The sequence below is a fragment of the Puma concolor genome, chromosome C2, assembly GCF_028749965.1.
Source record: "Puma concolor isolate L17-30 chromosome C2, mPumCon1.1.hap2, whole genome shotgun sequence".
In the NCBI taxonomy this organism is placed as follows: Eukaryota; Metazoa; Chordata; class Mammalia; order Carnivora; family Felidae; genus Puma; species Puma concolor.
In genome coordinates, this window is record NC_141675.1 from 120146318 (window position 1) to 120207265 (window position 60948).

The 60948-nt window shown below is 35.8% G+C and overlaps 1 protein-coding gene across 1 annotated transcript; it reads left to right on the forward strand.

Moving 5' to 3' along the window:
• Positions 1-41310: 41310 nt before the first annotated feature.
• On the forward strand, positions 41311-60066 carry POU1F1 (POU class 1 homeobox 1). The gene is made up of 6 exons (XM_086675689.1): positions 41311-41587; positions 43893-44042; positions 53884-54108; positions 56553-56717; positions 57660-57720; positions 58660-60066. Exons 1-6 carry the CDS (start codon positions 41446-41448, stop codon positions 58868-58870), a joined length of 954 nt encoding a protein of 317 aa, XP_086531815.1. The 5' UTR covers positions 41311-41445; the 3' UTR covers positions 58871-60066.
• Positions 60067-60948: the final 882 nt, after the last annotated feature.

Consider the following 60948-nt stretch of genomic DNA (forward strand, 5'->3'; position numbering starts at 1 on the left):
ATAATATGTTTTGAATCAAATAAAAAGTGGCACCAATTACATAGGTTCAAAAAATGGAAATCAAGGGACCAAAGGGCTTACCTTCTTTGCAATGACTATTAGATGTCAATGCTCTTAGAGGAGAGTAACTGAAGTATTCAAGGTTAGAAAATGCTAATGTTTGAATTTAAAGCAATTTTCACTTTTATGAACCTTCTAAAGGCATCCGGTGCAAATCTCTTGTACTTTAAATAGTTTTCTCCTTATTATAAACCTTAGGTCAATATGTCCACTTGATGAATATTTAAAAGTAAAAAAGATTACCACATAGGCCATTATTAACTATCAGGAGTAGGGAAACAGTATTTTAAATTTATATTGGAAAGATCTATCACCTGTTTATTTATCTTTTCAAATGCCTTTTGAACTTATGCCACCTCTGACACATGGTTATTGCATATTTTTTTATGATTTTACCATTTTAAATGTTATACTTTAGTTAATATGAATTCCCTTTTTTCTTCAGCTCATTTGAATTAAGTTTCTTTAACTTTCAATTAAAAATCACACAACACATAGAAGGCTAATCATTTCTCTTAATTTTGGATTTGTACATACGAGCTGGGATCTGATATGCAAGCTCTTGAATGAACTAAAATATGTACCAGATAACCATCTTATACAGAATAAAGAGACCCCAAATTGAATTTTTCATATGTGAAGAGTAATTCACATGAATACAATTTCACTTTTAATTTGTATAAGTACACATAATGGTGGGTATATATAAGACATCAATGGCAAAATGAGTATTTGAAGGAATATTCCTATATCATATTATTATTAAAACTGGCCAAAGTATTTTCAAGATTTTAAAGTAGAGGAAAATGTACATCTCAAAAAGGATGAAATATAGCATGTGACTTGTCAGAGATATGCATCATAGGAATGATATAACAAAAGCTTCTTGAGAGCTCAATGTGGGAGAGAGAATTTTTGTTGGGATGATCGGGAAGGTATTTCTGGAGGAAATGTTAGCTAAGATGAGCTTTGATATATTGGGATTTGATAATCTGAACTTGTCTATAAATGTGACATACAGATAGGGAAAATAGCAAGACCAAAGCAAAGAATGCATGGGCATGTTCGGGAGATAGCAAGTACAGAGAGGAAAAACAAAGAATTGCAGTTATTGTTAGGGACTGAATTGTTTTCCCTCAAAATTAACACATTGAAGCTTTAACCACCAATATGACTAGATTTGGTGATAGGGCATTTAAGGAGGTATTTAAATTTTTTTTTTCAACGTTTTTTATTTATTTTTGGGACAGAGAGAGACAGAGCATGAACGGGGGAGGGGCAGAGAGAGAGGGAGACACAGAATCGGAAGCAGGCTCCAGGCTCCGAGCCATCAGCCCAGAGCCCAATGCGGGGCTCGAACTCACGGACCGCGAGATCGTGACCTGGCTGAAGTCGGACGCTTAACCGACTGCGCCACCCAGGCGCCCCTTAAGGAGGTATTTAAATGGGGTCATATGGTGGGGCTTAATCTGAGAGGACTGATATTGTTATAAGAAAAGGAAGAGACACAAAGTTCTCTCTCTCCACATGCACAGAGGAAAAGATATGTGAGGACACAGTGAGAAGACCATCACCCACAACTCAGGAAGAGAGGTCTCACTAGAAACTAACCCCAATGGCATGATATGGACTTCTAACCTCCAGAACTGTGAGAAAATAAATGTCTGTTGCTTAAGCCATCCAGTCTGGGGTATTGTGTGATGGCAGCCGTAAGGCAGGGATGTGACAACTATGATAATAGATAATATTCCATGAGTGTTTATTATTTGCTAACATGCACATTACTTTGCACATAGGACCTCTATTTCTCAAAAATCCCTCAGGGTAAATGTTATTTTATAGTTAGAAAATAAAGAAATGAGAAAATTCGACCCAAGTCACATAATTTGTGAATAGAACTAAACTTCAGACAGATTTCAGTACAATGGGTGTGTTGGAGCTGGCTTGCTCCAGATCTTGAGAACGGATTATGGACATCTCTTCTCAAAAGATCATGCTTGCAATCAGCGGTAGTTGGAGTACTTACACCACAGAAATTGGCAAATCAGGCCTCCCTCCTCCCCAGGAAGCTATTTTTGAAACATTTATCATCATACCACTAATGGCAACATATTCCCTTCTGCCAAAAGAAAAGGAAAACAACCCTGCACAGACAGGTTGGAGTCACTGTAGAGGGTTTAAAAGTTGATTATACTTATATATGGTTGCAATTTTTCAAGTTTAGTTCATCTCCAAAATGTTATTAATTGCATTGAAGATTACAGTTCATAAATATTTTTTCCCATTGCCTGTCAACAAAGAACATGGAGTAATAGCTTATGTTCTTAGCCAAGAAGAGAACCACCATGGCGGATTTTTCCCAATTTAGTGGCTTTTTATAAGTGCTTTCTTGCTCTAATTTAGTCTCCACCTTTACGTTGCATTCTGGAGAAATGCATGAACTGAAATGGCCAGCAAAGCAGCTCCAACAGATAGTACTAGAGGGATATCAAAAAGTCTAGAAAAATTGTCATACTGGGGGTTAAAATGAAAATTTTTTTTTAAATTTTTTTTTCAACGTTTTTTATTTATTTTTGGGACAGAGAGAGACAGAGCATGAACGGGGGAGGGGCAGAGAGAGAGGGAGACACAGAATTGGAAACAGGCTCCAGGCTCTGAGCCATCAGCCCAGAGCCTGACACGGGGCTCGAACTCACAGACCGCGAGATCGTGACCTGGCTGAAGTCGGACGCTTAACCGACTGCGCCACCCAGGCGCCCCTAAAATGAAAATTTTATGTATGATCACGGCAGGTGAATATTCCAGGAATTGGTGGAGGAAACAGATGGCAACAATAGCTCATTAGAGAGTACTACTCATTGTCTTAAATTATAAAGGGCGTCATAAAAAGTACTACACTCCGAGCAGAACCCAATAACAATGCATGAGTGGAAGCTGAAGGAAACTATGGCTGAGGGCCAAACTGCAAACTCTGAGGAGTTGATAAGAAGGAAACACCAACTGTCTTGAGCACATCTTCAAAAGGTCTGTAAAGAAATGGACTACTGTCTAGTCCATATTGATCGCACCCACCTTTGATGAGCATTATCTGTCTACAATTTTGATGTGGGTGAAGAGATGCTGGTAGGGTTTGTATAAAAAAATTAAGTTGCTTTGAGTGTTGAGAGAAACAAGTTAAATTTTACTTAATGTTATGAGTAGCTATTTTGTTTTGCCAACATTGTAGGTCTGCGTTGAACTTCACTGAAACAGTCATCTATACAAATTGATAAACATAGCCATAGGATTGCATTTTATGTTAATAAGTTCAACTTCAAATATAGATGAAGCAAGCTGAATATGTCTGCTTTACAAGGAACCCAACGGATACAAAAGAATAACTAATTATAGCATCAGGCAACTATTTAGATTACTACAGCTTTCTAATGTGCCTTGAAATCCAGAATTGTAGTACCTCTAGCTTTGTTATCGTTTCTCAAGATTCTTTCAGGGGCATCTGGGTGGCTGAGTCAATTAGGCATCTGACTCTTGATTTTGGCCCTGGTCATGAACTCACGGTTTGGTTTGTGGGATTGGGCCCCACACCGGGCTCTGAGCTGATAGCACGGAGCCTGGTTGGGTTCTCTCTCTCCTTTTTGATCTCCCCCTCTCCCAGTCATACTCTTTTTCAAAATAAATAAATAAACTTAAAAAAAAAGATGGCTTTAGTTATTTAGGGTCTTTTGTGGTTCCCTACAGATTTTAGTATTATTCGTTCTAATTCTGTGAAAAATATTGTTGGTATTTTGATAGGGATTGCATTAAATTTGTAGATTGCTTTGGGTAATGGACATTTTAACTATTAATTTAATAATCCATGAACGTGGAGTATCTTTCCATTTGTGTTGTCTTCAATTTTTTTCATCGGTGGTTTACAGTTTCAAATTACAAGTCTTTCTTTTTCCTTGGTTAAGTTTATTTCTAAGTGTTTTATTCTTTTGGATACAATAGTGAATGGAGTTTTTTTGAATTTCTCTGGATGTTAATTTTGTGTCCTGCAGGTTTACTGAATTCATTTTTTTCTAGTAGTTTTTTGCTTGCAGTCTTCAGGGTTTCCTATGTAGAGTATGATGTCATCTTCTTTTTTATTTTTTATTTAAAAAATGTTTTATTAACCTTTTTTCCTTACCAGTATGAGTGCCTCTTCTTTCTCTTATCTGATTGCTGTGGGTAGGACTTCCAGTACTATGTTGAATAAAAGTGGCAAGATTGGACATCCTTATCTTGTTCAGACCAATAAATACAGAGAGCAAACTGGTGGTTGCTAGAGGGAAGGGGGTGCGGGGTTGGGCAAAATGGGTGAAAAGGAGTGGGAAAGAAACAGTAGAGGAAATACAGTCAGATATTGTTTTTCAAGTTTTTACTTAAATTCCAGTTAATATACAGTGTGATATTAGTTTCAGGTGTACAATATAGGGATTGAATACTTCCATAAAACACCCAGTGCTCATCACAACTAATCAATGATATTGTAATAGGATTGAGTGGTTTCAGATGGTAGCTATACTTGTGGAGAGCATAGCGTAACATGTAGAGCTGTTGAAGCACTATGTTTTACACCTGAAACAAATGTGTGTGTCAACTATACTCAAATAAAAATAATTAAAAAAATATTATCAGGCAATTGAATAACAGCTTCTTAAAGGAAGTTTAAGATACTGTATATTGTCTTAGAATTTATTTAACATATTTTAGTTACAATAAAGACATTTTGGTGGAGAAAAAGCCACTGTGCAAAGAAATAATGGAAATAATGCCATTAATACAAATGTAAAAATATTTCAATCACATTGTTTATGGTAATAGTTGAAAGTATTTTCTATTATCTCCTTCTGTCCATGTTTCTAAGCAACATGGACATTATAATCCATGTTTATAATGTAGAGATTGTAACATAGAGAGGAAACACATGTAGAAATAACTGTCCTGTAATGTTTCATCATTTAAGATATTTTTAACTGGAATACTAATATGGTTATTTTTTAAAGAATATATGTATGATTTTCAAATGCTAAATAGTTAAATTTTAGAATGTGATGAAAACACATGTGAATACAGTTGACCCTTGAACGGCACAGATTTGAACTGTACTGATCTACTTACATATGGATTTTTTTTATAAATATGGTACGATGCTCTAAATGTATTTTTCATCCTTACAATTCTCTTAACATTTTCTTTTCTCTAGCTTACCCCATTGTAAGAATACAGTCTATAATACATATAACATACAAAACGTGTTAATGACTGCTTATGTTATTGGTAAGGCTTCTGATAAACAGTAGACTCTTAGCAGTTGAGTTTTGGAGGAGTCAAAAGTTATGCTCAGTGTTGACTACATGCGGTGTTGGCACCTCTAACTTCCACATGGCTCAAGGACCAACTTTTATATGATTGACCTACAACCAACTCCAGTAATTTGATTCAATGATTTGAACAACAATTTAAAAAAATGTAAATAGGATATGTACAATGGAACAAAAATCAGGTTGCCTTCAAAATGTATCTGTGCAATATCAAATAGGAGAAAATGAAACAATATCTACAGTACTTAGAAATTAAAAAATGAGTGCCCGGTCACACGTTATTTAGAGGTAACAGTTAAATATGCAACCATAGAGATCATCTTAATGGTTAATTGCAAAAAGACTTGCTAAAAAAGTGAGAAATGCCTAAAAATTAGGAACTCATTATCTGGGTATTATAACTGAAAAGGATTTAACTTTGAGCATTAAATAAAAAATATACAGAGATAACCTAATTTATTGTAAATTTGCATGTCATGTCAAATTAAAAAAAATGAAAAAAGGGAAAATTGGATAATAATTAAATCCTGAGTTAAGTTAATGAAATTATGTAAAAAGACAGTGGGAATACTGTTTTTTCCAAAAGGTAGAACAAAAATGGTATATTTCTGATGTTTCTTACAAGAGTTTCAAAATGATTGTTATACACTTTTACATTTATGAGAAAAATGGGAACATGAATTTTTAAAGATTTTTATAAGAAATATTGAAATATTTTGACAGTAGAAAAGGGATCTGTGAATTTATCATTAAGAAATAATCCCGTCTGTAGAATAAAATGCATGAATATTTCAGTAGTATATTATTTTTAACAGCAGAAGCTTGAAAATAAACTTTTTAATACTAGGAAAATGGTTATATAAGTATAGTTATCCATAATATAGTTCAGAAGTAGACATTAAAAGTAATGGTGAGAAATAATTCATAATACCATGTGAAAATGCTTAAAATTTTGGATGAAAAATTCAAGCGTATATAATCTATATGTGCGTGTTTACACATGCATAGTACAAATTGCTTATATGGTCATGAAACTTTAGGTAATGTTTCTTCTTTAGATAATGTTTAACACACACATGCACAATAGTAGTTCAGTTCTATATAGTCATCACAAACATTGAATTAGTGATATTAGGCTATTACTCCCCAGGAAAATACAAAGTTAGGTCCTTTACACTTTGGGTCGCAATATTTTCATCAATTAATGTATACATACACTTGTTTTTTATGTGTTTCTATTAAAGACATTATTAAATATATATTTCTTACAAGTAATTATGTTCAGTATTTCTTTATAATAAAGAACTAGTCATGAAAGTTCTAATATTTTCCTGATTCTGGGTACATGACTGTAAATTATTTTGGCTTTCAGCCTCACAATAGTGATGTCCACAACACTGTTTTTAATATCATCATCTCATAAATTCACAAATTTAGCCATTTCCTATTTTTCCCATAACTTCATCAAGCATGACAGGTGTGACTTCACTTTCTAGAGCAGCCTCATGTCCAAATCAATGAATTTTTTCTTCTTTATCATGGATGTGTCATGTTGATTCATTAACATTGGACTCAAGGACAACAACATGAGAGTTCATGCTTGAATGAAACTTTACCCAACACTTGTATTCTGTCCTCCTTAAGACACATCACAGCCTTCTTCTTAGGAACACCAGGCAGCACGTCAGTCCTATACTTGGGACCCATTTTAAACAACAAATCACCAACAAAATCACACGAATGCAGAACACATGGTACTAAACTGACTAGGAAAAGGACACTTGTTCACAATATAAGAGCTGAAACAAGGAAGAGTGTGACCTTCTTTGACCTCAGCTGGTCATGTGTGTCGTAAGGTGAATCAAATTTTCACTGCTTTGTGCATGTCCATAAATGATCCGAAATGATCATGAAAGCATTGGCAGTATTGATTTGAGGATTAAAAACAAATTTCAGTAAGTGAATTTGCGAATGCACAATCTGTGACTAATGAGGGTCAAGTGTGTGTGTGTGTGTGTGTGTACGTGTGTGTGTACATATATATGACATAGTTTATTGTAGTCACATGATTTTATACCTAGAAAACTTAATTGGCTGAGAAAAAGTTATTTGTCTATAAAACTTATCAATTATGCTGCATATAAAGAAAAAAATTCATGCATAATGCCAACAATATAATACTTGCATCAATATTCTACAAATAGAAATTCTTAATTTTTAAGTTAATAATTTTCTTTAGTTATAAATTTAATTGGCTGTAAAATTTAATTGGTTAATTATAAATTTAATTGTCAATAATTTTGTTAAGGAAATTTTAAAAATATAAGTAAATCTGGAAAAATATGTAAAAAATAGCCAAGCTGTATTTTTAAAAGAGGAGTACAGGATTTCATAGCAAATATTAAAACAAAATTTAGTCACAGAAGGCTAGACAGGAAAAAAAATGGATCATAATAGATAAACCAGAAACACCTCTTATTACTATGTAAAAGCATTTAATGAGTAATGAAGAGACTTCACACCTTAGAAGAAAAATCAGCAGTAAATACAAGCACACCTCATTTTATTGCACTTCACAGATGCTGCATTTTTTACAAAAGCCACAAAAGTTTGTGGCAATCCTACGTGAAACAAGTATTTTGGTGCCATTTTTCTAACAGCATTTGCTCACTTTGGGTCTTTGTGTCACAATTTGGTAATTCTTGCAACATTTCAAAACAGTTTTTAAAAGTATTACAGGAGTGCCTGGGTGGCTCATCCCCGTCTTGGGTTTGGGTGGGGTCATCACCTCATGGTTCATGGGATGGAGCTCCACATCAGACTCTGTGCTGACAGCGCAGAGCCTGCTTGGGAGTCTCTTTCTCCCTCTCTCTCCACCCTTCCCCCACTCATACTCTCTCGCTCTCTCAAAATAAACATTAAAAAAAAAATTTTTTTTTTTTTAATGTTTATTTATTTTTGAGACAGAGACAGTGTAAGCAGGGGAGGGGCAGAGAGAGAGGGAGACACAGAATCCAAAGCAGGCTCCAGGCTCCGAGCTGTCAGCCCAGACCCCAACGTGGGGCTCAAACTCCTGGACCGTGAGATCATGACCTGAGCTGAAGTCAGACACTCAACCAACTGAGCCACCCAGGCACCCCTAAATAAAACATTTTTATTTTTTAAAATTTTTTTTTAATGTTTATTTATTTTTGAGACAGAGAGAGACCGAGCATGAGCAGGGAAGGAGCAGAGAGAGAGAGAGAGAGACAGAATCTGAAACAGGCTCCAGGCTCCGATCTGTCAGCACAGAGCCCGACGCGGGGCTCGAACTCACAGACTGTGAGATCATGACCTGAGCCGAAGTCGGACGCCCAACCGACTGAGCCACCCAGGCGCCCCAATAAAAACATTTTTAAAACATATTTTATTAATTAGAGTGATCTGTGATCAATGATTACGACATGCTAAAAACTCAGATGATGGTTACCATTTTTTAGCAATAAAGTATTATTTTGTTTAATTTTTTTTATCTAAAAAAATTTTTTTTAAGTTTTTATTTATTTGTGATAGAGAATGAGTGTGAGCTGGGGAGGCACAGAGAGAGAGGGAGACACAGAATCTGAAGCAGGCTCCAGGCTCCGAGCTGTCAGCACAGAGCCGACGCAGGGCTGGAGCTCACAAGCCTGAGATCATGACCTGGGCCGAAGTCAGATGCCCAACTGACCAAGCCATCATGGTGCCCCAGCAAAAAGTACTTTTAAATTAAGGTATATACATTGTTCTTTAAACATAATGGTATTGTACAGTTAATAGACTATAGTGTAAAACTGAAAAACCAAAAAATTTATTTGGCTTGCTTTACTGAGATAGTTGCTTTATTGTTGTGATCTGGAACTGAACCTACAATAATATCTCTGCAGTATGCCTGTAGTGTTAGGTTAACTGAGACCCTTGTTTTTGTTTTTGTTTTTTAATTTTTAACGTTTTTATTTTATTTTTGAGAGAGAGTTTGAGCAGGGAAGGGGCAGAGACAGAGGGAGACACAGAATCGGAAGCAGGCTACAGGCTCTGAACTGTCAACACAGAGCCCCACGTGGGGCTCAAACTCACCGGCGGTGAGGTCATGACCTGGTTCAACCGACTGAGTCACCAAGGCACCCGGAGACCTCATTTATTAATGTGTGTATGTATGTGTGTGTTTACACATGTTTTCACATAAATTAAAACTGTTGTTTTACTAAGCTACTTTTTTATCTAAAACCAGTCACTCAAATCCTCTGCATCTTGAATTCTTCATTTATACAATGAGGTAATAGATCTATAATTCTGTAATGAATGTTTGATAGCCTTAATATTCATTGGGTCCTGGAGCAGGCCATCAGGTGCATGAAAGCTGCTTGAACACATCTTTTCCCAATTCAACTTTTAGTGACAGCAAGTTGGTAGCTTGTAATTGACCATGGTGGGAATACTTACAATATAAAACATTTATTATTCCAAAATAATTTCTAATAAGTAAGAAATTCAATAGCATGAAGGATGAAAACCTGAATGCTGTGAAACTGTATTTGTGATAATAATTTTGGTATAAACATAAAATAGACATTGAGAATAATATGGAGATATTTGGGATATAAAATCTAGGTGTTGCCATTTCAGGCATGCGAATGATTTAGAGTACTAATGCGCGGTTCTGACTATATAGTTGAATCACATGAGGCACTTGCTGGGGACTCTGTCCCCAACATTTTATGATTAATTGATTTGGAATGGGGCCCAGGCATTACTGCTTATTTAAAAGTTCCTCAAGTGAATCTACTGTGTGGTCAGATTGTCCTAAAGTAATTATATAGTGATAAGGTAATGATAAGGTAATTATATAGTGTTCTCTAACTACATAATTAGAGAGTTTCACCTTCCAAGTTCCCATTTATGCCAAGATGTGCTTGAGTATAAAGTTTTGTGTAATTTTAAAAGTTGCAATTAAAAATTTCACTTGTACCTCTGCCTTTACAGACTGACAAGCGAGAATATGGTAAATGAGCTCAGAGCTAGTTTCTTTGGCTTAAAAAAATTTTGTTGCTTAGACTAGCAAATTAAGCTATGAATAGAATGTCTGGAAGTCTAAGGCTGACATATAATTTTTAAATCAGCAGGGAAGTAAACTGGAAATAAGGAAAATTCAGCAATCTAACAGAAAACAAAGGAGTAAAGCATATGATGTAGAAAAATAGCATTTCCAAAACTATTAAGATGGTAGAAATAACATCAATTACCATAAATATAAAGGAACTAAACATGGCAATGAAAAGATGAGAAAGCCTTTATTAAAGAATATCCCGATTATATGTTATATTTGCATATGAGAGATACATCAGAACATGAGGAAAAGCAAAAGCTATAGTCACTTCCTCATTTTTTCATTTAGCCCCCAATTTTTTTTTTTTTGAGTACCTGCTCTGTTGGATGATCTTCCGTGTTCTAACAGTGTAGCCATAAAACAAATCCCTGCCCTCTTGGAGAATAAGGGTGAGGTCAAGGGATAACAGACTCGAACCAAAGTAACTGCTCTATACTATGTTAGTAGGGGTGAGTACTTTATGAGGAAAAATCAGAAAAAGATGATAGAAAATGTGAAGAGAGTGCATTTTAAAATAGAACGACCAGGGGGGCAGGACAGGAAATAAAATTTGAGTAAATTCAAAAAGGGCTGCTAAGTTTCAGCAGCATGGGGTTGGGGAGCTTGAGCCCTGGAAGGAAATGGCCACTTGGGGGCCTGCCTGGATGTTCAAGAACTAGCAAGGAAGCCTGAATGAGCAAAGGAAGAGTGGAGGAAATGAGGACAGGAAGGTCATGTCCAGATTGCACAGAACTTCTTGAATCATATAAGCATTTTGCCTTTAATGCTGAGTGGAATTTTTACCGAAGCTTTACCAAGAGTGGATGAAACTGGCTTTTAATTTAAAAGAAACCTAACTGGTTGGTCCATAATGAGGAAGGGACCAACCTGTTAGGAGGATGTTGTATTAATCTGCACAAGAGAAGATGGTGATTTAGCCCAGGATGGTAGCAATGGAGGTGCTAGGAGGTAGAGCCTGTGGGATTCTCTCATGATTGCATAAGAACAAAGAGAAATCAGAGTTGACTCCAGTAGTTCTGGCCTGAGTAACTGGATATATGAAATTTACATGATCCCAGGTAGGGTTTTTCAGGGTTGCAGATAGGAGAGGGAGAAGGTAGGAGTTTGAATTCAACTGACTGACAAAAGCAGTGACACTGAAGATTAAGGCTGAATGTAGTGAATTTGAAAAGAATGGGAGAGGAGGAAATAGAGTGAGTTCAAAAAGTTTTACAGTTAAAAAAAAAAATGGGGCCAAGTAGTGCCAAGAATTTTTAATCATGGGATATATAAGAACACGTTTGTTTGATGGGTTAAATCTCAGGTAGGGAAATATTTTTATTTTTTTTTTTTTTATTTATTTTTTTTTTTTTTCAACGTTTATTTATTTTTGGGACAGAGAGAGACAGAGCATGAACGGGAGAGGGGCGGAGAGAGAGGGAGACACAGAATCGGAAACAGGCTCCAGGCTCCGAGCCATCAGCCCAGAGCCCGACGCGGGGCTCGAACTCACGGACCGCGAGATCGTGACCTGGCTGAAGTCGGACGCTTAACCGACTGCGCCACCCAGGCGCCCCAAGGGAAATATTTTTAAAATATTTTATATGTATTGACAATAATCCCCAAAGTTACATGACATTACCAGTATTCAAGTTGAAATAAACTTTTCTAAACTATCAATAATATAAAATACATCATTTCCCCCCAAATTTCTTATACTTGAAATCTATGGTGATTTATTTTGTTTTAAATAAATTCTATTTTTTACCTAATTTTATATTTATTATTTTGTACTCTTTTCCTAAAGAGGGCCCTTAAAATTGGTAAGCTCTGGCCCCATAAAACCTGGACCTGTCCTGTTGGCAAGATGTCCTTGGGAGGTTAAAACTAATAGGATTTAGAATGCAAAAGGAGGTACCACTCATCGAAATTGAAGATGAGGTAGAAGACATGGATGAATATGCAGGTAAGTGGGAGAGAAGGTAGTGGGAGCTTCTGGAAGCTTTCTGATTATGCTTTCTCAGTGAAATAGGAAGCCAGGTAGTTATCAGAGAATAAAGATGAGAGAGGACAAGTTAGAAATTTAAGGAATGAGGAAATGGCATGAAATCAATGTGAAACAGAAGGAGAGAATGAGTGGATTGGGGAAATACATGATTCTTGAGCAGCATTCAGAGCCCACTTGAGGCTGGTGATCATGGGTGTCAGGTATCACTTAGCCTGGCCTTTCAAGAGGCCTTTCCCTCTCTGTAGGAAGATGCACAAAACAGGCAAAATGGCTTTACTTGTATGATTTCATCATACTAAGAGAGAAGGACAAGAGCTTTGAAGAAGTATGCCAGAAAGTATCAGAATACATGATAAGAAAGTGCATTCACATGAGGAGAATGAGAACACAAGAGAGCAACAATAAGAAGTAGAGATATCGGGGCGCCTGGGTGGCTCAGTCGGTTAAGCGTCCGACTTCAGCTCAGGTCACAATCTCGTGGTCCGTGAGTTCGAGCCCCGCATCAGGCTCTGGGCTGATGGCTCAGAGCCTGGAGCCTGCTTCCGATTCTGTGTTTCCCTCTCTCTCTGCCCCTCCCCCATTCATGCTCTGTCTTTCTCTGTCCCAAAAATAAATAAACGCTAAAAAAAAAAAAAAAAGAAAAAAGTAGAGATATCGATGGGTTATAAGTCCTCGTGGGGCTTAAATAATGTCAGAGTTATCAAATATATATATAGTTGATGTATGGAAAGCTGGATATTTCCATAGACATAATTGAAAATGTCACCATTATGGGTAATAACATAGTCTAACATATGCCCACTAGTGGTGGAGGTAGGATGGAGGAGAAATCAAGGAACTAAGTGACCAGTATCCTAGAATTATTAATCAAATAGACATTGAAATCAACAAGAATTAGGTCACGAATAATGCTGTAGAGAGTGGCAATGAATCCAGATTCCATTGGTGAGAGCAATCAAAAGGGAGTGTAGATGATGTAGTTAGATGATATGACATTTAAAGCTGAGGAGGTTTTGAGAGGAGTGGGTGGTGAATAACCTTAAAGGCAGAATGAGGAACAAACAAGGTGAAAATCTTCCTTTCCCTCTAGTCCAATGGCACTTGAGAATGGAAAACAGAGCTTCTTTTTTTTCTCTTGTTTATTTATTTTGATAGAGAGAGCATGGGAAGGGCAGAAGTAAAGGTGGAGAGAGAGAACCCCAAGCAGAATCCTCACTGTCAGTGCAGAGCCCAATGTGAGGCTTGAACCCACAAACCATGAGATCATGACCTGAGCTGAAACCAAAAGTCAGCTGCTTAAATGACTGAGCCAGCCAGCCACCCCAAGGGTGGAAAAGAGGACTTCTAAACTGCAGAGGAAAAACTGTTCCCATGGGATATCAGTAGAGAGTGAGAGGCACATTAAAAGAAGTAAAATTATGTAACAAAAAAAAATTAAAACAAATTGATGGCACTATATTCAGCCAAAACTGATTATGGCAAATGAACGTTAGAGGTGATCTCTAACCTCGCCAGGTCCATCAGTTCCTGTGGACATTGCCATGATGATTGCTCCGTGCAGGGTTTGAAACTAGTGTCCAAGTCCTCGCAAGAATCTACTTGGCACCCACCAAGTAGAAAAAGTGTGAAGGAGTTAACACTGGTGAATCCATTCTTGACCAAGGAGGATGGGAGTGCTTTTGTTTCCTGGGCAAATAGTTATGAAATGCATTTGTAAGGTAACTAAGAACATCCTCTGGAACTTAGCGTTAGGTGCCGACAGTGACGACCAATTCCATAAGGCAACCTTGACGGGCTTTCCTTCCTTCTTTATTCCACTTGGCTTGTCCCTCCCTCTTGCTCCCCAGCATTGTCTCCAAATAAACCACCTGCCTATAAGCCTTTGTCTCAGGCTCTGCTTTTGAAGGAAGCCAAGCTAAGTATGTAATTATAATATTTACAATATTTTGTGGCCAGTTTACATACCTGTGTTTGTGATTAGAAATAGATCTTAGGATAGTTCATATTGTGACGATTTCTGTGCAGTTTGTATACCTTTATAGGTTCCAAAAACTTAAGAGAACCTGATATATTAGTCATGTGGTTTCAACTGAATAGGAGACTTTGATTACGTTTAATGGATTTATAAAATCAAGTTGTTAAACACGAAGTGAGACTCTGACAGTTCCTCTTTGTGCAAAAGATTTCTCAAATACTGAAGATGTTGCAACAACTCTAACCACTTATGAAAGAGGCACAGAGAACTTTCAGCCTTCCTTGGGAATTTTTAAGAACTTTGGAGATAAGTAATCTGGGAAACTGAGGGTAATGGGTTCTGAGCCTCAGAACAGCAGACCTCAAGTCCTTAGGAATCCTGAGGAGGGGGTGTGGTCTTTCTGTGGCTCCCAGTCAGTCTCATTTAAACATAGTCTGCAGCAACCCCCCTTCCAATCCAGGAACGTATGCACACTTCATTGATCCCTGGCCCTTTCTTAGTCTTTTGGAAGTCTAATGTCTCCATGTCCCTGGAGCTTGTCAGCGAATCTCCAACTTCAGTAGCATCATGTTGCTTATTTTCTGCCAAAAGCTGGACGTTCCTCTTTATTCAGTTTGCTCTCTCTCGCACAAGGAAGCTCAGAACAAATATTCCAAAACCTGGTTGTGCTTTTTTAGAGAAAGTAGAGACAGGTTTAAACAAACAAACAAAAAAAGCTGATTAGTTCATAACGGCACAATAACTAAAAAAATATCGGGTAGGGGGGACTCATTAATCGATTAGCCAACGTGTTATTCAATAAATGTTTTCTCCTATTTTGAAGTGTTTCTTGAGAAGAGATTCCCAGAAGTTCAATACCTAAGCAAAATCACATATACCATTTACATATATAAGTGCACTCTATTTGATCCCCACTAGCAAACTGAACCCCCTACATTACAGAGACCAGTAAACACACCAGTTTTCCTTCACTATAGCTGACATTGTTTTTAAGAATTTGCTGAGTTAATAGTAAAAATGAAAAGAAAAACTTGACCACATACCCATTAGCATTCTCTGTTACAACTGCTACTTTTTGGTAATTAAATTCTGTAATTTTTCTAAATTATTTTATCAGCAAGCAAGTGGAAGCAGCCCACTGTTTGTGTACAGTTTTTATTTAAAACAAAAATTATTTAATTATGTCATCATCCATTGAGGATAATCATCTGAGCAATTTACGACCAAGGATCCTCACTATCTGTAAATGCCGAGTGTAATCAATCAAGTTAAATGCTTCAGTGAAGCAGAAAGAATTGCCCCCTAAATATTTATTCTGATTACCTACCATGAGTCTAATGTATCCATAGCTAAGGCATGAGCTTCAGAATGATAGCCCCATGCAGATTGGTCTCTCTAAACCTTAGCATTAACCAGTTGACTATGACCACAACATTTATTTAGTATCAGCCAGTATTGACTGATAATATGAACCACAGACTAAAATGATTGAGTTGGGTAATTGGGTAGCAGGAAGTCTCCTTCCAAACCACAAGGTGTGTTCAATCCGGGCAAAGTTAAGTCCATGGGAATTATAGCTGACACCACTTAACCTGTTCAGTATTTAAGTAACAATGTTTTTGTGAGCACCCTACTTTGTCTTCATCTGGCCAAGATATAATTGGGATACATATAAAGTGTGTTTCTGAATTGTTGTAGCCTATATCTGTAAAAAAAAAAAAAAAAAAAAAAAAATCTGTTTATCTAATTTTAATCTCTTCTTGAACTTCAGGTTTCTATATTCAATTACCTACTGGCTGTTCCTAACAGACTCAACTTCAAAATATGCAAAATTAAATTTTTGTCTTTCTACCCATACATTTGCCTATGCCTAGTGTTTTCTGTCTCATTGAATGGCTCCACCCCCTGCCCCATTGCCTAAACCAGAAATTCCATTACTACCCTTGGCTTCTCTCTACCTCCATCTATGTGTTCAGCTAAGTACCATCTTCTATCCGAACTTTATGCTGTCATCCAATATTTATTGAAAAGCTAAAAGTGTGATAGGCCAGTGCTTCATAGACTTTAATGTGTATACTAATCACTTGGGTCTTGTTTGGCTACTAAGGTAGTAGTTCTAGAATTCTGCATTTTTAATAATCTCCCAGGTGATGCGCATGCTGCTTGGTCCCCAGATCATACTTTGAGCAGCAAAGTGTTATGAAATTCTCTAAGAACCAGGGATAGTACGGTGATACAAAGTTCCTGGCCTCAGGCATCTTATATACTAATGATGGGAGACAGAAAATACACAAAATATCAGAGGAAGATTAGCCCTGTGAAAAAGTAAAGCACAGTAAAGGGGTCCAGTATGAAGGTGAAGCTGTTATAGTGTGAGAACATGCATAGATAACACACAAACAAATGAGAATAACTATGTTCCACTAAAATGTATTTACCAAAACTGATGATGAGCCAGATTTGGCTGCCCACATCTAGAAGGCTTTTCTACTGTGTTGTCCTAGAGTATTGACAAGGATATATTAAACAGAAAAAAGCATGCATTTTATTTCATTTATAATTAGGGATACAGAGTAAATCAGTATTCACTCAGTAGATTTTATTTTCTTCACATACTTTGTGATATTTGGCAAGTTTTATGCTAGCAGACGAGTTTAATGTGGGCTTTGATACTGCAAATTTAGAAGATAGTTTGTATCAGAGCATAACTTTAGTTTTTTAAAAAATGTTATTTCATTCCCTCATGTATCTATGGTTTCAGTGGTAAGATTATTTAAATAGAATAAAATGTTACATTTTTCTTCTTGAGAACTGAAACAAAATAATTGTCACTTACCTATGATTCAGAATTCATTCCAGTTTCATCATGGAGTATTTTTCTTAGTCAATAAATTCAGTACATTTGGGAATCCCCTGAAAATGCCACTTGAAGGGCCTTCCAGGCACCAGGCAAAACTACAAAATGATCTGCTCTCTTTCTATTTGTCCTAGAAACACATTCAGTGTGCATTCTAGGTGCTTCCCTGTCTCTATGTATCTTTGATCATCTCTGTATAATTCATAAACGTGCTAAGAAGTCAAGCTTTGACTTTTCATTATAGGTATTACTTAAAAAATAATAGACTTGTTTTTAAGAAAAGTCTATTTTCCTGACAGTAATCAACACTCTCAGATAAATCTTAATTCCTTTTGTTTTCCTGGCTCTAGGTGTGTGTAGTGCCACCTGCTGGTGTACATGAAGCAAATGTCAGTATCATGAATAAAAGCAATCCACGTTGAACAGAATAAAAGTGGATTGTGAGGAGCTAGAAAATTAAATAACGTTGAGCACTATTCAAGGTGCATAAGGTTGTTTTGCCTAAACTGAATTTCATTTTCTAAAGGTTCATTTTTAAATGCAGTGAAATTATCAATCTCAGGCTTTTAATGACCTTTTTTGTGACAATAAAACTTTTTAAACTTTCTAATGAAGATTTATAAGTTTAGGCACCAAAATTTGGTTTCCTTTCAACTTTTTTTTTTGAAATTTTAATAAAATGTCTTTATACATCTTAGTTTTCTTGAACAGGATATTAAGAAAACAATTTATCTGATGTATTCAAGAAAACAACCTAAACAATTAACAAAAACTTAAAGCTGCTTTTAAAATAACATTTAAAAATAATCAGAATGGAAAGATTAGTGTCAGTTTGCAAAAAGGCTTGCAATTTATTGCTAGAGTGTGTTTTGCGGAAGGAGGAGAGAAGACCAATCCCTACCTTAGAAAGTTTGTTTTTTAGGGGCATCTTGGTGGCTCAGTTGGTTAAGCGTCTGACTTCGGTTTAGGTCATGATCTTGCAGTTCGTAAGTTCAAGCCCTGCATCAGGCTCTGACTCATCAGGTTCTGTGCTGACAGCTCAGAGACCAGATCCTGTTTTGAATTCTGTGTCTCTCTCTCTCTGCCCTGCTTGCACGTGCTGTCTCTCTCTCTCTGTCTCAAAAATAAACGTTAAAAAAATTTTTTTTTTAATTTTTTTTTTTAATTTTTTTTTTTCAACGTTTATTTATTTTTGGGACAGAGAGAGACAGAGCATGAACGGGGGAGGGGCAGAGAGAGAGGGAGACACAGAATCGGAAACAGGCTCCAGGCTCTGAGCCATCAGCCCAGAGCCCGATGCAGGGCTCGAACTCACGGACCGCGAGATCGTGACCTGGCTGAAGTCGGACGCTTAACCGACTGCGCCACCCAGGCGCCCCTAAAAAAATTTTTTTAAGACAGTTTTTTTTTTTTAACTTTTAGTTATTTAGAGAGAGAGAGAGCATGGGGCAGAGGCAAGAGAGAGAGCGAGAATCCCAGTCAGGCTCCTTGCTGTAAGCACGAGCTGGATGCAGGACTCCATCTCACAAACCATGAGATCATGATCTGAGCCGAAATCTAGAGTTGGTTGCTTGCTTAACTGACTGAACCACCCAGGAGCCCCTAGAAAGTTCTGTGTTTTGTTTTTTAATAAATGAGTGAACCAAAAGGGTTAGCACCATGTATTAACTCTCAGAAACTGGCTAACTTTGATTTACCCCATTCCTCCAACATCTTTTGAGCAACAGTTAACTACTATTTTCCTAGGGCAGAAAAATAAGAGAAATGGCAAAGCAGAGTCACCCTGAAGGTAAAGTTGTGTAGTAGACAAAATGCATATAAATGTAGTAGTTTCCTCATGTCAACTTTCTGGGCATTTCTAGAATCTTCTCTGGCAACCGTCCCCCATTTAATATCTGTGTCTTCATGTTACACTCCGTTTACACAGTGATTGCCACTATGATACTAATTCTTGGGATATTTACTGTCTTCCTTAGTGCAGGACCTGGACCAAAGTCTACAGTACCACTCACTCTCTGCTTCCCTTTGGATAGATAGCTTTTGAGATTTCTTTTTTTAGTCCATTTTTAATTGTCAAATTATAAGTTCTTTTGCAGTAAGTGACCTCAAATTCCTTTCCAAAACAGTGTGTGCATTCTTTAAATGTATTCAATAAATACCTATCATAGGCTTTTTTTTTGTTTTTTTTTTTTACCGCAAACCAGAGTGGCCCCTATGGGAATTTAACAGTGAAGGTGCGTGGACAGCTCTTGCCCTAGTTTCTGTTCGCATTACAGCCCAACTTGACAAAACAAACAGAATTCCTAAAACTTTTGTGGGCTTGCTAGTGTAAAACAAATCTAATGTGATTTCCATACAAAAATATTGAGTGCTTGCATATTCTAACAAAATGCAGCAAAGCCATGTATTATCACCTATCATTGTGGGCACACATTACTTGACCTGAATAAAAAATACTGTGTATTAATTCAAAGTATTAATCTCCTTTTGAGGATAAAATTCATTGCTGTATCACTAAATGATAGTCAATACCAGGCATCTGCTTGTATAAGCAAGAAAAGTAACTAATTCCATTTGGTGCTAATTTATTGAGGATTTGAGTTGACATACCTTTGAAGAAACCCTCTTTTGTTCTCTTAAACAACTTCTGTCTTTATGTCAGTTGACTGAAAGTATCCTCTCTGCCTCTATGGAACTTTTTAAGAGTTTCAGTCTGAATAAGAAAACTTCAACTTATCCCATTGCACTTAAAATTCTCAGACTATACTTGGAGACTGCCTGGCCCATCCTTGACACCTCACAATGTACAGTCTCTTGTCAATAAACCACTCTGTAAGCGTAAGTTGGATAACTTTGAATACGCAAAAGCTAATAGAATGAAAAATAAATCCTAATTTTGTGAAAAGTGCCTGCTTTTATGATAGAAGATTATCTGCCATTAGAAGATGATGACAAATTATCTCCCCCTGTGTTATTAACGCTTATCATGATTAACAAGTGGTAACAGACTAATTCTAAGACTGAAAGGTCTGGCTGTGATTTGCTTATGTGCAAGAGTGTCTACAGTATTGGTGTATGTGAATGCCCAGTAAATGTCCTGATGGTCAAATGCCAAAACCTGGGACCTAGAAAAGTACATGAAGTATTTTCCAAGTCATAAGGATCCTGTGCTGGGAAATACAGAGACTCGGGTATTAATTAGTCTATTTGCTTATCTAAACTCAGCGCTGGTATAATTTGCTATTCTGATTACCAGCATGGTATATAAAGTTGTTTTTTTTTTCTTTTTTATATTTTATTCAAATTTTATCATGATAAGTGTACTTTTTAATTCCCAACCCCTATTTCTTCATCTTCCCACCCATCTCCCTTCTGGTAACCATCAGTTTGTTCTCTATAGTTGAGTCTGTTTCTGGATTTGTCTCTCTCTCACTTTTTCTTTATTTCTTAAATTCCACCTCTGAGTGATATCATATGTATTTGTCTTTTTCTGACTTATTTCACTTAGTATTATATGCTCTAGTTCCACCTATGTTGCAAATGGCAAGATTTAATTCTTTTTAAGACTGAATAATATTCCAGTGTGTGTGCGCACGCACGTGTGTGTGCGCATGCACACACGCGCGCGCACACACGCACACACCACCTCTTCTTTATCCATTCTTCTATTGAGGGACACTTAGGCTTCTTCTGTAGTTGACTATTGTAGATAATGCTGCAATAGACATGGGGGGGGTGTGTATCCCTTCAAATTAGTGGGTTTTTTTTGTTTTTGTTTTTGTTTTTTTTTTTTGGTAAATACCCAGTAGTGCGATTACTGGGCTTTAAGGTTTTTTTGCGGAAAATCCATACTGTTTTCCAGAGTGGCTGCATCATTTTGCATTCCCACCAACAGTGCAAGAGGGTTCCTTTTTCTCCAATCCTTGCCAACACTCATTGTTTCTTGTGTTTTTTTATTTTAGCCATTCTGACAGGTGTGAGGTGATATATCATTGTGGTTTTGATATGCATGTCCCTGATCAGTGATGTTGAGTATCTTTTCATGTGTCTGTGGCCATTTGGATGTCTTCTTTGAAGAAAATATGTTCATTCCTTCTGCCCATTTCTAATTGGATTATTCGTTTTTGGGGTATTGAGCTGTATCAGTTCTTTATATATTTTGGATATTAACTCTATTAGATATGTCATCTGCAAATATCTTCTCCTATTCAGGTTACCTTTTAGTTTTGTTGATTGTTTCCTTTGCTGTGCAGAAAATTTTTATTTTGATGAAGTCCCAATAGTGTATTTTTGCTTTTATTTCCCTTGTCCCAGGAGACAGATCTAGAAAAATGTTTTGACCGATGTCAGAGACATTAACTGCCTGTGCTCTCTTCTGGGATTTTTATGGTTTTGGATTTCACCTTTAGGTCTTTAATCCATTTTGAGTTTATCTTTGTGTTGGTGAAAGAAAATGTTCCAGTTTCATTCTTTTGCATGTGACTGTCCCGTTTTCCCAATACCATTTGTTGAAGAGACTATCTTTTTCCCACTGGATATTCATTCCTCCTTTGTCAAAGATTACTTGACCATATAATTGTGGGTATATTTGTGTTTTCTGTCCTGTTCTAGGTATATAAATATTGAACACCCAGTTATATCACTTGCTATTAAGATTATAGTAAATATAGATAACGCAAAATTTAAATGCAGCCTATGTATGACATTGTGGTAAGCAACCCTTGATTTAGAAATAATTTAAGTGTTTTCTCAAGTGTTTAAGCTGTTTGCATAAATCTGCCAGTATACCTAGGTAGATATGTACATTAAGAATAATAAATATTTTTTTACTATGGGAGGGAATATTTATCAACTTTCTTATTAATAGTTATTTAAAAGTATATTGATACTTTGCAAGATGTAGAAATGTGACAATATTAACTGATTCTTCCCTCAATAGCAATGCATTCTATAAATATATTTATCCTCTTTTTAACATCTTCTGTATCCACAAAATCTGACATTTCTTGAGTTACATTTGACATATGGCAATGCTTTGGCAATATTTGCCATTTGAGAAGAAACTGCAAAAATGTTTCAAGTAAACATGTAGAGGACTTGAGTCATAGCTTATGAAAAAGGTTTAAATACTAGCTCTGGAGAATGCTTCATTCTAGGCACATATTTGTAGGGTCAGGTTGTAGGATATCATGATATCATTGGTGCCCTGATAGTTTTACTTCAAATCCTTTTTCACAGTAATATTTCACAATATTTTATTGTCTTATTCCACTATAAAATTTGCAGTTCTCTAGACTGTGATACTAGATAGGATATTGACAGCACCAGAAATAATCATTTATCTGACCATCTGGAATGTCACTATCCATGCTAGTGTATGAAGTTGGAAACCATTTATAAACAGATCATGGAGATTTTTCTATTGTCAATACAATACAATTTACAATTTATTTAATGTATGCTGCTAGCACATTCAGTTTTACATTTATACCTGACTAATTTTAGTTATAATTTTACCTTAAAACATACTTTAAACTCTTTTAAATTCTGAAATCCCAGCATATTCTGGTATAATCTCATGGATTGTGTTTTTCTGTGCATTTCACGTCTCTTCCAGTTCTGATTAGAATTGCTACTTTAAGCAAGGTATTGTTGTTAACAATAGTAAGGATAATTCAGCTAGCTGATAATCTTGAACACTAATGTGATTAATAGCTGTATCAGGTTTTTCCTGAGAACTAGACACGTAGAATCATAGAATGTGTGTGTGCATGTGTGCGTACATGCATGCATATACTTACAGGAATTGGCTCATATGTTTGTGGAGGCTAGCAAGTTGGAAATCTTTAGGACAGTCAACCTATTGGAAACTCAGAAGTTGATGTTGCACACTTGAGGTAGAATTTCTTCTTGTCTGTGAAATCTCAATTTTTGCTCTTTTATAAAAGCCTTTGACTAATTGGATCAGGTCGATAATATTATTGAGGGTTATCTCCTTTTCTTAAGGTCAACTGCTTATAGATATTAACTACATCTGCAAAATACCTTCATAGCAATACCTATGTTAGTGTTTGATTAAATCACTGGTGACTACAACCTAGCCAAGTTAACATAGAAAAATTAACATCACAGCAGCTAATGGAACTGATTTCTCCTTGTTACCATTTTTTTTCTCTATTACTTTTCCAAAGCCTTTGAGTGAAAGGACGGAATGTTACAGTCATGGGGGTGGTACCATTTTGGAAAAGCCGCTACACTTAAAGTGCTGTTAAAATGAAATTACTCACATTAAAGAATTAATTGTATTTGTATTTGTTGAACAGACTGATTGGGGAAGACTCAGGAGTAAATGTTCTAAAAATGGAATGACTAATGCAAAAGACACCACTATGGAAAGAAAAAAAGACTATGTTTTTAACAAGACCAATAAATGGAAGCTTTAAATGAGCAATTATTCAAATGAAGGAAACAAACTGGTTGAATTATGAATTATAATACACCCTGTTCTTTTTCTTATCTATATTTTCTCTTATTGAGGCAACCTAGATGAGGGAATATTTAGTGAGACCAAACAAACACTTGAGAAATATGTATGTTTGTTTCACTTTCTAAAGAAGGACGTCTAATTCCTACACTGCACAGATGGAATATTCCTTACACCTGCTCTGCATTATCATGGCAGCTTAGTTCACTGGGCACCTGGAACATGTGCATGCCTCCTCAAGATTTACCAGTGCAAAGTCTCTGAGATGCAAATATCGTGAGCTTTTATCAGCATCCCCAGATGGCAGATGGGTTTATTGTTACAAAACTTGGAAGAGAATATTTCTGATGCTATCCACAATTAAGACTGCCAGGAACAGACAGAAAACTACCAGCTCTCCCTGGACCCCTGCTGCAACCCCACCTGCCCAACATCTCTTCTTTCATAACTCAATGCTGCAACCAAGCAGTCAGGTGGTAATGACAAGCCAGTTAATGTCTGTAGGTCCTTTTCATAAAAAGAACTGTGGGACTAGGTTGGAAGACTTCTTCTGAAAAGCCTTCCAGAACTGACCATTTGTCGCCTAAGTAGTTTGCTAAATTCTTGGAGGTGTAGATAACTTCCAAAGTCTTTCCTGGCTTTCATATTCTTAAGCAATGCTAGCATGATTGTGCCTGTTAGTCATTTTTAATATTTCCTTCCTGTATGCCAGTCTTCAAAATTAGTCAAGTATAATGGTATCAATGGAAAGGGAAGACTGCTGAAATTATATATATATATATAATAATATTGACAGTGCATTCAATATTCTTCCATATTAGTGTTCTCCGATAAAAAATTAAGACCGAACAGGGGCACCTGGGTGGCTCATTTAAACATCCAACTCTTGACTTCCACTCAAGTCATAATCTCATGGTTTGCAGGTTCAAGCTCCATATCAGGCTCTGTGCTAACAGTTTGGAGTCTGCTTGTGATTCTGTCTCTTCCTCTCTCTCTACCCCTCCCCCACTTGCATACTCTGCCTCTTTAAATAAATAAATAAGACAGGACCAAACAAAACTATGTAGTTGAAAATCAGACACCATATTCTTTCTATCCACATACTGTTGTTCAATACTTCAAGGGCATGTTGACAACTTCACATTCCAGAGTAGCTGGTAAGAGTATAAACTTAAAGGTCTTCTATAGAAGGTAATTTGGCAGTATGTATCTCAGCTCTTAACATTGTTCCTATCTTTTCAACAATCCATTTTAATTTTCATAACAATTCATTTTTAGGAGTCTAAGGAAGTAACCACAGGTATTAGCACATATTTATAAATAAAATTTTCATGAGTGCATGTGTAATTAGTCAAATATTGAAATTGTCCTAACTATTCAGCAATAAGTTAACATTAAATGAATACACCAATATATAATGAAATATGTAGACAGTTAAAATATATTTGTTAGACTTTTTAAACACATGCAAAAATACCTATGCTATGAAATGAAAATGATATGAATATATATTGATAGAAATTATTAACCAAATTTTATATGGCTTCTTAAACACATATGTCCTAGTGGGTTTTTTTCTTTTTTTTTCTGTAATTGGCATAAAATTGACATATAGCATTATATTAGTTTCAGATGGTGTACAACATAATGATTTGATATTTGAATATATTGTAAAATGAACACCAAGGTAAGTCTATTTAACATCCCCTCCCACACTAGTTACAGTGTTTTTTATTCTTGGGATAAGATCTTTTAAGGTTTACTCTCTTAACAACTTTCAAATATGCAATACAGAATTATTAACTATAACCACCATGATTTACCTTACTTCCTCTGATTTATTTATTTTATAACTGAAAATTTGTACTTTTTTTTTTACCCCCTTCACCCATTTTGCCCACCTGCACCCCCACCTTGTGACAACCACTAATCTGTTCTCTGTGTCTATGAACATGTTTTTTTCTTCTTTTTTAATTACACATATAAGTGAGGTCACACAATATTTGTCTTTGACTTATTCCACTTAGCATAATGCTTTTGAGGTCCATCCGATGAAAAAATCAATTAAAAATTAATTGTAGGCCTTAAATTAGAGCTCAAATATTAAATTCAATAAAATTTTAGATAGCAATCATAATCTAGTTGATAAAAGGAAGAAAGTCATATTATTTTTAATCAATATTTAAAAAATACTCCCTAAGTCACTGTAGCAAATCTGGATAGTGGATAGTTGGTTTTTATTTTATTCCCATTAATCTATGGAAAGTGAATGTCCTTGCCCTCTACTATATTTTATATGTATTTTTGGCCCCTCAGTTATAAGCTATCCCACCAGGATGCCCAAATTAAATATTCCCACCATCTATTTCTAAACCCCCTATCAAAATATACTTCCTTTTTTTTTAATGTTTGTTTATTTTTTGAGTGTGTGTGTGTGTGAGTTGGGGGAGGGGCAAAGAAAGAGGAAGAAAGAGGATCCGAAGTGGGTTCTGTGCTGACAGCAGAAAACCCTGTGTGGGGCTTGAACTCACAAACCGTGAAGTTATGCCCTGAGACAAAGTTAGCTGCCTGACTGAGCCAACCAGGCACCCCCAAAATATACTCCTTACATGTCCATTTGGGTTTCTGTTTTGGGCTATATAAATCTTACAAGTAACGGTCATGATGAGCCATAACTGCTTCTTCAACCATGCCAGACACACATCATATGGAGCCCTATCTATATCCAGTTACCCAGTTCACACAGTAAAAATTGTTCCACAGTACAACTTTTAAAATAACACGTTTCTTCTAAAAGCTATCCATATTTGGATAATAAACTATATGGTCACCCTAATTATAAGAGAAGGGGACTAGTCTAGTAAAGCGATAACCAGTGGTCATCATCAAAGACCTGTGAGTGAAGATATCTAGGGAGTAAGAAGGGCATGTTCAGGGGTCACTGGGTGGTTCAGTCAGTTAAGCCTCTGACTCTTGATTTTGGCTCAGGTCATGGTCTCATGGTTTGTGGGATTGAGCCCTGTTTGCTTGGGATTCTCTCACTCACTCACTCACTCTACCTCTCCTGCTCTCACATATCATGTGCGCATCTGTGAATTAGCCTTAATGTAGGACTAGTCCTGTTCTTGACTTAGTGTCAGAAATGAATTTTCTCAGTGCTTTACAATCATTGATTCTATTTTTGCCACTGATTAATTTTTTGAAACTTGATTCCCTCATTGTAAACTGGTATCTACCATACTAATTGCAAAAATGGATTGCACAATTTAATAAAACTATCTTAAAATTCACTGGAAAAAATATATGCCACATTATTTTACAAAGATCTGCCTCTTTTTTGTCACATCTATTTTGGTTGCTTCTGTTTTTTAATTAATGTGTCTCATTTATGTGTACTTTCGTAAGGTATCATAACTTATTCCATATCCTCATAAGAAGCCTGATTCCTTCTAGCCAAAGGGGTTAAGTTTATTTTTTTTTAATGTTTGTTTGTTTTTGAGAGAGAGAGAGAGAGAGAGAGAGAGAGAGAGAAAGAGAGAGAGAACAAACTAGTGGAGGAGGGGCAGAGGGAGAGACACAGATACAGAATCCAAAGCAGGCTCCAGGCTCTGATCTGTCAGCACAGGGGCACCTGGGTGGCTCATTTGGTTAAGCATCCAACTTCAGCTCAGGTTATTATCTCATGGTTCATAGGTGCGGGCCCCATGTGGGACTCTGTGCTGACATTTCAGAGCCTGGAGCCTGCTTCAGATTCTGTGTCTCCCTCTCTCTCTGCCCCTCCCCACTCACGCTATCCTTGTCTCTCAAAAATAAATAAACATTGATCTGTCTGCACAGAGCTGGACTTGGGGCTTGAACTCACAAACCACAAGATCATGACCTGAGCCAAATTCGGGTGCTTACCAGACTAAGCCACACAGGCACCCCTGATTTTTTTTAAACTTCCCGTGAAAGTATTCATTTCATTTTCAAAAATCATCTTTTAGATTTTAATACTCAATGTTAATTGAAGAAGGCACTGATGCTCTGTCTCCAAGGCTATGATTTCAGTAAGTGGGATAATACAGCACTGCAAATCATCATTTAAAATCAACAGATGTACGTATTCCAAAATCTAGTTTCTCCAATAGTGGTGGATGAGGCCAGGAAGTACGTGGACACATACATGATTCTTACTCATCTCAAATATGTAATTTTTAAAAATGTAGGGGCGCCTGGGTGGCGCAGTCGGTTGAGCGTCCGACTTCAGCCAGGTCACGATCTCGCGGTCCGTGAGTTCGAGCCCCGCGTCGGGCTCTGGGCTGATGACTCAGAGCCTGGAGCCTGTTTCCGATTCTGTGTCTCCCTCTCTCTCTGCCCCTCCCCCGTTCATGCTCTGTCTCTCTCTGTCCCAAAAATAAATAAAAAAACGTTGAAAAAAAAAAATTTAAAAATGTAGTAAAGATCATTATACTGGAGAGACCCACATATGAAGAGATTTGGCGAGGTTTTATGGTAGTTATATTCTTTTTGCTCCTTTTAATTATTATTATTCAACAAGTTCCAGCGCCTCTCGACATCCGAGATTATTTATTTATTTGGATAAAGTGCGATTTGGATTTTTTTAATTTAAAGTCAGTGTTTGAAAATGGTAGTGTAATTAGGATATTGTCCTGGTGGCCATGAAAACTGGCAAGAAAACGGTCCAGTTGCTTACTGTTTCCTCCAACCCCTCTCTGCAGCTTTTCTAATTATGTCTTACAGTTGTGCCAGCCTAGAATGTCTTTCCTTCAGTTGAATGACCACTCATTCTTCACAGCTGGATTCCAGCCTCAAGCTCTCCATAAATAATTTTCATAATGACTTCCACTGGCACAGTATTTTCTATTTGCAATCTCCTTTAAATAAGTCTTAGAATGTCAGGTAAAATACTTTCTGGAAACGTTCATTTATATTTTCTCTTTTCGTTCCCCGTCTTTTCTTTCCATCTCTTAAAGTCTTTCCATGACTTTTGGGGCAAGGCTTCCTGGATTATATTTCCAGAAGTCTAAAGACCTGAGGAAAGGGAGATGTGTGCCCTCAAACTCTCCAGGCTGAGAACAGAGTGCTGTTGGCACAGGAAGACAGGGGACATGCAAACTACTCCCTGGCAGGACCCAAGGAACTCAGGGTGGACACGAGTGCTTGAAAAGGTTCGATCCTTGTGCAGACATCTGTGCCAGAGATTTCTGTGTCTCAAACATGGCAGAAACATAAAAATCATGGTTTGAAGTGACCATACCAGCAACCCAGATGTGGTATTGATTCACTAATATATTTACCCCTATTTGTTTCTATTATCTAGAGATTCCCTTCCTTCCCTCCTTCCTGTACTCCCTCCCTCCCTCTCTCCTTCCTTCCTTCCTTTTCTTCCTTTCCTTCCATGTATAGCTCAGCTACACATACTAAAAAAATTGATTTCATGCAGCATTTCTATTGTGACAGAAAGCTTTCTAGGTTATAGGAGTGCCATTGTTCCAGATTTCAAAGTATCAACTTAGTGTGTTTATGGTGATTTTGATATAAAGACCTTTTAAAATATGTATATATGTAGCCAAATCTGCATGCCTTTTCCTTAAATTAAAAAAAAATTTAAAGTTGGGGTGCCTGGGCGGTTCAGTTCGTTGAGCGTCCAACTTCAGCTCAGGTTATGATCTTGCGGTTCATGAGTTCAAGCCCCACATGGGGCTCTGTGCTGACAGCTCAGAGCCTGGAGCCTGCCTTGGATTCTGTGTCTCCCTCTCTATCTGCCCCTTCCCCTCTCACACTCCATCTCTCTCTCCCTCTCTCTCTCAAAAATAAACATTAAAAGAAATGTTTTTAAGTCAATTTATATCATGAGTTAATCACCTATAAATTTTGTTTGGAAGATTGCTTTTTTTAAATAACACACTTCAATCCATGTGTACTTATTTGAAATATGCTCAGAAGCAAACGTCTTATTCCAGTGTTTTTCAAAAATAAGCCAAGTGTCACAGGACCACTTCTTAAATAACACTTTCTTTTCTCACTGATTATTAAAAACATTTTCACCAGAAACAAAATTCTTACATTGACATTTGTATAAATGATTTTGAAATTATTAGAATTTGACAAGTTGTAAATATGAAATATTAAAAACTATTTTGTTAGAAAACAATTCCACTGTAATGTTTTTAGGTTCAAGTCTTCTGTATCTTCTGTTTCAAAGTGTTACAAGTGACCTTTTACAGGTGCTGGGCATTGATTTGAATATGCTGATGAAATCACTTGGCTTGCAAGATGTTTGATAGAAAAATGAAACCTTAAACTACCAAGTGTGTTTGAACAGATGATGTTTTTCTGCTTAATACACCAATATTCATTAAACAGAAGTATGTGTCCAAAGTTCAGGTATGAATAAAAATGAAATGGCTTTTCTGGGTGCTTACATGTTAATCTCCATTAGGTCATTATTTCTCAATACCATTATGATTTGTACTTTGCTCTTCAATATAAAAGAAGCAATTAAAATATTACAAAGCCCCTATGAACTCCAAAGAACTTTTGTTCTCATTACTAACCATTTGTAAACTGAAATTCTGTAGTTAGCTTTACAAACTTGCGTAATTGACTAATTCTAGGAACTTGTTCTACTCCTATTTTCATCCTTATTTCCCTAAATTTTCTCTCCAAATTATGGGCATCAAGTACCAGTAGAGGAAATACTAAGAATAATAATTTAAGAAGACAAAACTCTTCATGATATTTTATATTGTGCTTACTACCTCTATCATAATGAACTGAATCATATGATGGTATAATTTGCTTTTCTGTCATATGTGAAACATAGGTAGCATTCTCTGCTATATATGTTCCATGCACCTGTTCCTACCTACCATAAAATAGGATTCTCAAGGGTCTTGAAATACGTCGTATATGATTAATCCTCTTCAGTCCCTCCATCTTACTTCCTCTGACTCCCTTCCCCCGTCTCCCTCTAAGTTGCCCTCTTTCCTTCTCCCCTTACCCTTTCCAATCTATTTGACCTCTTGGAAAATACAGAGAGTTAAAGTAAATACAAGTAAGAAACATGTTCATTTCACTGTATATCAACAAGTCAATACATATATTTATTAAAGGGAAATCTATTTGGAAAAGTAATTGTCATGTATTTTTTACATTTTGTAAATATCAGTATTTTAATTCATCATTTATGACTTCTGAATCACTGATTCAATTTTTCGTTAGAAACATTATATTCAATTTAATACATAATGTACTCTTAAGTCATCTTATTTCATAGTGTGAAGTGATTAAGTGATTCTGGTCAGATTCAACTTTATGTTTCATTAGATGACTTTATTAAAACTCACATTTTAATTTTCATGTATCCATGTTTCTTAATATCAATGCCATTGGTTTTATGACACTTACTGGTTTTATTTCTTTTATGTGTTCAGTTTTGTCATAAACACGTCCAGTTGAGTTCATTGTTTTACTTAGACGATCATCCTTTATAATTCAAACTTTAGCTTACCTAGTTTTTTAAAAATTGTGTCAAGACACTTTGTTTACAGCCTACATGTTCTCTGAGAACCGTGGGAAGAACAGCTTTATCCTCAGAGATAGTTCCTTTCTTCAGGGTAAAACAGAGTGGTTTTGATTTGCAGACTCAATCTAGTGCAAGGCAGGTGTCTCAGTGAAAGAAATTCTAATTTTATTTACCCTTTATTGAACCCTTCATTTTTTATTAAACTTCTGGGTTTCTGTCAAGAATAATGTAATTATGTTTGTTTTTATTCAGAGACCTAAGATCTAGACAGTTGATTAATTACAAATATATATAAATATGTGTGTGTGTGTATACAGACACACACTCTTACAACATATTTATATGTTAATTGCTGTTATTCAGGGCATGAGGAAGTATTCTCCTTAAATTGTCTTTCTCTATTCTCTCCATTTTTCCTTGCAGAGACAAACCGGATCTACTTGCTTCTTAAATGACTAAACTTGAATTTTTCTCCATAGACTTGTCCAGTTACTACTTCAAAAGACTTCTAGTACTTGGAGAGATTACTATTTTCAAAGTAAAGTGCGAATGTTTGGATATTTCTGTGATAGTAACACTACAAGAAATATAAAAGAAGCAATTTCAAGTAAAGATACAAATAGTGATATTTACAAAATGTAAAAAATGCATGACAATATTTAATGAAACATATCTAACAATGTTGAGAAAATAAAGGACAGAGATTAGCATAAAACCCCTTGGAGATCATTAGAATTACATTCATTTAAATAAAATGATGAAATAACATATTTCAAAGCACTTAGGGCAAGTGGGTCACAGAGTAGATGTTCAGTAAACAGTTAATTGAATATGAATTCATATGTTAGAAAGAAATGTATTAAAAATAAAAACGTTCTTTTCTAATAATTGAGCACTACATAGTACTATGTGCCTATGTGCCAAGAATTGGCCTCAGCATTATTTTTGAATAATGTCTCTCAATCACTGGAATTTTTCAATACATTTAGTCTACTGGCACTTAGTTCTCCCACATCCATCAATCCATTCATTTTCTCCATTTGAATTATTGAGAGAGACTTAGCCATATCTGATTCAGGGTAGTAAGGACTTGTGAAAATTTAGGTTATTAGATCTTCTGTTCTTCAAATGATGACACAGAAATTTACAAAGATTTCATCTGCTCATGACATTCCTGCAATATAAGTAGGAAATATAAAAGCATAAATTATACTTTTAAACATGGTAATAAAAAGTAAGTAGAAGAGGATATAAATGGTATAGATAACATTTTAGGGTGGATAGTGTTAAGGCAGAACATATTATGACTCTGTCTGCTGAAAGCTTTCTATTTCTTCACTATAATCTGCAATAAGTCTTGCTTAAATTCACTTTCATAATTTTTTTTAACAAAACGTGAATTACACAGAAATGACTGATTTTTTTAGTTGACATATTCTGCCCCCCTCAAAAACAACAAAACACCGAGACAATCCCAAATAATCAAACTTAGCCTTTGATCTCTATCAGAGGAAATGAAACACCTTTCTTTCTCCCACTTTGCACCCCTGTTTACCTTGTCTCCCTTCTACAACCCCCTACATTAGATTATCTTGTATCATGAACTAAGCCATAGCCAGATGATTATAATTAAATAACCTCATTGCAGTAACTAAGGAAAACATTCTGCTTCTTTCATCTTCAGAGATGCCTAAATGAAAAAGGAGGCAGACTCACCCAGCATAGTATCAATTAATTTGCTGTGTTCTGTATTTCTTGTTACACCATATGATATGCCTGTGTCACTCAGTAAGACTACTAAAGAGTAATCATTTTTTTTTTTCATCATGAGGTTAAGAAATAAAAATGTAACTTCTAATTCAGGTTCAAATTGAAAACATCTCTTGTCAAAGATTTATACACTTCAAAATGTACCTCTATGCATCGTATATTAATGCTGTCTAATAAAATTCAGAGCAAAGAGGTTTCCCAACTAAATTAACTCAGGCGCGGCAGGCAGTCCATTGTTTAGACAAGACTTATTCTATTTAAGTGAGTGAGACAAATGATAAATCTATCCATGAACTGTATAGTACAATGGGGATATGGCCCTTATGGGTGAGTATCATTCCTAAGTCAGTGTCTCACCTTGACATTTATTTTCCATAAGTAATGAGTTTACCCTTTAGACAGCATTAAGACAGCATTCATCTTCAGGAAGGTTGCAAGCCATTGACATTATCTCTTCCTTGGGCAATAAAGAACCTTGATTTCTGGATATGAAAGAATTTACGTAAGAAAGAACTGAATAATGCACACATTCAAAGCTGTTTTCACAATCAATGAAGAGCCAAACATGGCATGCATGACTGATGTGCACTTTAAATAATGTCTGCTTCCAATGTGACAGAGTTCCTTTTCAGGCCATATGGCTGTATAATCTTTTCCCTAAAAAACTGCTTTGAGTAAAATTCATCATCTTTTCAAAAGTTATGAGTTGTGGGAATACTACATTTTATTGCCACTTAGAGTATCTGAATAAATTAATTTAGATTCATTTTCATATCCTAATGGGAATCCCCCATCTTAATTCCTTTTCTCTCCTTCTCTTTCTATATGTATGTAAATATAAGTATAGAGTTATAGATGTAGATAGATTTATATATATATATGTATGTATATGTGTGTGTATATATATATAACAATATATGTATATTATATATATATATAACATAAATATATGTGTGTGTATATATATATATATATATATATATATATATATATATATATACACACACACATATATTTAAAATTTTTTTAATGTTTACTTAAATTTGAGAGAGAGGGACAGTGCATGAGCAGGGGAGGGGCAGAGAGAGAATCTCAAGCAGGCTCCAGGCTCTGAGTTGTCAGCACAGAGCCCAGCACGGGGCTTGAGCTCATGAGCTGTGACATCATGACCTGAGCCAAAGTCAGATGCTTAACCGACTGAGCCACCCAGGTACCCCATATATTTAAAATACCCACAAATTTGAATCAGTATGAAATGCTTTGAACTGCAAGTTGGTGAAGAAATAATAACATCAATTGAATGAATTATTTGATAGGGTTAAATCATTCAGCAGTGCCGGTCCATTGCCCCACGAGAGGTAATGTCTATGTTTTTCATGTAATATACCTGCATATTCCTTATTGGTGGATATAGCAATCCAGATGCTGAAAATATAGGACACTACATATCTTGGAAAGTTATCTTTTTTGCCATGTTTTCTCTCTGAAGCCATGTGACAAACAAAAAGTCTACCTATAGAGGTGAATAGAGATATGGAATGGAGTTAGATAAATCTCAATATCAACATACTTTTTTCTTATACAATAAAAGGCAGTAAGTATTATGTGGCTTGCTTGGGCTTTAAACTACTTGAATTCCTATACCAGCTCCACTATTTACTGTATGACTTTTGGTAAGTCTTTATCTTCTCCACGCCTCAGTTTCCCAGTCTGTACAGTAGAGCCTACCTCATTGGATTAATGTCAGGATTAGATGGAATACTCATAAAGAATGTAGATTTAATAAACATAAACATTAATATAAAAGGGCACTTATTAATAATCACTAATATTTATTGAGAGTTTGTTCATTTGTTTATTGAGGCATTGTCCTAAATGAAATGAGTATTTTTAAGTATTATCTCCATTTTTTTGGATAAGATAAAGTGAGACACTGAAAGGTGAAGTTAATTGCCAATCATTACATAGCTGCGAAGGTGTAAAACTTGAGTTAAAGACCACACAGTTTGGCTCCAGAATCTATCTACATGCTGAATCATTATAGTTTTCTTTTTTAAATTTTTTTTAGTGTTTACTTTTGAGACAGAAACAGAACATGAGTCGGGGAGGGGCAGAGAGAGAGAGTGGGAGACACAGAATCCTTAGTAGGCTACAGGCTCTGTGCTGTCAGATCATGACCCGAGCTGAAGTCAGACGCTTCACCAACTGAGCCACCTAAGCATCCCTACACTATCGTTTTCAACACAAGCAAACACATGGAGAAATTAGAAAACATAGATATGAAAAAAATAAAAGCTCTCAATTCTCTTACCTGGAGATAGATTTGAATATTATTTCTTAATAGCATGTTTTCTAGATTTGTAGGTTTTTCGCACAATATGATCATTCTGTCAAAATTTAGACACTGTATTTAAGAAAAACTCCTTGGTTTAATTGAAGACAAGATACGATGAATGAGGCTACTAAATTTGCCCAAGACTTCTGCTATATTTTCCTTTATTAGCTTAACCTGATTATATTTTTCTTTTTATTTATCAGATAGTTTTCAAATTGCGTTATAATATTCATTAGTATCTAAACAATTGTAAAGAAACTCTAGAAATATAATGAATATGGCAGCTTATGTCAAGAGGAATTTAAAAAAAAAAAATTTAATGTATGTTTATTTTTGAGAGACCAAGACACAGCAGGAGCAAGGGAGGGGCAGAGAGAGAGGGAGACAGAATCCGAAGCAGGCTCCAGGCTCTGAGCCACCAGCACAGAGCCCAATGCAGGGCTCAAACCCACAAAATGCGAGATCACAACCTGAGCTGAAGTTGGATGCTTAACTGACTGGGCCACCTGGGTGCCCCAAAGGGAATTTTTAAACACAAAGCAAAAATAAATAAATATAATTTCTGGGTAAGAGAAAATTTAAAAACTTAAAATTAAGAAACGCACAAAAGGTCAACTAATTTAGCTCCTACCTAAAATATTATGTATGTCAGTGTCCAACATAAATTTAAAAGACAAACAAGAAATTAGAAAAATTTTAATCATAAAATGAAAACACCAAAAATATTAATATACTTTAAAATAAATAAATTGATAATAAAACAAAAGGATATTCAATAAGAGGGTGAATGGGGCACTTGGTGGCTCAATCAGGTATCCAACTCTTGATTTTATAAGGTCATGACCTTACAGTTTGTGGGTTCGAGCCCTGCATCAGGCTTTGTGTTGACAGTTCGAAGCCTGCTTGGGATTCTCTCTTTCTCTATCTCTCACTCTCAAAATAAATCCACATTAAAAGTTAAAAAATAAATTTATAAAAGGTGAAATATACTGTCTGCTAACAAAACTAAACACAAATAACATATGAAAAGATAGCATATTAGCAATCAAAAATGCAATTTCTATTAATAAGATGTCATTGTCTTAACAGACTAATAAAGCCTAAGTATTTAGTTTTATTATTGACATTGAGAATGCAAGAGAATTGTCAATTTTACTCTACTGGTACTTTTGTAAAATGGTGGAACAGCATCTGTTGCATTTTATGAATGTCTTCCCAGATACCAATCTATCACTTATTGTCTACAAATGCCTGAGTGCTTCCAGTGCAAACCAATCCATTCATAAGTGTGGGTACCAGGAACAGTGTTTTACCTCTAGAACACATCCATAGCCATGGCCAATCAGAATGTAAACTGAGCAGTAGTAAGGTAATCTTTTTGCCTGGCTAAAAGCTTAAGTCATGGGGCAACTGGGTGGCTCAGTCGGTTAGGCGTCTGACTCTTGATTTCCGCTTAGGTCATGATCTCACAGTTTGTGGGTTTGAGCCCTGTATGGGGCTCTGTGATGACGGCATGGAATCTGCTTGGAATTCTCTCTCTCCCTTTCTCTCTGCCCCTCCCCACTTGTGATTTTTCTCTCTCAAAATAAATAAACATTAAAAAAAGAAGCTTAAGGCATGATATGATCTGGAGATATGTGAAGTGGCCATAGATGGAGAATCAGCCAGGCTGTTTTGCAGAGATTGAGAAAAGTGAGAGACACAGGGAAAAGGAGATAGGTGAGTCAGATTTAGCAGATGGCTTTCTAATTTCTATTCAGTCTCTCCCAATGGCCTGATTTCCATGAGTTCCAGGAAACCCCATGTCTCCTAATAACAAACAACTATTTTTTGTTCAACTTGTTCTTGATATTTGAAACCAAATAATAATAGCAATTATTTATTATTCAATAATTCAAGCAATTATTATTATTATTTATTATTAATAAATATAATAATAATTATTATTAAGCAATTTATTATTGCTTGAAAAATTAATTCAGAATGTAAGCCAAAGACTGGAAGAAAATATTTAAAAAAGACATATCTGATAATGGATCGTTATCCAAAATATAAAAAGAGAACGTAAAACTCAACAAGGATACTAACACCCAATTAAAAATGATTAAATGACCTGAATAAGCACCTCACTAAAGAAGATATATAGATAGTAAATAAGCATATTAAAAGATGCTCAATGACATATGCTATCATGGAATTAAAAAATTAACACAATGAGATACCACTGCACACCTACCTGAATGGCTAAGACCCAAAATAGTGACAACACTAAATGTTGGCAAGGATATGGAGCAACAGAAACTCTCTCTTTCATACATTCCTAGTGGGAATACAAAATGGTACAACCACTTTGGATGGCATTTTGGTAGTTTCTTACAAAACTGAACATACATTAACCATACAATCCAACAGTCATGTTCCTTAGTATTTATCCAAAGGGGTTGGAAACTTATGTCTACACGAAAATCTGCAGACAAATGTTTTTAGCATCCTTATCCATAATGCATAAGACTTGGAAGCAACAAAGTATTCTTCAGTAAGTGAATGGATAAATCAACTGGTGCATCCAGACAATGGAATATTTTTCAGTGCTAAAAAGAAATGAGCTATCAAGCCATGAAAGACCGGGAGGAATCTTAAATGCATATTACTAAGCGAAAGATGTCAATCTGAAAAGGCTACATTCTATGAAATTCAAACTATGACATTCTGGAAAAGGCAAAACGTCGTAGACAATAAAAAGGGTAAGTGGTACCAGAGGTTAGACGGGAGAAATGAATAGAGAACAGAGGATGTGTTGGGCAGTGAAACTATTCTGTATTTTCTTGATACTATAATGGTAGACACAAGTCATTATACATTTGTCAAAACCCATAGAATATTTAACAACAGTGAACTCTGAAATAACTGGCTTAGGGTGAAAATGCTGTGTCAATGTGGATTCAATTGTAACAAATATATCATTCTGGTGGGTGGTTTTGATAGTGGAGAGGACTGTGCACATTTGAGGGCAGGGAGTATATGGGAACTCTCATACTTTCTGCTCAATTATGCCGTGAACCTAAAACTACTCTTAAGTTTTGTGGTTTTTTTAAAGCAATTTGGGAATGTTTTTTTTTTTTTAAATTTTTTTTTTCAACGTTTTTTATTTATTTTTGGGACAGAGAGAGACAGAGCATGAACGGGGGAGGGGCAGAGAGAGAGGGAGACACAGAATCGGAAACAGGCTCCAGGCTCTGAGCCATCAGCCCAGAGCCCGACGCGGGGCTCGAACCCACGGACCGCGAGATCGTGACCTGGCTGAAGTCGGCCGCTTAACCGACTGCGCCACCCAGGCGCCCCTGGGAATGTTTTTTTAAGAACTTTAAAAATCTTTTGTTTTCTGAGCTTTTATTTTTTTAATGTATTTCTTTTTTTATTTAAATCCAAGTTAATATATAGTGTAATAATGGTTTGTGGAGTAGAATTTAGTGATTCATCACTTACATATAACACCCAGTGCTCATCCCAACAAATGCCCTCCTTAATGCCCATCACTCATTTAGCTATCCCACCACTCAATACCCCTCCAGCAACCCTGTTTGTTCTCTACAGTTCTCTACAGTCTCTTATGGTTTTCCTCCCTCTCTGTTTTTATCTTATTTTTCCTTCCCTTCCCATATGTCATCTGTTTTGTTTCTTAAATTCCACATAGGAGTGAGATCCTATGATATTTGTCTCTGACTGACTTATTTCACTTAATATATTCTAGTTCCAACCACGTAGTTGCAAAAGGCAAGATTTCATTCTTTTTGATCACCAAGCAATATTCCATTATATTGCATATAATATATATATATATATGCAATATATAATATAATATATATATATATGTGTGTGTGTGTGTGTATGTATGTGCATGCCACACATTCTTTATCCATTCATCAGTCTATGGACATTTTAGCTCTTTCCATAATTTGGCTATTATTGATAGTGCTGCTATAAACATTGTGGTGCATGTGCCCCTTCAAATAAGCCCTTTAAAAATAAGATAAACCCAATAATCCCACTTCTGAAAACCTGTCCTATGGGAGGATATTTAGATAATACTGTAAAATACAGATTATATTGTGAAAATGCTTTGTGTAAAAAAAGTTTAGAATAAAAACATTTATTGCATTGTTATTTATAAAAGTAAAAAGCAGAAAGTGATTATAAATACCCAACAATAAAGAAATGGTCAAATTGTAATAGATCTATACAACTCAATATAATGCAATATTAAAACCGCTTACAAAACTGATAAATTTACAGTTGGAAACATCTATTTTTTGGTTTTATACAAACCAAAACATCCAGTTTTTGGTTTTATACAAACCAAACATCTATTTTTTGGTTTTGTTTTATTTTTGAGAGAGAGCACAAGCCAGGAAGGGGCAGGGAGACAGAGGGAGACCCAGAATATGAAGCAGGCTCCAGGCTTTGAGCTGTCAGCACAGATCCCGACACAGGGCTCAAACTCACGGACTCTGAGATCATGACCTAAGCTGACGTTGGACAGTTAATCCACTGAGCCACCCAGGTGCCCCTGGTTTTATACAATTTTAACGGGGGCATTCTGGTTTGCATTTCACACCGCAGTTAAAAATTTTTAAACTTCATTGAAGAAATGCTGTCTAAGATTGCAACTGTAGAATTTTAGATAGCATGACAAACTGCTGAGAAAGCTTTTTCTTGTTGACCGGGGAGGTTTTCCAGTGCTCCTCACTATCTACCACTGGGTTAATATACTTACCAGCATATTCCAATGACTCTTTCGTTTAGCTTATTTTTTAAAATATTCTTTGTCCAAGGAACTTATTTTTATCTAAATTTCTCTATAATTTTAATTTTTCTAGTAAATTCTCTCCATAAACACATTGAAAACCATTTTTTTTTGTTTATGTGGTTTGAAAAATTAAAAACCAAACTCTGCAAGAGTGTAATAAATACTTTTGATTACTTCTGACTTTCTCTCCTTGGAGAAAACTAAGAGAGCTTCAAAGATGCAGAATTCAGCATGAAAAAATAGGTCACACAATAAATATTTTTCAGGCAGTATCTAATGATTTGAGTAACCTTATATTTTCCTATGAAATATCACTTGGTTAGTACCAAAGTGTCCAAGTTGCAAGGTTTTTGAAAAATTATCTTGTCAATGTTAAGTTTAGCACAAAACAACCAATTCCAAGTTACCTTGAAACATTCCATAATACAAAATTTCAAAACAATTCTTATGAAGTATGGCCATCGCTTATGTCAGTAATATCTATGGCTCTCAGGTTACTTATGTTTGCTACAGTATCCCCAGCATGGTTTTCATAGTTTTTCAAAATTGCATTGTTGAGTCTGAATCAGTAGTTGGCAATATATTTGTTCATTAGTTTTCTCTAGACCTTTTGATTTAAGCTTTTAATATTTATAGTTTCTTAAAATTTTGTAGTATGTATTTTTTGTTATTTTCAAGATACAGTGAGAAGTCATCAAAAAAAAAAAAAAACCTCTCACATATAAACATTTGTTACTGTATTAGTAGCAAAAAGACACCTAGTATTTTTCAATTCACTTTAGGATTATTTCTTTGAGGGACACTTATTTTTGAAGTTCTTGATTCCTTTCTAAAATGTCTGAATTACTGAAGTTGTCAAAGTTTCAGATTTCTCCCTTTCCGTCCATCTATACCCCAGAACCAGGTTCCCTCTTGGGCACGGATTATGTGTGGGTGAGGAGGAAGATGGTTCAGATTGATAAAGCAATACCCCTGGGAAAAAGACGATTAACATGTAGAAAGGGATTTCCCTGCAGTATAAATACCAGCACGCGCCCTCCTGGTTGCTTCAGAGCCTTCCTGATGTATATATGCAGGTAGTGAGATTTGAAACGGCCCTTTGAAACAGTAATATAATCAAACTCTGATTTGGGGAGCAGCAGTTCTCCTCCTTTTTCTACTCTCTTGTGGGAATGAGTTGCCAACCTTTTACTTCGGCTGATACCTTTATACCTCTGAATTCCGAGTCTTCTGCAACTCTGCCTCTGATAATGCATCACAGCGCTGCCGAGTGCCTCCCGGTCTCCAACCACGCCACCAATGTGATGTCTACAGGTACTGACTCCCATCCGGGTCTCCGTGCGGCTGGGCCTAAAGATTTCAGGATGGATCCTTTGGATCTTGTTAGCTTAGAATCTCCTCGCTTCTTTTATTTTCTCCTTTAATTTAAGTTAAATATTAAGTACATTTAAAAAGCCAAAGTACCTAAGAAACTGTTAAAGAACTATTAGTAAGCGTTTTAATTTCAATTGTTGGTTTTATTATAAAGAGGATTTTCTACGTAACAGTGAGTCTGGGTGTTTTTAATCCAAAAAGCATTTTTATGTAAGCATTTATGGATCAAGAGCAAACTAAAGCAATAGCCTAAATAGTGTTTAAATACATCTTTATCTTAAAGATGTATTTGGTTTTACCATGTCCAAAAACAGCCATATACCTCACAGTAAACACAACTGAATGATTCCCAATACCAAAAACTACGGATTTCAAAGAATAAAATAATTAAATGATTTTAACAAACATTTTTAGCATAATTCAAAATTCAAAAATCAAAACTAGAAGACACATGTAACATTTAGAACCCATAAAACTGAGTTAATATCTCTCAAAACTGAGTTCTGAAGAGACTTCAATCTCTAATGAAATTTTAATATTTTCTTACAGAACTTTCTTATGTAAAAATTAAACTTGAAAATTTGAATATATTGTCTCAAATACAAATAGGTATGTGTTGCTAATGCACCCTTTCTTTATGCAGTAACAAATTTTTAATGTAGATTTATAAGCGGACAAAGTTTTGAATTAAGTAAATTTCTTTCATAAGTAAGTTTGGGATTAATCTGCAGCTGAATTTTTTTTAAATCTAGAGAGTATGTATCTGGATTGTGGTAAAATTATTAATGTAGAGGGGTTTTTTTTTTCATCTACCAAAGATTCTCATAATTTAAATAAAAAGGCAATAATGGAAGTCTCCCAAACATATTTTTTGGAAAATATAATAAAATATTTTAACCAAAAATATGTGCTATAATTAAATGTAAGCATTTATCACAGTTAATTGTATATTTTAAATAATAGATATATCTATTCTAAGTATATATTTAAATAATATTTAAATACATGATTATAGCATTTGATTTTACAATTTTTCCATCAGATCAAATTATAATATACTAGGTAAGGAAGTAGAAATAATGCCTATAATGAAAAGAGCATTGGATATAACATGGGTTTCATGTTTGTTTAATTTTGGATTGCATAGTGAGATTTTCATATTTGATCATTATAATATAAAATATTATAATGTAAAATTACTTCAGTTCTTTCTACATGTCAATTTTAAAATGAAAATTTGAAGATTTATCAATAGTAAGAGAAAATGTTGCTTTCTGAAGTGACCTCATATCTCTAATCACTAGATTGTATCTCAGAATTTTCAAAGGATTCTAATTCTATACTTAATAATATCTTATATTTATTCAAGAATTTATAATCATATTTATGCAAACCTATCACTATGTTCAGGATATGAAGGAAAAATGAGGAAATACATAAGGAGTGGTTTTATTGTCAATACCCATACTTTTAGTCAACTTGGTGATTCATGCTTAAAGCTTGATTAAAGTTTAGCAATTCAAATTTATTTTCATAATACACATTGATTCCACAAGACAAGTAAAACTATGAATGAGGTAATATTTATATATTGCTTTCAAACTTTATAGATCTCAAGTCACTCAACAATTTTTTTTGACCAGCTTTATTATTAGAATTTTTGCATTGATTGTGGGCATCCAGAAAACTTCTTGATTTCAACATCAACAGAAAGACATCATCCACTGTCATGGATTTTTCATCAACATCTGCATTTAGTGGGGTTTTTATGATTGTATCCAAATAGAGACCAGTTGCTTGGCCATTTTCTCTTTGATGGAAGAAATTGTTAGGAGAATAGAGATAATGACTGTTCAAGAGTTGGTTTCTGTATCCATTCTTCTAGAGAAAGACCACTATATACAACGATATTATACAAGAATTTTACGAGATTATTCCTCCAGTTTATTGTAATGTGTATATGAGATGGAACCTACAAGAATTCTGCAACTCCCAATTGGCCAATGTCCAAACCGGTCAGTCACCCCTCATAGAGCACAACATAATTAAAGATTGTTATCATCCACATTGATAATTTATGATCTGGTTACCTAAGACAAAATTTGATTTCTGCTTTTAGCCTCCTCAGCAGAGAATTTCCCCCAGGTGAAAACAAATTATTGCCATATAACTTTAAGAATCCCATAAATGTGTCTTTTTGCAATGAAATGACTGTGTCTTGAATCCTCATACATTTTCTTACCAGTCCCGTCTATTTTGTCTTTGATCCAAACTCCTAAATGTTTGTGTGCATATTTCCTGGTGACATCGTTGGGAAACACAGCAACAGGACTTCATTATTCTGTTCCTTCCTGTCATTATGGAAACCAGCCATCGACCTATGGAGTGATGGCAGGTAAGAAAAATTGTCTGCATTTGTGAGGTTGAGTCTGGGGACACTAAGGTGGATTTCTTGGGTCTGAGAGAATCTTATTTATTATTTTTTATTCTCAACTTAGTTAACATACAGCGTAGTCTTGGCTTCAGGAGGGTCTGAGGGAACCTTTAGCAGAATGTGTCATGAAATTCTTATCGCTTAACCTTGGAAATTGCTGGTAAACCACTACTTACTGAAATGTTCCCTAATATGTGATACCTTCAGAGATCATAATGGTTACACCTGATTGCCCTTATTCTACATAACCCTGAACTTCTGTGCTTAACTCTTTTGTTTGCTTTGTATGAATTTTACTCTAATTCATTACTGCCAAACTGCGGATTGTCACTTGATGTTATTGATGTTACTTATGTCACCAGTTATAATATGGTTGTGACTAGCCTCTCGTGCTTATTTAAGTTTAAACATAAACTAGCTAAAATAAGGTCAAATTTAAAATTTAGTTCTTCTGTTGCAGTAGCCACATTTCAAGTGTTAATAAACTACCAAATGTGGCTACCAAAGCAGACAGCACAGACTTCTACAACATCTCCCTCATTGCAGTATTTCTTCTGGACATTTGGCCCGTGAAGGTAAATAAGACATTGAAAGCTAAGAGTGAATCGTGGCGGCTTTAGTGATAGTTGTTTAAAGCTGTGGCAGCTCTGAGTTGTTGTTAGTCTTAAATGAGATTGAAATAGTTGAAGTTACTTTTGTTTTTCCTCTGGACAAAAAAGCATCACTAGATCAAGGTTAATTATTTATTGATGCTTGTATGAAAGCACTGATAACACATTTCTTAACAGGAAAATCTGACCTAATCTATTCATAACAAACCTTATGACTTAATTTTAAGATATGGCCAGACAAAAGATTTTAAGGGTTTAATAAAGTACACAATTTTGTATACATATTTTTTGGGTATTCTTTGACCTTTTATATTGGTTACTACAGGGAGAGAAACCTTATGGATGACAATAAACTACTGAGGTTCTATGTGAGAAAATAGAGAGTATGTGTGATACTGAGGGAGAAGCTTTAGATAAATGAATCCTATATTAAGGAAATCTTTTCTTTTTTTAAGTGTATTTATTTTGATAGGAAGAGAGAGAATCCCAAGCAGGCTCCATGCTGTCAGCTCGAGCCCCATGTGGAGCTTGATCTCAGGAAAAATGAGATCATGATCTAAGCAGAAATCAAGAGTCAGACACTTAACTGACCGAGCCACCCAAGCACTCTTGAGGAAATCTTTTCTAACTGCTGTGTCTTGTTATCAGCCCTAATAAGTGATGTGGGGGGGGGGGGGGGAACCCATGGATTTACAACTATAAATTTGAAATAAAATTCAACAAGTATTTTAGTTCAACATTTAATTTCTCCAATTTTTTTCATGTTGAGACTAAATAAAACATTAAAACTTAAAGCTATTCCAGAAACAATGTTCTCCACTTACATTCCGTCAATGAGCATTCTACATAAACTAGTATCCTCACCTTTATGGTAAGATGAAGACTAATGCAGACCTGTAAGTCCTAGTATCTTTTTTTAGTAATTATGAAATGGGGACGGCCATATTTTTCCCCTTGGAAGACTGATTATTTATGATTCATATATTTAGTAGTTAGTCAGTATTCATGGTTAATGAGAACAGCCCTTGTTGATGATAAGCTACTCTCATTATAAACATAGTAGAATGTGCATTGAGCCACTAGAGGTGTAGGCAGAATGCTTTATATGGCCCACACCACATTGGGATCTTGAAGACCAGATGTGACCAGCACATGGCTGTAGGCGACTGTCTCTTGGAGGAGCAGCCTTGCTGACCACAAAGCCAGGTCCAACTTGAGGTGCCTTCAAAATTAGCAACAGGTGGCAGAGGATAGAGGTTCACCACAGACCAAACACTGAGATGGTTTTTGCTACCACCTCCCTACCCCTTGAGGCTACTGCCCTAGTGGGTTTGCAGCTGGCCTGAGAATTCTAACCCGTTTCTAGTTTCCAGGCCCAGGCTCACAATGAGAGTCCACAGGCAGCAGGGGCTGTACTGACAAGCCCCCTCAGCAGGCACTCAGCAAACCCTCTTCCTCACTGCAGTTGAAAAGGAGAGCTTCCAGAAAAGCCCTTTAAAATTATCCAAAGCCTGCGTTAGTGACATGAGCAGCAACATGGTCATGCTAAGACTTGAATGTATCGCTAGAGTCTTAAAAGTTATTTATATTTAGTCACCGAAAGAAAAACTCACCGTGGCAAGCATCGAGATTATATTTGAATATCTTTTGAGAGTGATATGCTTTATTATTGGAATGTCATTATTTTGACATATATTTAGTATTGGTTTTTGCATCATAGATTAAACCCCAGAGAATCCGAACTCTTCTGTCTTTATCCCCAGAGAAGCTACACAAATTGAGTTATAAAACGCAGGAATTCAAAAATAAGAGCGCAGAGATGTAAAATACACCAGAGAAACCTGGCTATGTCATTGGAATTTTCTGAGAAGCCTCAGAGCATTCATCAAATCAGCCACTTGCCCACACTCCGCAGAAGTGTCTTATTATCTACAATAAAGACAGTTTTATTGTCATGTATGCGATATGAAATGAATCTAGAGAAAGACATATATTTCAAAGGATGTGAAATTGCTTTATTTTACTGTGGTACTCTTATACCCGTACTCTGATGCTTACATTTAGTTTGAATGTTTTGTTAAATTAATAACCCACTGGAAGGGAAGAGCTATAGCTAATATTTATTAAGGTTAGTAGGGAGGATTTTTTAAATTATGAAATGAATCCACTATGCCTTATCCATATGTGGGCACACCAAAGAGAAAGATTCATTGGGCACGATGAATTAGCCACACCATGAACTAATTACAAACCTGTTCAAGTCACTTAGCCTCTCTGAGTTTCAATCTCGTCCTATCTGAGTTGTGGTGAGAGCTACAACTTTATTGAGGTTGAATTGTGGCAAATTTGTACCAACTTGACCTGGCTTTCCCATGATCTTCTCTTTAGATACTGTTGCAGCTAAATGCCTTCTTCTGTCCCTTCATCCCTGAGAATTTAGATTATTCAAAAGCCTACAACATGGATAACAGGAAACAGTGAATTAAAATTGCTCTTTAAGGGGAGGCTGGTGGCTCAGTAGGTTGAGCGTTCAACTCTTGACTTTGGCTCCGGTCATGATCCCAGAATCATGGGATTGAGCCCTATGTGGGATTCCGCACGAGCAAGGGGCCTGCTTAAGATTCTCTCTCTCTTCCTCTGCCCCTCTCCCCTACTCTCTTTATTTAAAATAAAAAAATTTTTCAATGTCAATTTAAAAAATTTAAAAAAAGCTCTTCAAAGTCTCTTCTAGATGAACACAACACAAAAGAACAACAAAAAGACCTCAAATGCTAATTCTTGAGTATTTGAAATTGTTTCTCTTCTCCAGTTTCTGAAGGGGGGTGAAAGCTAGGCAACACGCTCAGTGGGCTGTCCGCTCTGCCCACCATCCTGGGGAAACTGAGCAAATCAGCAGCACAGTAATGTGTGTTAAACACAGCAAGGTCATATTGTATAACGGCCAAGCCAAAATGAGGTATGAGAGTCCTCATTTAAAAATTAATTTCAAGAGGGGGGCTCCTGGGTGGCTCAGTCGGTTGGCCGTCTGACTTCGGCTCAGGTCATGATCTCACGGTTCGTGAGTTCGAGCCCCGCGTCGGGCTCTGTGCTGACAGCTCGGAGCCTGGAGCCTGTTTCAGATTCTGTGTCTCCCTCTCTCTGACCCGCCCCTGTTCATGCTCTGTCTCTCCCTGTCTCAAAAATAAATAAAACATTAAAAAAAAATTAATTTCAAGAGAAAAGTAAAATAGCTGAGGTTTGGAAAGATGAATTTTTTTTTAAAGTTTACTTTTGAGAAAGAAAGAAAATGGGGGAGGGGCAGAGAGAGAGGGAGATGCAGAATCCAAAGCAGGCTCCAGGCTCTGAGCTGTCAGCACAAAGCCTGACACGGGGCTAGAACCCACGAATTGTGTGAGTATGACCTGAGCTGAAGTTCGAAGTGTAACTGACTGAACCATCCAGGCACCCGCGTTGTTTTGTTTTGTTTCTTTTTAATAATAAGTGAATAAGAAAAGATAATTATGACCGAAAATGCCCTCTCTAACTGCTCGTATGCAATAGACAACAGAAATCAGTTTGATGGTTGACATAGAGAAATAGTCAACTTTGGAGCCCAGCTCTCATTCTGAAGTTGTTTTCTTTCCTCTTCTCCTCCTTTGTCTCCCCCTCTGCAGTTCCTCATTCCTCCCCGACTCCTTCCTTCCTCTTCCTTTCTCTTCTTCCTTCTTTCTCCTCCTTTTTTCTACTTCTCCTTTTTTGTTTTGTTTCTCCCTAACTTGTTCTGGTGGTGTTGACTCTGAGGGAGGAAGTAATTCTGAAGATTTGGGGTTTTTGTTTGTTTGTTTTTTAACCTCTGAATCAGAAAAAACTGTTTCGTAGCAGTAACATGAGGCATTTTCCCTAAGTTTTCTTATTCTCTCAACTACTCAATTTGATCACTGTAGCAGGAAAGCATTCCCAGGCCACGTGGAAACAAATGGGCATGGCTGTGTTCCAAATAAATTACAAAACCATGCAGAGGATCCCTGCTGTATATGGATAAGATTTTCACTGTGCATAGAAAAGATCACAATTCACACTTCCGGTTTGCCTCACTTGGTCAGGTGTGAAGAAAAACAAACAAATAAATAAATGAATGAATGAAAACATTGAAATACACATTCCTTTGCATGTCTCCAGCAAAATGGTGAATTTTACTGTGTCCCTCTGGTTCCCCTGTGTGTTCTTGTAAGGCTTCAAGTCCGGACCCTCAGAGACATTGTCAGCATCCAGAGCCACGTGCTCCGGAAGAGCAATTCGCCCCATACCATAGTGTGTTGAACCAGCCACCTCGGCCTCCCCATTGCTAGCTTTAAAAGATTTACCTCTTTTCTTCTCCCACGTCCACCACATGGAAATATATGACCCGGCAATTTAGGAAAGCTTTTGTGAGGAGCACCTGGGTGGCTCTGTCCATTAAGCATTCTGCTCAGGTCTTGATCTCACAGTCTGTGAGTTCAAGCCCCACATCTGACTGAGCACTGATGGTACAAGATTCTCTCTCTCCTTCCCTCTCCTCCCCTTCCCTGCTCGTGCCCTCTCCCTCTCTCAACACAAATAAAAGAAAGGTTTGGGTGGATTAATCTACAACATGAAAATATACTTCAGACTGTAAAGAAGGTGCAAACACTTCCAAGAGGTTTAGCTGTGTGCTTCTCTAGGCTCACACTGCTTTATCCGTGTTTTGGAAATTGTTTATGAGACTCTGGCTACAGAGGATTCATTGCTTCTTTTATCTTCTTCCCATTTTTTAAAATTTTTTTATGACATCTCTTTTTTAACATTTATTTACTTTTGAGAGAGACAGAGCATGAGCAGGGGAGGGGCAGAGAGAGAGGAGACAAAATCCGAAGCAGGCTCCAGGCTCTGAGCTGTCAGGACAGAGCCTCACACGGGCCCAAACCCACGAACCGTGAGATCATGACCTGAGCCAAAGTCGGACGCTTAACCAACTGAGCTACCCAGGTGCCCCGTTTTTGTTTTTGTTTTTAATCAGTGCTTCAGAAAGATTTAATATCTTTCCATACATACCCTACCAGTCACTGTCCACTCTCCCCCAAATATAGGATCATATGAGACACACAGCACTTTGCCTTTGCTTATGACTGTCATGAATTTCTGTTTAAAGTTAATTCCAGGAGAAATGTGTCTGTGCAGATAACTGTGGATATATTCACTTAATGAAAAATGCAAACATATCACACATTGTGTTTTCCTTTGCTCTGGATGCCAAACCTTTGAACATAGTATCTCCTGTGTACTTTTCATGGACTCACGTTCAAATTTATATTTTAAATGTTGATTTCCCCAGAGTATTTTTTAAGTTTATTTATTTATTTTGAGAGAGAGGGTGAGAGAGAACGCAGGGGAGAGGCAGAGAGAGAATCCCAAGCAGGGTCTGAACTGTCAGATGCAGGGTTCAAACTCATGGACTGTGAGATCATGACGTGAGCCGAAATCAAGAGTCAGATGCTTAAGGGACTCAGCCACCCAGGCACCCCTTTCCAGGGTATTTATAATGTATAAACTACCTCTATAATTTTCCAGAAATAGAGGTGGCTCTCTTCTAATATTTTAATAAACTATAATATTTTCATCTGAAAGTATATGTTTAATGTAGCCAAATATATTTAAACTGCAGATGTCTTTAAAGGAAAGTACATTTGGCTTACCTGAGTACAGATTGCCTAAAAATTGAATGAGGTAATTATTTCAGTGTGGTTTATTACAGTGCTCATTGGACTTTAGATCTGGTTTTAGCTGTATAGTTGATTCATTGTAGCATCCAATGGAGGTTGTTTAACTTCCTTTTACTTAAATTTTCTAAATTTTAAATTGTGAATAAAATTTGTTTCTATTTCACTTATATAAAGACAAGATGACAAGTGCGAAATGGACACAGCACAAAGTATCACGTAGATTTGTAGCAGTGTGTGACTATGGTCAGCAAGAAAAATCAAAAACGATGACCACAAAGGCTAATAAATTCAGACCTTATGGCATAGCATATAAAAGATATGTAACAAATTATTTATGGAAAATAAAAATTTGACTTAGGTAAAATGAGTTATCTGAAGTGCTTTAAAATACATTAAATGTGTAAAATCACACAGCAGATGGTACATATATATACACAGTGGGATATTACTCTGCCTTAAAGAATGAGATGGCCATTTGTCACGGATGGAGCTAGAGAGTATTATGCTAAGTGAAATAAGTCAGAGAAAGACAAATCCCAAATGAGTTTACTTGTATGTGGAATCTAAAAAAACAAATGAACAAACAAAGCAGAAACAGACCCATAAATACAAAGAAAAAACTGATGGTTGCCAAAGGAAAGAGGGAGAGACATGGGCAAAATGGGTGAGGGGGAGTAGGAGATACAGGCTTCCAGGTATGGAATGAGTAAGCCACAGGGATGAAAGGTAGAGCACAAGGAATGCGGTCAATGATCTTGCTTAAATTTTTTTTTAATGTTTATTTTTGGGACAGAGAGCATGAACAGGGGAGGGTCAGAGAGAGAGGGAGACACAGAATCTGAAGCAGGCTCCAGGCTCTGAGCTGTCAGCACAGAGCCCGACGTGGGGCTCCAACTCACGGACTGTGAGATCATGACCTGAGCCGAAGCCGGACGCTCAACCGACTGAGCCACCCAGGCGCCCCTGTGGTCAATGATATTGTAACAGCATCATCTGGTGACAGATGGCAGTAGCTATACTTAGAGCAAGCACAGCAAACACAGAGTCATCCAATCACTATGGCGTATACCGGAACCAACGTAACATTGCGTGTCAAATATACTTCAATACAAAAAATAATAGTAAGGTAGAGAAAAAACCTCAGCAGCTTATTTTTTTCTCGCTGCTTTTACTCTTTCTCATAGTACTTCATCATTAAGTGTCTTGAGTGACATTTGGTGTTTCTGAATGATACAAGAAGTGAAGATTGTTTTCATATATCTGAGTACCAACTCTTAAAGCCTAAGTGGAAGCAAAGTCTTGAGATAAATATTAAGCAAATCCTAAAATAAACGTGATCGGTTTCCTTTTATGTAATTTCTTTTACTTCAACTAGCAGAAATGCAAAGCTAATAGAAATTAGTAAACATTGGGACACCTGGGTGGCTCAGTCAGTTGCATGTCCGACTTCAGCTCAGGTCATAATCTCATGGTTCATGAGTTAAAGCCCCACATCGACCTCTGACCGCTCAGAGCCTGGAGGCTGCTTCAGATTCTGTGTCTCCCTAGCTCTCTGCCCCTCCACCACTCACTCTCTGTCTCTTTCTCTCTCTCAAAAATAAACATTAAAAAAAAAAGAAATTAATAAACATTTTAAAAATTGATAGAACTGCTTTTGAAAATTTTATCTTGTCTGATCAATATACCACCCACTAAAGCATAGAGTGGACAATTAACAGACTTTAAAAAGTAAAACTGGGTAATTTGAGTTTGTAAAAGCAGCATCAATTTTTTTAGACAGGAATAGTTTCTTTCAAATATATTTCACAGCAGCTAAATTTATTTTATGCTATTTTTGTTTAACTCCTCACTTGTATATTACTTTGCTCCCAAAAAGGACATAGTCTATGGAAAGGGGCACACTTTATAATTACATATTGTCATATAAATAATGCAAGTCGATCATTTGCTGACTTACACTATTCTTTGGTTATTACATATTGATATATTAATATAAGATTTATATATTCTAGAAAATTACATTATTACTCATGTCTTTGATTTGTGAATGTATTTATAGAAAAATAATAGGTAGCATAAACTTGATATATTTTTTCAGTGTTTCCAAGAATGATTATTGCATACATTCTATAGTAATTTATTTTTAGCTTAAATATTTATTTATACTCATAAGAAAAATGATAAATTACCAAGTATTTTATTTGTATAAAATGTCTTGCTTATACAAGTGTCATTAACTATAAATTGAAGTGAAATCTCTACCAATAAAAACAATGTATTGATGAGGAAAACAGAAATAAAATGTGTCGAAATTTGGCTGATGCTGTCCTGTCATCCACCCATGCTCCCCAACTGAGACTCTCCTTTTCTAGTACAGAATGAGATCTGGAAGAAGTTTTTAAAAAATTACATCTTTTAGTGTTTTTGTGATTTATTATTTAGCTCAGTCAGTTGATCTAATGCTTCATCATTTATGGGCGATTGCCTATCATATCTAGAATTGCACCCTTCCTTGTCATTAGTTTTGCTTCTTCAATAATAATCAAGAAATGATTCCATTATATTGTATACTTTTCAAGAAATCTTGATGCTGCCTTTTAATAGAACTTTAAAAATTACCTTTTTTCCTTTCACTCCTTGAATCTATTTAACCATATTAATGTATTTCATGTTCTCATTATTTTCTTTTCACCTGCCTTTGTTAAATTAAAAAAAAAAAGACGATTATTTTCCCTTGAAATTAAGCATTGACTGATAAAACAGGGGAGCTTCTTAATATTGTAAAATTAATTTTCTAATACTAAGAAACCTTCCCAGCACAGCACTTTAAGCATATGCCTTGTTTATAATAAACATCACAGATTATTTGCGTAATGAATTAAAATAACAGAGATTGAAATCTACATTCCAGTTTTAGTTGAACCTCAGATTCACAGGAACAGGTGTCTTTTAAGAGAAAAATGAAATAGTGGGAAACATACTTCTGAGAGTATTTGCTTATTTCTATTTTAATTATTTGCAATTCCCTGCTTTTTTCCTTTGGCATTATTTTTGTTTTTGCTGCTCTGGGGAAGGTGGAAAAGAAACATCATTTTTACTAAGCTACTCTGACTGCTATTTTAGAAGGCTGAATGTTACTGAACCTTTTAGAACTGTGATAGCTAGGGGCGCCTGGTTGGCTCAGTCAGTTAAGCATCCAACTCGATTTCCGCTCAGGTCATGATCTCACAGTTTCTGAGATCAAGCCCTATGTTGGGCTCTGGGCTGACAGCATGGAGGTGGTTGGGATTCCCTGTCTCCCTCTCTCTCTCTGCTCCTCCCCCTCTCTTTCTCAAATAAATATGAAAAAAAAATCTTTTTTTAATTTTGACAGCTGTAGGGAAATAATGGTTTCAAAGGTGCAAAACTTTTGCTTGTATAGAAATGGCGGACAATCACAAATCCCTTTCCTTTCCTCTCTTTGTTTATTCACAGGTAGCTTAACCCCTTGTCTTTACAAGTTTCCTGACCACACCTTGAGTCATGGCTTTCCTCCCATGCACCAGCCTCTTCTGGCAGAAGACCACACCGTCACTGATTTCAAGCAGGAACTCAGGCGGAAAAGTAAATTGATTGAAGAGCCGATAGACATGGATTCTCCGGAAATCCGAGAACTTGAGAAGTTTGCCAATGAATTTAAAGTGAGAAGAATTAAGTTAGGTATGCACTTTTTAAGAGTAACAGGCATACACCTTAGTCTGCAAATCCTTACTATATTACTGTTCAGTCTCTTATACTCTACTCAGAAGTCTAAGACAGTTCTCATTCTACATCTCTGCTGTGGATATAAGTTACTCCAATTATGGAAATCCTACAAAAACCTTTATCTCCTTGTTAATTCTTAACATCCTAAATACATAGGTTTTTACGTTAATGCTATTTTTTCCCACTTACCTACCTCAAAATTTGTCTTGAAGTACTTGTTTTTCTATTTTATTTGAACTTAGGAATAGATAAGTCATTCATATGATTCGAAGGCATAAGGGGCGTAAGTGAAATATATGCTTTCTGTTTGTCTTTCCTGTTTATCAGGTTTCTTTGCATCCTTCCAGAGATACCTTATGTACATATAAGCAACTATACAGACCTTTCAATATAGATTTTTTCAAAATATTTTTTATGTTTATTTATTTAGAAGAGGGCTGGACAAAGAGGGAGACAGAGAATCCCGAGCAGGCTCCATGATCAGCAGAGCCTGACATGGAACTTGAACCTATAAACCATGAGATCATGATCTAAACCAAAATCAAGAGTCAGATGCTCAACCAACTGAACCACTCAGGTGCCCCCAGATATTTTTTATTTAACTGTTTATTTTAGAGAGCTTTCCTAATAGTTTTTTTTAATGGGTCTATCAAATTCCGTCACATGAATTTATTATTTAATCAGTCCCTATTGATGGTAAATTCAGGTCGTCTCCAATCTTACATTGTTAAACAGTCCTCCTACAGGGGCATCTGGGTGGCTCATTCGGTTGAGCATCCGACTCTTGATTTTGACTCCGGTCACAATCTCACGGTGCATGAGTTTGAGCCCCACTTTGGGCTCCATGCTGACAGTGCAGAGCCCACTTGGGATTCTCTCTCTCTCTCTCTCTCTCTCTCTCTCTCTCTCTCTCTCTCTCTCTCCCCCCCTCTCCCCCTCTCCCTCTCCCTCTCTCTCTGCCCCTCCCCTGCTTCCACACTATGTCTCTCTCTCAAAATAAACTCATTTTTAAAAAAATCCTATGATGATTCACATCATAAATGCCATTTTGTACCTACATAAATTTATATGTAGGACAAATGTTAAAAACACAATTTCTTAATTAAAGTGTGTGTATTTGTAATTTTGATAGATGTTGTCAAATTGGTCTGTATAGAGGTTGTACCAAATTTTACCACCACGAGTGTCTCTTGGCAAACTGCTCAGAATATAATCTTTATGAAGGCAGGAATTTTTTATTTTTATTTTTCCTTAAAAGCATATCCTTGGCACTTAGAACAGTGACCGACAGCACACAGAATAAAATTGTTGAAGAAAAATGTGGTTTAATCTTTTGGGTCTTTGCAAATCAGGTAAATCAGATAGGTCAAAGTGGTACCTCATGGTACTTTCATTTTAAATTTGAGTGAAGATTGAAAAGCGGTACTTCATGTGTTTTATAGTCATTTGGAATTCTTTGTGAACTGTAGATAGCCTTTGCACGCTTTCTATTCAATAGTGTTTTTTAACATAAAATAACTATAAAAATTAACCTTGATTTAAATTCATGAAGTAGTGTATCTTTTAAATGGATTGAAAATGATAGTTCCACCCTCCGCACCTGTGGAATGAACCACAGGTAATTTTGTAATATTTATTGATGGGCATTGTATGTAACCATTTTATGCATACAGATATATAGCTATTGGCCCTGAATTAATATGCAATGACTATATATGATAAACACAGCAATAGGCATCTTTACAACAACCATTTTCAATGAGCTATTTATATTGCTGTTAATATTTCAAATTCAATGCTGATGGTTGATATCAACTTGTACTCTAAAAATGTTTTGGGACAATCGATGAGGATCTTTGGCCTGAAGCATTACCAAATGATATAATAAATGTCCTCGAAGATACATGTAAAATACTGGGTGATCACAGTCTTGTAATAAACATGTTTTTAGGGAAAGTAAACATAATTCTTAGTTTTACTTGGTACCCTTTAGCAATATAGTTGAAAATTTTATAGTTGAGATAAAAATATTTGTGGTATATCATACATTTTATGCATCATATTTAATACACTGTATTTTTTAGCATATATCATCAGACATTTAATAAAGACAGCAAAAATGTTTTAGTGTCTTATAAAATGTTTGACACCTCTATCCAATGTCACTAAGTACTGTGAATGGCAGACATTCCTGTCTGAATTGTTTTGCCTTCTAGAAAAAATTAACTAAGAGTATTTTTTGAAGTACTTGACAATTCTACATGGAACTTACTAAACAGTTCTAAATTGCCAATGCATATGCTTAAAAGAAATACTTCATAGTTAAAGACCAAAAGAAAGACCAAAGTGAATCTTTCTTGAACAGCTGGAGCTAATGGGTCTTTATTGCCCTCTCACAGGATACACCCAAACCAATGTTGGGGAAGCCCTGGCAGCTGTGCATGGCTCAGAATTCAGTCAAACGACTATCTGCCGATTTGAAAACCTGCAGCTCAGCTTTAAAAATGCATGCAAACTAAAAGCAATATTATCAAAATGGCTGGAGGAAGCAGAGCAAGTCGGAGGTACTGAAGTTAGATCTCTGAGGGCTGTGTGATGTTTTAACCTAGAAACAATGGTAGGGAAAGACAGATACCATATGTTTTCACTCTTATGTGGATCCTGAGAAACTTAACAGAAGACCATGGGGGAGGGGAAGGCAAAAAAAAAAAAAAAAAAGGTTAGAGAGGGAGGGAGCCAAAGCATAAGAGACTCTTAAAAAGGAGAATGAGCTGAGGGTTGATGGGGGGTGGGAGGGAGGGGAGGTGGGTGGGTGGGTGGGCATTGAGGAGGGCACCTATTGGGATGAGCACTGGGTGTTGTATGGAAGCCAATTTGACAATAAATTTCATATTACAAAAAATGTTTCATAATACTAAAAAAAGGAAGGATAATGAAAGCATAGGAATAAGTTTACTGAGAAGGGTAAACCGAGTGAGAAGATAAGCTGTAGAAGAACAGGTTTCTAGATAACGTGGCACAGGCACGAGGTGGTGACATGACTTTTTTTTTTTTTTTTAAACACATCCAGATTTTTTGCCTCTGTGCTATACCATAGTGATAGTACAGGAATTTTTATAACCTAATATTACCGTAGGCAGAGAATTTGTACACACCAGTCTTCCAAATAAGTACGTAAGCAATTGCTAATGTAATAAAATTACCTACTCATACTACCATCAAAGCTGGATAAAGAGCAAAGTTTGAGAGCATTTCAATAAAATGTTCTAAGGAAACTATGGTAGGGTCATCATTTATAGACGTTTGTCTTTGCAGAGTTAGTATTTCTGCCTTAACATTTTTGTGTTGGGTCTTGTACTATAAAATAACACAGAATGCAAAACTGTAAAACAAAAATGTATAGACTTTATTTTGCATTGTTTTATAAAGAAAACTTGAAACTCAAATCTGACAGTTTTTTAAAACCTACTTTGTTTTTGCAATTGTTACTCTTTTCCCCATTACAGCTTTATACAATGAAAAAGTGGGAGCAAATGAAAGGAAAAGGAAGCGAAGAACAACTATAAGGTATTCTTTTGAGACATTAAAAGGTATAGAGGAAATGGAATATATACATATATATAGTATATCTATGTATATGTTCATATATATATATATATATATATATATATATATATATATAGTGTGTGTGTGTATATATATATATGGAAGAGTATTTGAGGATAATATAGGTGCAACATAACACAAATGCATGGTGAATAGAGTCCATTGAAAAAACAAGATTAGTGGAAAAGCATAATTTAATAACCTAGAGCTAGTAATTTTTTAACATTTGATGGAAAAGTATGTTATTTGATTCAAGAACACTCACTCCACAAGTTTTTGGCTAAAACAAGAATTAATTACTTATACAAAGTGTTTATTTCTGCTGTCCTTTCAGATATGTCTTGCTCTGGCAATATGGTATCTATGTTATTAAAAATAGCAAAAGTAGCAATCAGTATTTCAGTCTCTTAAAGTCCAACATGATTCCCTGCATTTCAAGCTAGAAAGACTGTTGGCTCATCTTTTGGTAATTTGTGTGAAAATTACAGAGGAAATGCTAAAATATACATTTTGTTTTGGTCGATGAGTTATTCACTAAACATCTCACCTATTATAAATAACTTAAATGATTTCTGAGGGACATTTAGAAATGCCCACAGAAGTGTTCATTTCCTTTTCAGGAAGTCAGTGCCCTCTAGTGGCACAAAGTTGGATAAACATAGAAAGTCTAAATTCCCTTATTTCTTCCTGTGACTCTGCTTACGGTACCCTGTGTAACACAAGCATCTAAATGTTCTACAGGCTACACACTTATCTTTGTTGAAGCTTTGGAAATGTTTGCAGAGTCTTTAAATATTTCCATGTTGATATTTATGAAATGCAACATTATTGAATTTTGATCTGCCAAAACATCATTAAAACACCTTAATCTCACCCTTCTCTATACCCCTCCCTACTCAGTATCGCTGCTAAAGATGCTCTGGAGAGACACTTTGGAGAACAGAATAAACCTTCCTCTCAAGAGATCATGCGAATGGCTGAAGAACTGAATCTTGAGAAAGAAGTAGTAAGAGTTTGGTTTTGCAATAGAAGGCAGAGAGAAAAACGGGTGAAAACAAGTCTGAATCAGAGTTTATTTACTATTTCTAAGGAGCACCTTGAATGCAGATAAAATTTACTATTGTGTAACATCCAATTTTTCTGTTTTTCTTTCCTTTCTCTTCCCCAACAAAAATAGAAATTAGTTATTTGGTTGGCTTCAAAAATTTTATATCAACAACTTTTGCAGACACTTTTCTACTTTAAAAAATTAATACAATTTAAATATTGGTGACTTATTTTCTTTAAAATATTCTCAGAAGCCAAACTGTATATCTTTAAGCCAAAGATACCAATAGGAATAAAACAATAATTCTTTCAAAGTCTTTCTCACTCCCTCTTTATCTACACACGCACACAAGGAGTGTGCACATGGGTCTTTCAAGATTCCTTTTCCCAAGGCTGTTTATTAGCTTTTTATATTTCAGTCATATTGCTAAATAAAGAATATCACCATAGAAAATACAATTAGAAAATTGTGACCAATGTCCTGTTTACCATCAGCACTAATAGTTGGTTTGAACTAAATTGTTTGCACTTAAGAGCTGGAGGTGCGTTAGAATTTTATTAGTGCATTTAGGAATAAATCTTAATTAGAAGCGACACTTTTGATCTTTTTATTCTTCCCAAAGATTTAGCTTTTTTGATGTTTATTTATAGAAAATAGGCTTTATGGATTCTGAACCCAAACTATTTTGTAAGCTGCAACAGTGCAGGAATGATGTCTGGCTTGTTTACTGTTGTTTGTCCAGTGCCTAGGAAAGTGCTTGTAGTGGGCACGCGAGCTTCGTTAAATGAAGAAATGTGCTGTTGTGATATTACCAATGAAGGAGTGTGCTGTTAACAATTGCTACAAACTTGAAGGGTGCGTAATTTAATAACACTATTTAAGTCTCACAACCCAGAAAATCATCAGGATCCTATCAAAAAGACTATCACTTTGTTTTAATTGGCTAGAATATGATTTGTTATTGATGAAAAAGTTTGACAATCGAGTATTTTAATTTAGCGATTTATATCTAAGGAACATATTTAATTTATAAGAATGCACTTCTTTGAAACTTGCAAATAGAAGCAAATGGTAATATAATAGCAATCTAAGTGATTTTTTTTTGCATTGAAAATATAAATCTGCTGGCAATGTTTATTTTATATAACAAAAATGGAAACAATTAGACCAAATTTTATTAATGATTTAGAATGCTTAATAAATTACACTGTCCAGTCTGCTTTTAGTGATACTAATAAAGATCAAACACTATTTCATAATCTCTATAGATCATATATGTTTATGCACACATAATCACCATTAATTGGGTTGCTAGAAACTTTGATATATTAACAAAAAGAGATTGTTTTCAGTGGCTTAATCATCTATGCTTAAGTACACATCTAGCACCCAGGAGGTGTTGAACAAAATATACATACAAGGACTTTTATTTTTCAAGAGTAAATTCCATATTATTGAGCCATGGAGATATTTAAGTTCTTCTCTGTATAATTCACCTGCTTACCACATACGTTAATTGGGAAGGGATTCTTGAGTTTGTAAAAGGCAGGAATAGGATGTATATACATACATATATACTAGATACATACACAAAAATGCATATATGCATGTCTGAAAGTTGCAAATAGAAAAAGAAAATGCAATATAAATCTAGAATAGTGACTTTTTTGCACTTTAAATATAAATCTGAAAATGTTTCATCTGACTTTATACAACAAAAATAAGCATGTATAAATGCTTATATCATCCTCACATATATATGATAATATCAGACATTCATCCATAAAGTCATTCAGGTTTAGATACAGCTAGCATTGGGAAATAATTTTTCTCCCTAAAAGGAGTTATTTTGAATCAATACTTAATATCAAAATAACAAATCTATAGTTATTCACATTAGTTATAAATGCATTAGTAGTTAGAATTAATTTATTTGTATTAAAAAGTTTTTGAGACTATTCTAACTACATTGAGATATTTTAGGGGCACCTGGGTGGCTCAGTCGGTTAAGCATCTGACTTTGGCTCAGGTCATGATCTCGCACTCCGTGAGTTCGAGCCCCGTGTTGGGCTCTGTGCTGACAGCTCAGAGCCTGGAGCCTGTTTCGGATTCTGTGTCTCCCACTCTCTCTCTGACCCTCC

What these genes read in the sequence shown, in the direction of transcription:
- POU1F1 (XM_086675689.1), top strand. Translation starts at nt 41,446, where the DNA reads ATGAGTTGCCAACCTTTTACTTCGGCTGATACCTTTATACCTCTGAAT. An exon ending in GGAAGCAGAGCAAGTCGGAG is followed by an intron (nt 56,718 to 57,659) that starts GTACTGAAGTTA and finishes TCCCCATTACAG; the next exon opens with CTTTATACAATGAAAAAGTG. An exon ending in AAGCGAAGAACAACTATAAG is followed by an intron (nt 57,721 to 58,659) that starts GTATTCTTTTGA and finishes CTCCCTACTCAG; the next exon opens with TATCGCTGCTAAAGATGCTC.